This window comes from Macaca thibetana, chromosome 4 (genome assembly GCF_024542745.1).
Source record: "Macaca thibetana thibetana isolate TM-01 chromosome 4, ASM2454274v1, whole genome shotgun sequence".
Taxonomy (NCBI): Eukaryota; Metazoa; Chordata; class Mammalia; order Primates; family Cercopithecidae; genus Macaca; species Macaca thibetana.
The window spans coordinates 14,080,061-14,152,149 of record NC_065581.1 but is presented as its reverse complement, the minus strand read 5'-3'; the positions used below and the strand labels follow the sequence as shown (position 1 = coordinate 14,152,149).

The 72,089-nt window shown below is 44.2% G+C and overlaps 1 protein-coding gene and 1 non-coding gene across 3 annotated transcripts; both read right to left on the bottom strand.

Annotated features, from left to right (window-relative positions):
• Nucleotides 1-4,973: 4,973 nt before the first annotated feature.
• Nucleotides 4,974-5,034, bottom strand: LOC126954046 (U7 small nuclear RNA). The gene has a single exon (XR_007725498.1). It is a non-coding gene; the product is annotated as a U7 small nuclear RNA (small nuclear RNA).
• Nucleotides 5,035-24,078: 19,044 nt separating this feature from the next.
• On the bottom strand, nt 24,079-44,035 carry CD83 (CD83 molecule). Of its 2 annotated transcripts, none has more exons than XM_050789342.1 (5): nt 43,665-44,035; nt 43,457-43,572; nt 29,029-29,257; nt 27,008-27,114; nt 24,079-25,648 (listed from the first exon to the last, which is right to left on the bottom strand). In XM_050789342.1, the coding sequence occupies exons 1-5, from the start codon at nt 43,699-43,701 to the stop codon at nt 25,523-25,525; spliced, it is 615 nt and encodes a 204-aa protein (XP_050645299.1). In that variant the 5' UTR covers nt 43,702-44,035; the 3' UTR covers nt 24,079-25,522. The 2 variants fall into 2 exon arrangements, with proteins under 2 accessions (XP_050645299.1, XP_050645298.1); XM_050789341.1 differs by having other exon boundaries at nt 24,079-25,651; nt 43,665-44,034.
• Between the last annotated feature and the right edge of the window lie 28,054 nt (nt 44,036-72,089).

The following is a 72,089-nucleotide window of genomic DNA, read 5'->3' as shown; positions in this document are numbered from 1 at the left end:
TTTCCCCAACAATGATTGTTGTGCTATTTTGACAAGGAGGTTTTTAATACATTCTGGCAATTAAATAAATTTAGTAGTCTTGGAACCAGAAGCCTTTGAGAACGAACATAGTCTTTACATAAGAAGCTCAGTGAACTAAGGGAAATACTTGGCAATATTGCCATCAGCAGAGTGAGGGATTTTTTTAATAGTAAATAACAATGGTTTGTAAAATTTGCATATCAAGCAAACACACAATCACCTAGCCAAAAAGCTGTGCTTAAGTATGAGGCAGATACAGAGCTGCCCCTAGCTGACAATCAGTTTCCAGGAATTCTTTAAGAACAAATGCGACCTGGTAAACAAGTGTGGCTAATAGTCCCCATATCGCAACAGTTTATAGGGCCAGGGTCCAGAACAAATCCATGAAGAGCTATAGTTCAGCCCAACCCAAAACCCAAGGAGTAGAATGTTGGGGACATTAAGCTGTTTTAGGGACATGCAGGGCACACACATGTTTGCCTTCCTGTGGATTGGTTATGCTATAAATGCAAGCTATTTTGCTAGAGAGAAAAGCATGTTGGGGACAGTCTCCTAAATTCTGGTTGGCTAGAAAGGACAGAGTTCCTAGATGTAACGGCCAAGATGATTGCAGAAAGCAGCAGAAGGAAAAATAACTCTAAGAAGCTAGAATCACAAAGAATGTCAAGAAACCAGTGAATGGAAAATACAAGGCACAAGGAAGGAATGCACCCAAGGCCTAGCGTCGTGTCTGGTACATAACGCTTACTCGGCCAGGAGCAGTGGCTCATGCCTGTAATCCAAGCACTTTGGGAGGTGAAGGTGGGCAGATCACGAAGTCAGGAGTTCAAGACCAGTCTGGCCAACAGAGTGAAACCCCGTCTACTAAAAATACAAAAAATTACCCAGGTGTGGTGGTGTGCACCTGTAATCCCAGCTACTTGGGCGGCTGAGGCAGGAGAATTGCATGAACCCGGGAGGCAGAGGTTGCAGTGAGCCAAGATAGCAAGATCATGCCATTGCACTCCACCCCAGGCGACAGTGTGAGACTGTCTCAAACAAACAAACAAACAAACAAAAAGCCATTTACTCCATGCATGTTATTGAAGAAATGAAAGAATAAAACACTAAATGAATAAATGGGAAAGGTTTAATCCACTGTATGTATTAGGTATAGCCTTTTTCCATAGATAGTGGATCTGGAGCTTTGAAAATAGACGGAAGCAAACATTTCATAATCCGTGGGCAACTAAAGCTTCATGCTGTCCCTAGAGGGAAGATTCTCATTATGGTGATTGATGTCTCCCCTCTGCAGGGCTAGAGGTGACTGTGAGTACACTTGGCATGGATAATTGGGAGGTAAAGGAAACAAGATGGACACATTTTCAGGTTTTTCCAGACTTACTGACAGCCACTTGGCTTATGTGATTCAAGTGTAAATAGTTGTCATCCACATGAGAAGCAAACTTGAGTTGTGGGCAGAAGTAGGGTTTTCAGCTCTTCTTCCATTGAAACTCATGACTTTGAAAGTCAAGACACCTTTACGAAGTAGACAGGGAGTGAATTTTCTAGAGCATACCCAGAGTTTTTCAGTCAAGGGTGGGCACTGCCTTTATTTTGGGAGGGACAATATTTTATTTTGTAGGCCAATAGTACAGCCCTGCCTGTTGCCACCAAATGCCAGTTAACACACCCCAGTCATTGTGACAACCAAAAAATGCCCCAACACAGTTCCAGTTGCCCTCTTGGGGAATGTTTTCCAGGTGAGCAACACTGGATGCTTTCAAAGAACTGGATTTAGTCTTCTGAACCATAGTACACTATGCAAAAATAAATGGCTTAGGAAAGGAAAAAGTTTGTCTTGTAAATATTGGACTAACAGGCTTGGCAGAATGATGATGTGTTCAGGACAACGTTGAATGATATTCAAGTGTGGAACAGAGACAAACTCAAATATGCATTATACCCTTGCCTATCTCAGTAGGCACTCTTCAAGTGTCTACTCTAGTATAGAACACATACTGGGTGTTCAGAGTTAAGCAATCTTACCTCCTGCTTGCTTATGCCCTGCTCCAGGCCTCAAAGGCCTTGTTTTCAACCTTGCCTGCTCATCATTTCACCCTCTGGCTTGCTTTTCTACTTTCATCCAGTGATCAGCTACCTTCCAGCTCCTGGCCATGGCTCAGTTTCCTGGATGCTGCTTTTGTGGTGTTCCTGCATCATGGCAACCCAGATACATGACTTTGTGATGACCATGTTGCCCAATCCAGCCCAAGGAGCACCCACCCTTGGGCAGAGTGCCTCCATGCAGCCCTCACCCAATCTTAGTTCATCTTCAGTGGCAGGGCCAAAACAAACACCACATAACATAAACAAACAACAGTAAGGGAGGTTTCCAGTCCCTCTCAGGAAAGAATAATAGGGAAGAGGGTTAAAAACACTGCTGACATATTCACAATTTCACATGCAAATTCCCAGAGTATAAGTAACAAACCAAATGAACTTGAAATTCTAAGAATAGAAAATAAATTGGCCTCATGGGTCCAAATGAGAGTTAGGAGCTCATGGAACTAAAAAGTCCAGAGGTAGAGCTAGTTACAAACATGGGTAGTGTATTAGTACATCCACCCACTGTTATAAAGAAATACTCGGCACTGGGTAATTTATCAAGAAAAGAAGTTTCATTGCCTCCTGGTTCTGCAGGCTGTGTGGGAAGCATGGAAGTATCTGCCTTTAGGAAGGTCTCAGTAAACAGGAAACAGTCATGGTGGAAGGTAAAGGAGGAGCAGGTACATCACATGGCCAGAGCAGGAACAAGAGGGGCAGTGGGGGTGGGGGGTGCCACACAATTTTAGACAACCAGATGTCATGAGAACCCTATCACCAGAACAGCATCAAAAGAGGAAATCTGCTCCCATGAGCCAATCACCTCCCACCAGGCCCCACCTCAACACTGGGGATCACAATTTGACATGAGACTTGGGCGAGGACACAAATCCAAACTGTATCAGGTAGATTGAGGAGCTCAAATTACGTCAATAAAATAGAAGTAAAATCTCTTGGTCTTGCTTTCTCTTGTGTTGACTTTATTCTCAATAAACTTTTTAAACTTGAACTATGTCTGAGATGGTCACTAGAGAGTATAGTTTACCTTCTATCAATCAGCTTAGTAAACCCAGTGTAAAAAACTCCTTTTCCTAAATTATTCCAGAAAAAGTCCTGGGGTCTCCTTCTGGTTTAACGAAGCACATAATTATTTTCCAATCACAAACAGCAAGGGTGTGAAGTACTATCATTGAGCTTCCTCATCCCCAGAGGTTGGAAAGATGGTTCCCCAAAGGAAAGTCAGAGGAAGAGGAAAGAATGCTGAGCAGCCAAGAAGGACAGATATCTACGATGTTGGCCTGGAGCTCTTGACCTTGTTTTGGCAAAGGAAGAGTACAGCTTTATTTTTAAATACATATACACAAAATATATACACATAAAAATAATATAAATATATACATAATATATATCTGTGCATACAAATGTGAGATATATATATATATATATATTTTATAGCAAACTCTATCAGCTACCTAAAAAGTGAGCTCCACAAAGGCAGGGAATATTTTTTATCTGTTTTGTTTGCTATCGCATCACCATTATTTATAACAGTGCCTGGCACATAGTGGGTCCACCCAAAATAGCTGATGAATAAATGAGTATGGAAACCCATACATACGAAGAGGAAAGCCCAGGGGAGAGTGTGTGAGTGGAGACTGAGTATATACCATAGGCTGCCCCCCAGACGGAGGGTATTACTGATGCTCTCCTAACATCTGCCCATTACTAATGATGGATTTAAAGTCTCCAGACAGTGATAAAGACTGTGTACCCCAAATATATGGCTTCTTTGACTTATCTTGCTAATAATTTCACCTTCAGGGAGTAATAGAAGTTGTATCCCTTAGAATTGTCTCTCAGCAACCAGTGAGAACCATTTAGGATTGAAGGTGAAAGAGATAAAAAAACCTTTGGAAGAAAGTGGCCAGACCAGTCATGGTGGCTCACACCTGTAATCCCAGCACTTTGGGAGGCTGAGTTGGGAGGATTGCTTGAGCCCAGTAGTTGTAGACAAGCCTGGACGACATCACGAGACCCTATTTCTACAAAAAATAAGCCAGGGATGGTGACATGCACCTGTGGTTCTGGCTACTTGAGAGGCTGAAGTGGGAGGGTCACTTGAGCCCAGGTGACTGAGGCTGCAATGAGCCAAGGTTGCACCACTGCACTCCAGCTTGGGGGACAGAGCAAGACCCTTTCAGAAAGAAGAAAGAAGGAGAGAGAGAGGGAAGGAAAGAAGGAAGGAAGGAAAGAAGGAAGGAAGGAAGGAAGGAAGGAAGGAAGGAAGGAAGGAAGGAAGGAAGGAAGGAAGGAAGGAAGGAATGGAAGAAAGGGAAAGGGGCCATAGGATCCAAGGTTTAAAGGTATTGGTAAACACGCACCTCAGATGTGCATTTCTGAAAATGCAGACATAGTGATTCAAAATTTCATATGGGCCAATAAACAAGATTTATTTCAGCAAATGTGAATAAGAAGAACAATGAATGGGGAATATATATACAAGATATTAAAATACAGCAGTCCCTCAGTGTCCATAGAGGATTGGTTCCAGGACTCCCATGGATATTAAAATCCACAGATGCTCAGGTCCTGATATAAAATGGTGCCATATCTACATATAATCTATGCACATCCTCCCATATACTTTAAATCATCTCTAGTTTACTTATAATACTAACACAATGTAAATGTTATGTAATTAGTTATCTTGTATTGTTTTTAAAATTTGTACATTTTTTCATCATTGTATTGTTATTTTTATTGTTTTTTTTCTCCTGAATGTTTTCAATTTGAGGTTGGCTTAATCTGCAGGTGCAGAATCTGTGGATATAGAGGGCCCACTGTACGTACTCTTTTTGAGGAGCAAGGATGGTATCCCGTGAAAACTGGAAACCCTGTTAGATAAATTCTAAAAGAACTGTCACACTCAACTCTATATTCTACAACGGCAGTAACTAAACAGTATGGCACTGCCTCAGAACAGACAGACACATCTACGGAACAACATAAAGAATCCAGAAATAAACTGAAACACATCTGGGAATGTAATACATTATATAGATGCCATCCCAAATGCGTAAAGAGAAAGTGGATTATTTGATCAGTGGTGTTGGATCAACACAGAAAAAGCCATCTTGAAAAAATAAAGTTGGATCCATGCCTCACACCTTACACCTGGATAAATTCCAAATGTAAGAAATCAAAACCCCAAAGCAGTAGAAGAAAGCATGAGAGGATATGTAATAAGTTGAGATGGGAACAACTTATCCAACATAAGATTCAGATGTTATAAAAGAAAAGGTTAATAAAATTATATCATGAAAACATACAATGAAAATTCTCTATGGAATAAACATTACAAGCAAAGTAAAAAAGACAAATGACAAATCAGGAAAAAATCTACTTCCTCCATCACAGATAAAGACCTAATTTCCCCACCATGCATGTTATCATGCAAATTAGTTTTTTAAGATGGTCAATCCATTTAAAAATGAGTAAAGGATATAAACAGCTCACAGAAAAGTAAATATAATAAAGCTCTTTAAAACATGAAAAATGTTCACAGCACTCATAAAAAAATACAAGTTAAAACTACCCTGAAATACTATTTTTTGCTGCTAAAATTGGCAAAGATCCAAAACTCCAATAACATACTCAGTTGGTGAGGCTTAGAGTAAAGGGAATTCATTTATCACTGGAGGGGAAATAAATTGGATGGCCACAAAGGTCAATATGGCAATATCTATTAAAATTACAAATGTGCCTGCCCTTTGACCCGGTAATTCATTTCACAGCTGTTATCCTACAGTTGTACCCACACATATGCAAAATGATGTATGTACAAGATTATTTGTTGCAACAACGTAAGAGGGAAAAATTGGAAACTACCTAAATGTCCATTAAAAAGGGACCTGGACAAGGAAATATTATTAAGGTGTAAAAAAGAACAAAAGATCTCCAATATATGCTGCTAGCTGAAAAAACAAACAAAAAACAAGATATGAAACAATGAGTGAAAAGGAGAGAAAAGAATATGTATCTTTTTCAAGTGCATAAAAATCTCTGGATGGATACTCAAAAAACTGGGTCCTAAGAGCAAGCCATATTCAGGGGGAGAGAAATTAGACTCTATCTTTGATGGGAAGAGTGTCAAAGAATTTGCAGACATATGTAAAACCAGTTTTTATACTCCTAAAATTCTGAACCTCATGAATATACCACCTGTTCAATATTTAATCCATCAATTTTTTAAATACAAGGGAATGAGTACCACTGGGTTTCCAAGTTGTGGCAGTTTACTTCTATTCAAAGAAAAGAAAACACTCAACTTTCATCAGAATTTTTTGCAAGTTAGACTTGATTTCAGCATTCCAGGAGGTCCCAGGAGAGATTCCTCCTGGTTTCTTGTGGGGATTCTAACCAAACCACAAAGAGAGGGATAGAGGCAGAGAGGGAGGAAAGAAGAGAGAGAGAGATATGTTATATGTTACACCAGTGGTAGTTAGCAATGTGGTAATTGTTATAACCCCCTTTATATTTTTGTGTGATTTCTAACATGTTTTCATTGAGCAAAAATTATTTTTGTAACCAAAAAAACTGTTATTTAAAAATTTATATGTTATTTAAACTTCACTTATTCTTAACATTCACATGTTATTTCAGATTCACCTTGCCTTCCAACGAAGACGCATCCCTAGAGAAATGTTGCTTCTGCTAACGGAGTGCTAAGCTGAAGGATGCTGGTGGAAAAATTCAAAAGAAAACTGTATTTTTAAAAAGAAAAACTAGGGTGGACGAAGAGAAATACAAGAGAAGGGAAAGGCTGGACAGCACTGCTGATGAGGTTGCAGGGTACAGGTCACTGGAGCATAAAGGAGCCATGCAGAGACCATCAGATGAATGCTGGGGACCTTAGACAGTAAACACTAGATAAATTCCATTAATTAGATATCTTCAAAGGGGGTTTTATGCTTGGCCATATGGTGTGTGTGTACAATTCTTCCTCATTTCTTTATGAAAGCATCAGTAACTTTGTATATATGTACATAGTTTTCCAAAACACCCTCCCTCCAAAGAAATTTAGCTGAACAGGAACCTGTGAAAACTTCCACCTGGAGAAGGATATCCCCAGCAGAGTCTTGGGACAGGAAATAGGATGGTCTGCACTGGAAGTGTGAGAAGGTCCGTTGGCTGGAGCCATAAAGCATCAGGCAGGGAGGGACAGGAGATGGGACCTGATGGACAATCAGCAGGAGACAGGTCTTGGAGGTCCCTATGTCTTGTAGGACTTGTGGACTTTATCTCATAGATTACTTGGAACTACCAAAGAACCTTAAATGGGAGGGTCTTTGATTTGTAACTTAAACTGAGCATGTGGCTGCAGCTGGAAGACAGATTGGAGTGGTCAAGATTGGAGACAGGGAGACAAATTAGGGTTTTATTTTGCAACAAACTTCATCCAGGTGATGGATGAGGATGGTGGAATAAGAATCGTGGGGTAGTGGGGAGAAAGAAATACACAGGTATGATAACTCTCCAAAGGACAGAATGGGCAAAATGGAGTGATTGATTGGACTGAGGTTAGGTGAGGGAAGGCGTTCTGTAATGTTTCTTAGGTTTCTTGGAACGGATACTGTTGACAAAAAAAAAACAACACTAAACATATGTAGAGAAGACCCATTGTGTCAGCCTTTTTAAATTGCTGCTTTCTATTTCTTTTGTTGTCCATAAGGAAGCTATGAGTTCAGTTTCAAACATGCTGCATTTACATTATTTCTGGGACAACCAAGTAGAGATGTTCCACTGGTGGCTGGATACTTGAGTCTAAGGTTTGGGAAGCATTCTGGGCTAGAGGCATAGAAATCATTAGGATATAGGCAAATGAATGATACAGAGGGATGGGTTCACCCCAGAATATCCGCACAGTAAGAAGGGTCATGCATCAAGCACAGAGCTTTGGAAAGTGATGTCTAGAGTTAGAGATAGGACTCTAGGGTTTAGGACTCCAGTGACTGAGTAGATGTTGACCTCATTATTTCAGGCAGGCACCTTTAGTTGCAGGAACTAGGGACTCACTCAATTTATCTCAAGAGAAGAGAGGTTTTGTGGAAGGGTCTGGACCAGACCTGGAGACCTCAGCAAATGAGGCAGGTCTAGGGGTGTCCACCTCTCTCCAACCCTATTTATTTCTGTATATCCTCTTCATTTTCACAGTATTGGCTTTATTATCTCTTCTCTAGGGCCAATTTCTCCAAAATTTGGAAGGTCTATAAACATCTTAAAACTTTAAGCAAATTATTCATTTATGCATTTCTCTGCAAGGGGAGTCTGTAGCTTTTGTAGGATTCTCAGGGTAATCTAAGATATAAAAGAAGCCTAAAACCTCCTTATCCCTCTCTCTCTCCAGAAATAAGGAATCCTTGGCTTGCCTCAGCCCCACCTCAACCCCACAATATCCATTCACTTCCTGATCAATTGCAAATTACAAAATTCTTTTTATTTTCCTAGTTCAGATTTTAAAATTAGAGGATATGATTGATCTAGTTTTTTTACATTAGGCCAAAGGTAATAGGATTATTGCTGCGGAGTCAGGATGAGCTAGCAAGGGGGCATGATGACAGAATGTAAAGCCAGGCTGCCTGAGAAGGAGATTAGGTAAAGAAGCTTCCCTTGGAAGGGATGTGGTGCAGACAGGATGGAAGGTAAAGGCTTGGCCTCCACAGCATGCCCATTACCATTAAAGAGGAGTAGATTGTATATCCCACATACTGTGTTAGATGATCAATAGCTGGTTGGTTGCAATTACCCAAAGAGACTGGATTACAAGATTGATATTAAACTGGAAGATATCTAATGGACTGCTACAGATTTTGTAGAAGATCCCAACCTTATCATTTCAACATTTATGTCAATTAAAGTTTATCAAACATGAATATCAAATTTGAGTTATTAGAAAGCTGGGGGTGACATAATATATTGGAAGACAGACCTGAGTCTCAAAAAGATCTTGGCAAGTTGGAACAAGAGGCCAAAACAAACAAGATTAAATTTAGCGGGACTGAATATAAAATATTGTATTTAGAATTATTAAACTCAAACACACAACTAGCACATCAGGAAGAAGTGGCCAATTATGTGCTCATATATAGCTTTAAATAATCTCTAACCAATTTGAGCCTTAAGGATAAGGCAATTGCTGAAGAAGAAGAAGAAACAAAAGAAAGAAGACAGAGAGAAGAAGCAGAAGCAGGAGGAAAAGGAGCAGGAAGAGGAAAAAGGAAGAGGAAGAAGGAAGAAGGAAGGAGGAGGAGGAAGAAGAAGGAGGAGGAGGAGGAGGAGGAGAAGGAGGGGGAAGGGAAGGGGAGGGGAAGGGGGTATGTCCTGCATTAATAAATGTTTAAACACCCAGATCCAAGTGTGGCGCTCCATTCTTCATTGCTCAGAGGGCATCTGCATCCAGTGTCTACCTGCTGGGGCCCTATTTGGAAAGATCCAGTAAACACAATGTACTCTGCTCCTTAAGAGAGCCTGCCTGGGCTGGGCACGGTGGCTCAGCACTGTAATCCCAGCACTTTGGGAGGCCAAAGTGGGTACATCACCTGAGGTCAGGAGTTCAAGACCAGCCTGACCAACAGGGAGAAACCCCATCTCTACTAAAAATACAAAATTAGCCAGGCATGGTGGTGATGCCTATAATCCCAACTACTGGGAAGGCTGAGGCAGGAGAATCGCTTGAACCTGGGAGGTGAAGGTTGCGGTGAACCAAGATCATGCCGTTGCACTCTAGCCTGGGCAACAAGAGCAAAACTCCGTTTCACAAAAGAAAGAAAGAAAGAAAAAAGAAAGAAAGGAAGGAAGGAAGGAAGGAAGGAAGGAAGGAAGGAAGGAAGGAAGGAAGGAAGGAAGGAAGGAAGGAAGGAAGGAAGGAAAAGAAAGACAAAGAAAGAAAAAGATAGCCTGCCTGGCTTCGACTTGGATTTCCTCCTAGGTTATTTTCTCTCAAATTACTTGCTCATGTTCTCTTCATTCCAGTCCACAGGCACATGACACCCTTCTGTGCCTCCTAAAGTCCTAGCATCTCACCTCCAGGGATGTCAGTGAGCTCAGACAACCCTGGACTCAAACTCTCATCATCAGGATCTTGCAATTATTTCCACTCCACGCCTTGAAACAGACTCCTAGAATCTCCAGTGAGCAAACGTGAGGATGAGTTGTTCAGTCTTCAAGGTGGCAACAACAGAAGAAACTGAGGTACAGAGTCATATCTCAAAATAAGTGACCAGCACAGTTAGGATTCAGACCCCACATATTTGACCCCAAAGGCATATCCACCCCTCATCCACTTTTTTCAGTTCCCCTTTGAGCTATGGCAACACAAAATCCAAGAAATCGATTTTTGAATAGTCTGTTTTGACTCTTTGGAATTCTCCCTTCTCCTTTCTTATCCCTCAGGCTGTCAGTCCCCATCTGCTCTGCCTCCAAGACCCTAGCATCTCCCCCTACTTCCCCCCTTCCCTCATACAGAGTCAACATTGTGACTGACATTTTTGTTTGCATGAACCCTCACTTGAGTCGATAACCTCTGCTCAAAGAGCACCTCGAGATGCAGATAAGTTTTGGTCACAGTTTGGAAAGAGCAGGGGGTTGTGCCCCCAGTGGTTTGACTTACCAAGCAAACTTGCTACATAAATCTGAGTAACCCACACATCATCAGTGATATCAACATGCTCCCAAACCTAGCTATGGAGGTGCAAAGATCGGCACGTTTCTTTCCACATGGCATGAAATTGAGCCACGTCGGAAAGTAGGTTAACTGCATGCATGAGAGCTGTGCAACAAATCAGATACAATCCTCAGGGTCCCAGGCTTGTGAAGAAGGGACTCAGACAGAAGAAGAAACCACAGCTGTGTCCATGTTCAATGTCCTGGTGTTGACTGTGTAGGGCTAGTAAGAATCAGAAGGGAGGTCAAGGTCATGGGCAATGGGGCAGTCAGGTGGAGCTGGCACAGCCATGGGGGGAGCATGAACTGAATAGACCAAGTGTACCATCCAACAGAACATAATGCTCATGCTGGGCAAATAAGATACCACCAGGGAAGATCAGCCCTTCCCCTGACAGCAAAACAATGGGGCAGGAACACCTGGTCCCAAGCAGAGATTCGGCCAGGCCTGGGCTCTATGGGACCCATGGGCCAGGAGGCTGGCCTTGTTGGGCAGAGCATGCAAACCCTGCATAGTTCTGTTTCCTTTCCTGCAACCTACCAGCCAGGCCAAGTGTACATTTTCAGGCTAATGATCTATGAGGTTGCCAAACTAAACTTCATTTTCTGTTTGAAAGATTTTTCCAGTTTGGGGCCAAGCACAAAGGCTTGGCAATTTTACCCAGAGTCCTTCTTACACGTGCAGTAATAACAATTAACCAAAAGCAACCGTGTGCCTTAGGGTATCCAAGCCCCTAGAACGTGCAAACGAGTCCCAAGGCAGACGGGGAGTCAGGCGGGAGCACATCTGCTCATTTTCCTTTCCAAAATCATTGCAGTGCTAAGATCCCTCCCACGCTTGCCAGGAAAGCGCTGCCCAGTAACTGGTTGCTGCCAGCAGTGGCCGCACATGGCTCCCTAAGTAGCAATTCAGGGTGATGTCCCACTTGCCAAAGAACAGTTACATACATTGACTAGTACAGTTCAGACTTCTGTGGTTTGTGTGTACTTAAATAAAAATTACAGCCCACTCTCGGAAAGCATAATGAAAACTTGGTCTTTTTTAAGGGTTCTAAGCTATTTAATTGGTCCAAATAACATCTGTCCCTGAACCTTATACCATTACCCACCGAGTCACGGAGGAGATGCAGGTAATGCGGTTACTGCCTCCACCAGAGGGTGACATCACTCACGCCTTGCTAAGTGGGTCCTTCTGTTCTTCTCCAGTGTCAATCCCTAGTTGCTTCCTTTCACAAAGCTTCTTATCCAACACACTATCGTTGTCATTAGTCAACTAATTAAAATGCCTATTAACATGGAGAATCGTAAAAAAGATTAATACGTACAACCAACATTTGACTTTAACCTAAAAACAAATGTACATTAATTTGCCAGGTTTTCCTTATGCCAACAATCCCCAATCCTTCTCTGACCAAAGTCAACTAGAAAAGAAAGAGAAACTTAAAACACTTCCCCAAACCTAAGTTCCTTGACTGAACATAAAATAATCCTGGGCTTAAAAGTCACCTGAGAGATTAGCTCATTCCACTCCTTTAATAGAACTGAAAATAATGTAAAATTGTTATCATTTTACAGAAGAGAAAAAAGAAGTCAGACCAAGTATGTTAGCAAATCTGAGAGAGCTGTGAGTGCTTGCAACAAAGGGGTTACCGATGATAAATAAGCTCATCTGCTCTCTGGAACCCCAGACAGATTCAGGAATTAGAGGCCCCGCTGGAGAGTCATTGAAGGTGGGAGGCAGGGATTGAATCAACCGGGAAGATTGATTAGATGTCATAAAAGAGGCGGTCAGACTTCCCAACTTGTCCAGCGGGGTAAGTGGTCCCCATGCCCACTCCCACCAGGATATGCAGGGATCTTATTTGGCGGATGACATGGACAAGAATGGCTCCAGGCTCGAGGCTACCAGGGAGGTCAGAGGGCAGGGGCTGGTGCCCTGCTGACATCAGGGCAAGGAGTAAAAAGCCCAGATGCTGGACCCAAAGACCCCACCACCACGCTTGGGCAGAGCTCAGGCAGGAGACTGGAGCGAGACCGGAGGTATAATGTGTGCAAAGCCGCAGAGGCTGAGACCGACCGAACTGCAAACAATCAGGCAGGGAGAGCATGAGCCCTGAGCAGGGAGGTGGGCAGAGTCCCAGTGGCGGTGGGAGACCAGAAGGCTCCAAAAAAGTTAAATGGCATGGCCATACCAGCACTGGAACAGGGTCGCTCTGGCAGCAGAGGAGCTCTCAATAATGAAGGAGGTAACACTGGGAATGAATGGTTGGGTCCAGGTGAGGACCACAGCTCCTGAAGAAAGGCATATGGGGGAGGGAGAATAGGTTTGAGATGGAGAGGATACACAGGAAAAGTTAAAACAACAGAGTCAGGCCGTCTCTCACTGACCTCTTGGTTCAAAAGGTAGGAGCCCAAGTTCCCAATGTTACCCCTTTAACCTTGCCAGTTAATAGACCCAGAAAGACCTGGCTAAGTGAACGGAAAGAAGTATTGCAAGCTGAGCCATGTGGTTGCTGTGAGATTTTAAACCAGTTGCCCATTTCTTGCCAGGAAATGTAATCTCATTTTGGGTTAGATGGATCTGCCAGGAAATACTCCAGTGTGCAGTGAAGCTGTGGAGTAGAGGTCAATTTTACAATTATGAAATAGCTAGCTTTTCCAGAAACACCAGCAGTCACCCGTCTACATCCTCAAAGGGCAGCTATGAATATCACACCTGTGCAGCCCGTCGCTGGGGGACACACTGGGGATGATAATTCACGAATGTTGGGAATGTGGGGGTACGTTGGGTGCACAGCCAAGTGTGTGCTGTGAACTGGACAAGATGGGAGACGAGGTTGAGGCTCCTCTACAAACCTCATCAGCTAGGGCTGGGCATCAAAATTACACTTGTGCCTCTACCACAGCCCTCATTGAATCTTCTCATGGCCTGGGCAGTTCTTGGACCATCATGGTCTACAAAATTGGCACTCTCCCCAAGAGAACTAAGGCTCCTTTACCTCTTCTACTTGGCACTGATGATGACTTTAGCTGTGACAGAGCAAATGCCAACATATGAATGCCATCTGGGCTTTAACAGTTACTAACTAGAGCAATAGTTCAACAACGCCTTTTGACTAGGGGGAAATAATGGAGCTAGTGTCTTTAGCCAGTCTCAAATCAGTCCTACCCCTGACTCAGGCAAGGCTTAAAGGGGGCTGGGACTAGGAAAAGGCAATTCACCGGGGATGCAAACCATCAGGGGATCCCAGAAAACTCAGTGATCAAGATATAGAATATTTCCAATATTTCTAAATATTTAGAATATTTTCAATATTGCAAAAATTAAAATGAACATAGAAAAATCCATGATGAATAAAATATCAAAATTTTATACAAAACGGTGCCCTGCCAAGCCGTACTGGAGCCTGAAGCAAAAGAAAAAAATCAGTAATGCTGGTTGTTTACTTATTTAAAATTTGCAGATTTTGCTCATCATTGCATTCATTTGGATTTTTAAAAGATATAACATTAAAACATTTTAATCTTGAGTACTGACTCTTTGGACACCTTCTTAAATCTCGTGCCAGAGACAAACAACCCACTCTTGGCCCAGCTTTGTGGGAAGGAATTTGAATAGTTTTACACGTGTTCACTTACAGCTTCGGACACCCCACCTCACGCCAACACACACACACACATACGCGCGCACACACACATATGTATGGACATATACACGAAAGGGCTCGGAGAAATTAAAAGCCAGTCTTTGGAAATTTAAGCAGACATCCCGTCCATGGAAACAACTTTTCTCATTTTTTTTTTTCAAGAGTGTTGCCGTTCACCTTTAAATACACACCTGAGATCAGCATTCGTAACAGAGCTATGCACTCGGGTTGTGCTCACACACAGAAAGGAGGAAAATCAATTTCAATCCCCGAAGGACAGAATTACTGGTGCAGAAGGTCACTAAATGCTAGCACTTGCTCAGTGGGCTTGGAACAAGATCCTTGTTCTCATTGCTTCGCTGCACTTCTAGCAGAGTGGGGGAGGGAGGCCTGGAGACTGGCTCTCACCAGGGAAGAGAGCGATGTCGCTTGTACAAACCACAGGATAAACACTTAAAACAGCAAAGGGGACACGGCAAACACATGCACGAGCAATGTGGAGTCCCAGACTGACGTTCGCACCTAACACTCTGGAAAAATTGGCCAAGATTGGCCCAACCAACTGAAAATATTATTGCTGTAATTCTTTCAGGTCACTTGTCAGACTGGGTTGTCTACTCCCAAAGGGCTTGCTGCACAAATCGGCCTTCCCACAGAGACAGAACTCAGGGCTGTGTCTCGGGAGAACCTCTCAGGCCCGGTTGCCATTTTGCTCATGCTCTTCCCTGCCAAGAGCATCTGATTCAGGCCATGTGAGGTCTGCAGTGGACATGGGCCGAGCCTGGATCCTGTGCCAGTGGTCACGTAGCCTGAGTCCTTCCAGATGTCGGCACACTGGTGCCATCTCTGCCACCTCAGAGATGACTGCAAATATTTGGTTGGAAAGCACAACAACGGTAACATGATCAGAGGCACGGAGGGGCAGTAGTCAGGAGAAGGTGGCCAGAACATGTGGCCTTCTGCACACATGCTCCCAGGAGCATGCGCATTCTTCACCCAGTACGAGGAGGAGGGTTCAGCGGTAAAAGCCAGAGCATGGAAATCAAATAGATCTGCAGATGTGAGTCTGGATCCTGGCTCCACACATTAGCCATGGGGCCTTGGACATTATCTGACCTCTCTGAGGTTCAGTTACCTAATCCATAAAGTGGGGAAAAGCTAATGGATGCAAAGTGCCTGGTGTGAAGCCCACGCTCCCCACGTGTGTACTGCGCCCTTTCCCCAGCCAAGACCTGCCACATAGGACCTCTTCTCCCCTTCTCTGCACCAATCCCTTTTCTGTGCCCAGAACCGCCAGGCTGCTCTTCCTGTTCATTATGGTTGAGGCTTGACCTAGCCTTCTCTTTACTAAGCGTCTGGCATTGGCGACAACGGGATTTGTATGAGAATAAAGGAGCCAGGTGAGAGCATCCCATTCCCAGCTTGCATGATTTAGGCAAGGAGGCAGGGAGAAGAAGAGGAAACTAAGGCACATCTCTTCCTCTCCGCTCTCCTCTCTCCTCTGCTCCTACCCAGTCCTGAGGACCAGAGCAACCATCAGAGCGGGCCTACCAGGCTGCATCCCAGTCGACCTGCTGCTGTTCTGAACTAGCTCTGGGGAGGGCCATGAAGGACACGCAGAGACTGAAGCTGAAGGAGGTGGCTGGACACTTTCTCCCACATCCTTGTGGGGAAGGGAGGTTATAGGAGCCCGAGGCAATGAAAACACTGCCCGAAGCAACAGGCTCATCAGGAACCCTAGTGCACGTGAGCAGAACATAGGCTGACCTTGTTATTTGAACAAAAAGATTCATGCAGTGGGAAAGGAAATTTGAAATTATAGATGCCCCCCGCCACCCCAAATCTAAGCTGTATGGCCACCAACCTCCACAGGCTTCCTAGGGAAGATGACCGGGAGACTGAACCCGAGGGGTCAGGCCCATCCCGGGATTAAGAGTCACAAAGACGACAGAGAAAGGCTGTACAACCTGCGAAGTCCCATATGGGCAGGGCATCTTCCTGTAGTGACAACAGTTGTGTCTGGCCCCTGCTGTGGTTTTTGGCTAACGTTGGGGGCAAGATGTTTTTGAATAGGGCACTGGGGTGGTGGAAAATGCCCCAATTCCAGGAACTGAAAGCAACAACAAGAAGTTATTATGTAGGGAGGTTTTATTGGCAAGAGAGGCCTTTACGACTCCCAGGGGCCCAGCGGCTGCAGCCTTGGGAGCAGCAAGTCAGCTTCTTGAGGCCTGAGCAGGAGGGATGGGGGAAGCAGTTGCTTAGCCAGTCCACCAGATGGCAGCACAGAGAGCAGCAGTGGCCGGACCAAGAAGACAACATTGACGGCGGCCAAGGGCCAAGGAGAGCCTCGGAGGCCCACAGGAACGGGGCCCGTGCGCGGGATACCAGCCCTACTTGGTGGGGAAATGCAGCGTCAAGGATAATTTTATTTTTAACAGCATTGTTACTCATTCCTTGGTCATGAAGAGCCTGGAGAAATAAAATTATACTCTAAACTTGTTAGGATTTGTTTTAAAAAATGAAAACATAATGAGTTATTTGGCAAAGATCATTTCTGTCTGGATAAATTCGCGTTAAAAAATATAATGGGGGTTCAGAGGACACTTTTTTTTTGAGACAGGGGTCTCACTCTGCCACCCAGGCTGGAGTGCAGTGGTATGATCATAGTTCATTATGACTGTTACTTATAGCTCACTGCAGCCCCAACCTCCCGGGCTCAACGATCCTCCTGCCTCAGCCTCTCAAGTAGCTGGGACAACAGGCACACGCCACCATGCCTGGCTAATTTATTATTATTATTATTATTTGTAGAGACAGGATCTTGCCATGTTGCCCAGACTGGTCTTGAACTCCCAGTCCCAAGTGATCCTCCCACCTCAACCTCCCAAAGTGCTGGGATTACAGGCATGAGCCACCGTGCCCAGCCCAGAAATCACTTTCAAAGAAAGTAAGGTTGCTGATTTCACCTCCTTTGGGTTCAGCTGAGGCTGATGTTTGGCCTTGTCTGAGAGGAGTGACTTCTTGCTTTCTTTATATTGCTTTGCTCTCAGCCTGTGAAGAGGATCCATCCACAGCTCGAGCTGCCTCCCTGTTGCTCCCCATTTCTGGTTCCCCAGGAGATGAACCCTACCTTGGAGAGAAGAGGCAAAGAAGGAAGAAGCCCCACTGCATACGGTTGGCCCACTGTGGCCAGGCGGCTGCTGCTGCTGCCAGGAGCTCTCGGGGGTGACCCTAGACAAGGAGAATCTTCCCAGGGAAATCCTGGGAGGGGCTAACTAAAGCCATGTAGAGTAGGAAGCAATTTCTCTCCAAGCCACAGTCCAATGGCAGGCTCAATTATGCAGCCTCCTTCAATGGAGCCATCTCCCCCAGCCTCGCCTTCTGCCCCCACTCCAGCTTGCCGGGCCTATATCATCGCTTCCATGCTCCAAAAGAAGAAAACTACTTATTGAGCAGAAGAAAATGCTACTGATAATTTAACACATACTGCACACCATACCTCTACACAAATATCAATGCGTTTAGTTCTCACAACAAATCTATGAGAATATCATACCCATTTACCAGATGAGTAAATTGAGTCACCTGGATTCTAATTCACATTGACTGACTCCAAAGACTACTTTTTTCACACCAGTGTGTAAGCCATCATCTTTCTATCGTTTTATGTGTTACCCCCTCTGGGGACCGTTTGCATTTTTTTTTTAAAAGGAGCCTGAAAGGGGTAAGACTAAAGAGGAATACCACATATAATCTCCTGCCACGAATGTCTGCAACCTCACCCATGCTAGATGAATGGTATTTCCAGACTTTGGGTCTTAATGTCTATAGATTTTTTTTCCTTTTGCTACACTTGATCTAGCACCATTGGCTTCTGGGTGCATTCTTTGATTTTCTGATTTATTGTAGGGATCAAGAAATGGAATGTGTTAAATACATTTGCACAAGTGCAATTCAACATGTTAAGACAGGATTGACCTGCCAAAACATCTAAGTGTCTGAGAACCATCAACACCTGCAATGCCAGAGTACCGCTGTGATGTCCCTGTCACCACCATTGCACTCTGACCTCATCTCCAGCTGGAGCACACCACAGCCACAGCCCAATCCCTCCAGGAAATCTTCCTTCAGTTATCAAGATGGTAGGATGTGTTTTTAAATGAATGATCATTTTAACAATCCTGCATTTGAAAGCTTTCCAATATTCAGACCATTATATTAGTTTCTAGGGCTGCCATGACAAAGTACCTGAAACTGGATGGCTTAGAACAACAGGAATATATTCTCCCTTAGTGCTAAGGCCAGAAGTCTGAAATCAAGGAGTCAGCAAAGGCCATGCTCCCTCTGAATCTGTTCCAGGCCCCTCTCTTAGCTTCTAGTGGTTGCCAGCAGTCCTCGACATTTCTTGGCTTGCAGATGTATCGTTCCAATCTCTGCCTCTGTATTCACAAGGCCTCCTCTTCTCTGTGTGTCTGTCTCCACACTTCACTCTTGTTATAAAGACACCCATCCCAATCCAGAATGATCTCATCCTAACTTGACTACATTTGCAAAGACGCTGTTTCCAAATAAGGTCACATTCACAGGTACCAGGGATTAGGACTTCCTCACATCTTTTCTTGAGACACAATTTAATCTACAACAACTACCTTTTCCAGACATCAATAATCAATCATGGCCTATTCTGGTGGGCACACTAGATACAGCGATCCTCCAGGCAGCCGGCCTGGCTCTACCTACCAGCAATCAGAGCTGACGCCTGCGGTGAAGCCGATTTGCCATCACAATTCTCACTAAAGGAATGAGTCTGAAATGACAGGAATCTAACATGTGACGAGCCTGTTGGGGAGATCGTGCCAGCATCCTTCAAGCCTGGGTGCGGGTGGCCAGTCCCCTGTATGCATAAGGTGGGTCCTGCTGGGGAGGGAGTCATCACAGCGTCTCTTTGGTCTGGCAGGGGCTATGTACGCCTGACCACAGCCCTGGGTTCACAAGGGAGACCTTCCCGCTGCCTTTTCTGAGTTCGCAATCCACATGCATTGTAGTATGGCCTGGTTCCAACTTCACTCCATGCATACATTTCTCCTTCCTATACCCCCTGCAAATTGGAAATAGTGATACACAGCCATCTCACAGGGCTGTTGGGCAATTTAATTAATGTTTATAAAGCACTCTGAGGTCTTCAGATAAAAACTGCTGTGTAAGTGCAAAATTGTTATTAGTTCTCAGCCTCCTGTCCCTTGACTTCTGACATGGGCTTTTGTTGTTCCTGAATGGAAGCTGTTTATGGGCTGTCCAGCTGGCTCTTTTGGGTACATAGGCAAGTACATACACATTTGCAGATTTTTTCCCCCTTTGAAAAAAGCATTCCAACTCTGTGGGACGTCTCAAAGCTTTTCAATGTCTGAATTTCTCTCTACTTGTCTCTACTAAGTACTGTAATCTACAAGAGTAGATTGTAAACAGGCTACTTTTGCAAAGAGTGGGGGGGGGGGAATGGTCAATTTGAAGAAATAGCTCCTCTTATAATGAAGAATAAAACAATATCTCCTTCTCATGCAGAATCTAAATGAACCACTAAGTGGGGTCTCTCTCTCTCGCCCAGAGGGATACTGTACGTGTTTATGCATTGAAAAGAAGAAAAGAATAGAAGATGTGCTTCCAGTGCCCACGTTTTGCCTCCTTCCTTCACCCTAACTTCTCAGGAACCATGGAAACAAATATACCCCACCTAGATGATGTTTTCCTGATAGTCCTTTGTTACCTCACTGTGCGCTGCCTGGGATCCCATGGGGAGAATGAAATAAAAAAGTGGAAAAGAAGAAAGATATGCCTGCAAGTGAAATGTCTTGTCTCTAAAGGACAGAGTGGGGCTCGTGTGTGATTTATCAAGCTCCAGGGGCAATAAACAATGTTATATTCCTTTTCCTTTTCCCTAAGACACATTCATACCCAAACCACGTCACTCAGGCACAAACCGTCACGTTCCCTTGAAGGTATCTTTTGGTTGATCATTATGCTGTTAGCAGTGTTTGTTAGCCAATTGCTGGAAGATTTTATTTTATTTTACTTTATTTTATTTATTTATTTATTTGAGATGGAGTCTTGCACTGTCGCCCAGGCTGGAGCGCAGTGGCGATCTCACTGCAAGCTCTGCCTCCCGGGTTCACGCCATTCTGCTGCCTCAGCCTCCCAAGTAGCTGGGACTACAGGCACCCGCCACCACGCCCGGCTAATTTTTTTGTATTTTTAGTAGAGACGGGGTTTCACCAGTTAGCCAGGATGGTCTCGATCTCCTGACCTCGTGATCCGCCTGCCTCGGCCTCCCAAAGTGCTGGGATTACAGTCATGAGCCACCGCGCCCGGCTGCATTCTGTTATTTTTTAAAAGGAAAAGATGGCTGAGTTTTAAAAAATAATAACAAAAACATATAAGCAGCAGCTAGGATCATAAGAAAACCCAAGGCTGGCAATTGAAAAGACAGATGCAGGAGTCAGCTAGGGCCCAGCCCTCCTCTTCTCTTCCACTGATGCGGTGCTTCTTCAGGCTTCCCCTCAGTCTCCTATGTGGTCCTCCCACCTCCCATCTCTTCCAGCTCTTTCATCCTTTACTTTGTTTTCCTGGTTATTATCCTAAAATTGGATCTGACAATATGGCTCCCAAACTCAGAATCCTTTGACACTACCAGTGAAACTCTACAATATCCATCTTCCATTACTGCCTTCTCCCTCCTCCACCTGAGCGGAAGCCACTCCATGCCCACCTAAACTCCCATACGACCCTCTGTTCAGCCTGCTCTCTCCTTTCTTGCCTTAGAGACTATGCCCTCGCCTTTCTCACTGCTCTTTCCATTGCTACCATTCAAAATGAAGTCCAAGCTCACACGGAATCAGCTCTGCAGGGCCTCCTAAGATGCTCCCAAAAGAATCCGGACATTGCCACAGTTCTTCTTCTGTGTTCCCAGTAATCTTCATATTTCATATATCACTCTCATATTTAGTAAAACAAGTAACCGTGCATATGGCTCTGAGCTCACTTCTCCTTCCAGTTGATTGTAAGCTCCTTGAAAGAACGTGTCTCACTAGGTTAAGTATTGCATGGTGTCTACAACAGTATTGTATCAGCCAACATAACTTATGTTTAATTTCACCCATTCAACACACACACACCACAGAATGGCAGGTGGTAGAATCTTAATTTCGTAAGTACTTTAAATGTACTTTAAAGGTGAACATTAAAAACTGCACACATCTAGTCTTGAGAAGACAATAAATAACACAGTGGACCACGACCAAATAACTGACAGCATTTAACCAACCAATTGATCCCATCTGCCTCTGCAGACAATCAGTTACAAAATTATGGGGGACAAGAGCTGGTGAATTTAGCACATAGCTCGTATCCTAAGATTTTTAGGCCTTCGGCTATTTTTACATAGGAAAGATGAGGTATTAAACAATGATCCAGGTAATGCCACCAAATAAAGTTGCCAGTGAGGAAAGAGCTGGGAACCAGATTGAATTATTCCAGACTTTCGACTGTCACTGTGCTGGGAGGTTGAATATATGGCCCTTGCTTTGCTGTCTCTACGTCCAGAAGTCGCTGTTATATCTCTTCCCTTGCAACCCCAGCAAATAATCGGGCTCTGCTGCATTCCATGAGTGTGGCTCAGTATTTTCTACGAGGAAATCTCCTAAGTATTATTATAAATATGAAAAAAACACAGGCTTTCTTTTGGAAGAATGTGGAGCTGATAGTCACATCTGTATTTGTGTCCTGGGACATCCCAAGGCAAAATCACTGTAACTGTAGAACTCATTTCATAGACAAGGGACAACCTTGAATACAAAGCTTCCCCTGGCAGTGGAGATGAAGAATAAATAGGGTCCATGATTATCTGCCTTCCTCCAAAACATCTTCCTAGGCCTCAATCGAGGCAGTTGAGACCAGTTCACTCTCCTTAACAAATTCTGCCCTCCATTCTCTTCTATACCCCCTTCTTTCTCCATGTCTCTCTCTCTCTCACACACACACACACACACACACACATTTTTTTTTTGAGATGAAGTCTCTGTCACCCAGGCTGGAGTGCAGTGGCACAATCTCGGCTCGCTGCAACCTCCACCTCCCAAGTTCAAGCGATTCTTCTGCCTCAGTCTCCTGAGTAGCTGGGACTACAGGCACGCACCACCACGCCCGGCCAATTCTTGTATTTTTAGTAGAGACAGGTTTCATTATACTGGCCACGCCAGCCTCGAACTCCTGACCTCATGATCCACCTGCCTTGGCCTCCCAAAGTGCTGGGATTACAGATGTGAGCCACCGCACCCGGCCACACACAAACTTTTTCTTATACCAAAGACTAGGTCTGAAGCGTTGAGACTACCTGCTCTCAAATTTCCATCATGTTTCCAGCTTAATTCAGTCCAAATTGACAAAGGGCAACCCTCCTTCCCGGTGTGTCCTGTACTGTAATTCTAATGGCCATGAAGAATTTAGTACACTGAGTATTAATCCTCTGAAAGCAACATGACTCCTTCACCAAGCCAATTCATTCCTTTTAACAAAACCACTTTGTCAAAGATTTACAGTTACTGATACTTTCTCTGCTACCCTTTTCTCCTTTCTTGTTCTAATATCAATCAAAGGCTTACCTTTTGCTAGATACTAGGCTTAGTGCTTCTATATATTATCTTATTTAATCCTCACAATAAACCTATTAGGCAGATACTATTCTTATTTTAAAGATCGGCCAGCTAAGGCTTAGAGGGCTAAGTCCTCTGCCCAAGGAAATATACCTTCCAAATCTTGAAGCTGGGCTACAAACTCAGGTGACTAGGAGCTCTGTGAACTCTCAATTACCATGCCCTGGCACTTTGGGTAAAGCATTTGAGAACAGACTTGATTCCATTGAAAGTGAATCCACAGCTTTTAGAGACATTTTATGTGTATTCATCTTTGTAAAGAGCCATCCACCTATGATGCTTTTCTAACTATTTACAACTACATTGTAATAGTTACATTACATTAACTACATTAGACCACATTGTTCTTAACATTTTGAGGGGAAGGGACCTATCTGAGAATCTCGAGTGAAACCCATGAATCCCAGGCACAAAGCCCCCGATGTTCCACATCTTTCTGAAGCAGAAACCCTCCCACCATCCCTCCCACCTATGACCATGCATGTTAGTATGAGCTGCTCATGTACTGGGTAGCAACGTGGCCCCAGGATGGAAGCAGAAGCATCTCTGGGAAGGAGGGTGCTGCTTACAAAGCTCTGTGTGCCAGCACGCCCTCCCTCCGAGAGAGACTCAGCCAATCTTTCAGCTCTCATTTTGGATTCTGAATCTCAGACTGGTTTACAGACATCCTAGCACTCATCCCAAAGTCGGGATTTTTTTATTTGTATTTGTATTTTTTTTTATTTTTAACTTTTATTTTAAGTTCATGGGAACAAGTGCAGGTTTGCTACATAGGTAAACTTATGGGGGTTCGTTGCACAGATTATGTCATCACCCAGGTATTAAGCCTAGTGGCCATTACTCATTTTTCCTATCCCAGAGTCTTATGAGTTGAATATAAAACAGAGAAACACCCTTTCTTCACATGCGTACGTTTAATAACATGAAAGCCACGACAGAGGCAAAAACACTAAATCAACTTGGTATCCATTTTACTCCCTAATATTAGGGGGACAGTGAACATATAACCCAAGCAATAAAATGCCTTCGGAAACCAAGAAGGGAAGGGCCCAAGTTTGATAAGAGAAACCCAACAATGGTTAAAACATCCATGCAACATTTCGTGGAGTCCCTTCTGCCAGTGGCTCCCGTGTGTCCGTATCTTGGAGTGTGTTAGGCTTCTGTTTCAAGAACAGACCGTGGACCTGGCTTCCTCACTTCCCCAAAAGAATTCCTATAGAAGGCTACAGGAAAGGCTTCTTGGTAACTTTCTTTGTTTCACACAATGGAAAACATGAGAAATGGACAGCACCCTCTCATCCCCAAAACACCACCATCATAGCAAGGATAATGGCTCAGTGGAGTTTCGAATTTGTATAGTGCTTTATACGTTTTCAAAGAATTTTCACGTATATGATCTTCATCAGCCCATGCAACAGCCTTGTGGTTTACCACGGAGAAAGCAGACACCAGAAGGAACTTGTTCAAGATCACGCAGCCAGATAGTGGAACCATGGGGCGAGCACCCAGACTGCACCGTCAGCCCAGCATTTCCAGCCGGCCACTAAATAGCTCTCTATCCTGTCACCCTCTCCGACTTCTTCTCCCTCTCTATGTCCAGGCTGCCTGTCAGTTCACAATGCTATCTCACTACACATACAGATTTCAAAAGCAGAAAAGCACAAACCCTTCTCTGACAAGTACATATAGATATAAAAATAAATGTGGCACTCTTCTTTATTGCTTCTTTATGGATGTCTTTCCCAGATGAAAAGACCCTGCTGGGGAATAGTTCATCGACCTGTTATTTCTTTGTACACAGATTACTCCTTAGTAATAGCAGGACCTTCACACCAGGAAATTATTTGCTAAATATTTCCCACTGTCTCACAGCTGGATCTGTCCATTTCTCCCAGACGTAAAACATCTGGGCGGGTACAGCAAAACACAGCAAGTTCAAAGAGACGTCCCCAAGATGCAGAAGTGGAGAGCTGTCCTCAGCAGTCTGTCACGGGCCAGCTGGGGGCATTTGTATTTCCCAAGACCCTTTTCCGGCTGCATCTCACCATAGCTTTTATATGACTGAAAAAGTGTCCAGGAGGTTGACCAGATAGCTGCATACATCGCTGAAAAGGTGGCCATGGAGAAGCAGCAGTGGCCCCATGCTATGTGGTCATGTGATGGTTTTCGAAGTCTGCTCACAGCAAATGGGGTGGGATCCACTTCTGGATGTTCTCAGTGAGGTGAAGGACTTCACAGGAGGATGCCATCTTCAGCGTAGGCTCATTCTTCTCTCCTCCAGTGTGACAGACAGGCACACCCCTGAGCCTCAGCTTCGGGAAGAAGAACCCGCAGAAATCCTGCTCATACCAGTTCTGTCTTGTGAAGAGTCACTGGCCCCAAATGCTTATTTGGGGAGGTGACTGGGAGAAAAGCTCGTTCCATGCCAGCTTTAGAGAAATCCGGGAAGATACTCTGGAGTCGTGCAAACTTCTAAAAAGAAATGAAATAAAAGTGAAGTGAATAATTGGAAAAATTCAGCAGTTGCCACCTCCTTTTAAACTCTGTTCACTAAGAGCTGGCTAGACAACCCATTCTGGAAGCTCCCATACTCACTGCCTCACTCGCTCCACAAGGGATTTGTACCAACCATGTCACTGGCGTCTCCAAACTTGGACCAGGAGATTCACTAATTGTGGTCATTTCAACCCCCTACTGTTAGGTCTATGTATGGAAAGTCAATGCCCACAGAAGAAGGCATTTGCAAACAAGAAGCTAAAGTCATTCATGTTTAAAATATACTGCCTGGTAACTCTAATTATCTTCTTATATGCAAATAACCCTAACATCCTAACTGTAAGCTCCTTGAGGGCAGGAACAATGTCTTACACCTTTTTATGCCCTGTACAGTGCCTAGCATAATGCCTTGAACATAGTAGGTGCTCACTGGAGTCTTTGATTGACTGGTATCTCAAACAGAAAGCAGAGAGATGAGTGCACAGCCAGAGAGGCAAGTTAGTGAATACAGAGACACAGTGAGCGGCAAGAACCTGTCCTGGGGTAGCCCCTGGGTGAGGTCTGTCCTGGCCCCTAGGTAGCCAGCCCTGCCTGGTAGATGGAGACAAAGGGGGCAGATCACTTTCTAGAGGGGTCAGACACACATGTGGCCCTACTCTCCCACAACCGTGGTCAACGCAGGTGAGCAGCCACGCAGAAAGAATCTCTGAGGGCTTTTAGCTGGAGCCTGCAACCAACAGCTCATGGGCCTGTCTAGGTGCCCAAGTACCAGCCAGCCATCCTCCACCCCGGAAGCCTCCTGCTATGCCCCACTGCTCTGGCTTCTTGGGCTTAATTCTTAAGGCATGGGCAGAAATACCAAAAATAAAAGGGGAGAACCCCCATGAGAAAATAGCTTGAAGGCAGCCAAAGGAGGCTGATCTATCCCCTGGCATCCCTGGGGCAGTGGGGCCCCCTCCCTCACCCACAGGAAGAGCGGGGCCTCTGCTCTGGGATGGGGGGCCCTCAGCGCTGCAACTTCTAGCACTGTGCCTACAGGGCCTCTGCTCTTTCATAGAACCCCTTGTCATTTCCCAAATGTCCTTCCTATATCTTACTTTGTTTTTTTCTTTTTTCCACAACGCTCTACATGTAGCCACTAGACAAACACTGGAAATATTTCAGGTAGCTTCCTGTAATGATTCTCCCAGTCTAGGGGCCTCAAAAAGTCCAGGGTTCAAAGAATAATCTCTCTCACCATTATTAAATGATTCACACTGTCTGCAAAAGATATTTGGATTGGTGCCCTGGGTAATCTTTTAATAACAGAAGATGTTTTAAAAAGATACTTACGCAAGTGAAAATGATGAGTGTTAAGTAGAAAATAACCAGAGCCAGCAGCAGGACAATCTCCGCTCTGTATTTCTTAAAAGTCTCTTCTTTATGCTGTGCAGGGCATCCTTTAAAAAAGTAAGTGACATGTGAAGCCATTTTAACAGGATTTTTCTACCATGAAAAAAAGCTAAGAATGCTTTGTTCCTCAGTCCTGGAGTCCCGCTTGTCTCCTCTTCCCACCACCAGGATGAACGACAGTAACAGTGGCAGGGATGGTGATAGCAGCAGCAGCAGCCAGTGTGCACTGTTGCTCTGTGTCCGGCTGCATGCACCAGGACTTGCACACAGCATCTCCCCGAATCTTCAGAGCAGGCCTGGGTGTCCCATTTTACAGATGAAAGAGCTGAGGCTCAGAGAGGGTCAAGGACCAAGGACCAAGGACCAAGGCGGCTGAGCCAGGCATCTGGTCCAGGCTTATCCTGCGGCCTGTCTGCCTCCACTTTGGATGTCAAGCCTTTCCTGGCTTACTTTGTCCTCCTACCAGATGAACCACCACTTGTTAATCCATAAATTATCTTAACCTCATTAGCGTTGGGTAGACTGTGGTGTGTCCTCACCTCATGAGGATTCAGGGACTATGAAAGGAAGAAGGTGAGCTGCCCTGCTACTGCCAAAAACGTCAACAGATTTTTGTAGAATCGTTCAAGCTCTTTCGGTGAGGCTACCAGCATGGGTGGTTGGAAGAGTAGCTCCCTCAGGGTTGTTAAAGGGTGTGGTGCGGCACCAAGGGAGGGTAAGAGCAGCGAGGCCTTTAGCCCAGGAACAGATATGAAGGGAGGCGCCTCTCCCCACTCAGGTGCAACACCCAATGTGCTGTTTGTGGAAGCAAGTTGAGCTCTGGCTATAGTGTGCTTGCAAGCAGAATCTGCTCGATGCCCCAGGCAGGAATAGGTGGAGTGCAAGTGAGTGGAGGGGGTTCTGCCATTGGAGCCTATGGCTGGATCTCCAGAGAGCTGTCGACCCCTGAAAATGGATTCAACATTTTGTGCAGCAGTCTAAGGATGGATTCTCACAGCCGTGGGCAATGAGAGCCATTGTCCTCATGGTCCCTAACACGTATTGATCATGCAGTTTATCCCGGGCACCACATTCAGCATTTTAATGCAACTTCTCATTTAACCTTCACAACAAGCCTATGTTATAGATATTGCTTCCATTTTAGAGATTAGAGAACTGAGGCTTAGAGTCAACCAGCGATTTGCTCAAGGTCACACGCTAACAAAAGGCAGAGTTAATATTTGAACCAGATCTAAGTGACTGCAGACTCTGACCCCTTAAGTTGTAGGCAATATTGCCTTGGAAGAGGAAAAGGTGAGAAAATCAGCTCTTCTCTTCATTTTCTATCCACTCCCCACAAAACATGCCTCCCCTCTCCACTCTCCTCTGTAAGGTTCCTCTCATTCATGTGAATATTCATTGAGGGCCTACTATGTGCCCAGATACATCAGAGAAGAAAATAAAGAGGTTCTTGTTCTCTTGCGGAGACAGACAGTAAATCAATCCATAACATGCCAGTTGTACTAAGTACGAGGAAACAAAGAAACCAGGATGAAGGGCTGGAGATCCAGGAGGGCCTAAGAGAGGTGTGTGCATACAACACTAAGCAAAAAGCACACACTGCCCCCTTAAACAGGAATTGTACTCTTGCAGGGTAATAATATTACCCTAAGTCCGATTCCTTTCAGATCCTGGACAGAAGGAGAAACCAACTGTTGTACGGAATCAGGGGCTCTGTGACCACATTTTTATCACTTCCAGCCTCAGCCCCTAACAAGTGTTGGGCAAAAGTCAAACAAAAGGCATCATTTAAGCCACAGAAAGAGAAAATGGAGACATGCTTGCAGCGGATTTTCACTTTCAGCCACAGATGTGATCCAAAGCTCTAGAGCTACGCTCCGAAAGAGAGGATCGATTTTAGGACCTAAAGGAAGTACACATGCATTGTGCAAGAAGAAAACAAGTGCAGCAGGTCACCTCACCTGTCACTCTCAAGATCACCTTGCCGCTTAGGTTTCTCTGCCCATCCGGGTCCTGCAGAGTGCACCTGTATGCCCCCGAGTTGCAGCTGGTAGTGTTTCGGATCTTCAGGGAATAGGGCCTTTCACTGGGGGCGTCCAAAGAACCATTTTGCCCCTTCTGATGATAGTGCTGACCCCTGAGGTGGTCTTCCTGGGGTGTCTCCATCCTCTCCTCACCGCCCTCCAGTAGCTGTGAAGAAGGAATCATAGCGCATCACGGTCCACTGCAAGAACTCCAACTCGACACCAGTGTTTCCATTTTGTTTTCAGAAGATCCAGCCTCAACTTATGTTTGTAAAATAAGACACGATGCTCTTGTGTGTGTGTGACCTCTGGGGGAGGAGAGATCTATGAAAATTCCTAAGGCTACATCTTCGGAATATATCAGTACTGCATCTCATGATTCTATCATAAGTATTCCAATTTCTACCCTATGTAAGAGAGAGGGAGTCACTGTTGATGATAGTGATATGCTGTGTGTGAATCTTGCTGGATTATATTTTGTGTCTATGTATACATGTATAGATAGGATTGTTCTGTATTAAATGTTCTCTTGTTTTCTTCAGATACCAACTCAGCCACTGAATGATTCCTATTTCTGTATCCCAGCCTTTTATTTGGAAAAATTCCTGAATCTGTTATGATCCTTGCCAGACAATTCAACTAAAATCAGATAGGCAGACAGACAGATGAGCAACGCCTCCTGCAAAGAGTCACCTTGTTCCTCAAGGGCTGTGTCTCTGTGTGGTCACGCTTGACGTTGCCAAATGTGCCACACCTTTTCTCTGTACTAGGGCAGCGAGACAGCTGAGAAGCATGCTTTATAGTGAGCGTATGTGTCAGATCATTTGTTGGTCATATCAAACTCCACGTCGAAGGGCAGTAACAGCTGACTTCACTGTACTCAGGACAGACCAGCCAGACTTGGGTAGATGCCCAATTTAGCCAGACGTTTCATCTGGCTGGCTTTCTGTCTTTTTTTTCTTTTTTGAGACAGGGTCTCGCTCTATCAACCAGGCTGGAGTGCAGTGGCTTGATCAGGGCTCACTGAACCCTTGGCCTCCTGAGTCAACCTTCTGGTACTCCCACCTCAGCCTCTCCAGTAGCTAGGACTATAGGCATGTGCCACCATACCTGGCTAGTTTTTATTTTTTTTGGTTTTTTTTTAGAGGCAGTGTCTTGCTCTGTTGCCCAAGCTGGTCTTGAACTCCCAGACTCAAGCGATCTGCCCACCTCGGCCTCCCAAAGTTCTGGGATTACAGGCGTGAGCCGCTGCGCCCAGCTTGCTTTCTGTGAATTCTCTGTGATCAAACTGGTGGAGTGTCTTCAGCATCTCCCACTGCAGAGATTAGGTTCATACCACATTCACCATGGATTCTCTCTTTCCTAGACATATTTTCAATCTGCCTAATTAACTTGCTAAGTTGCTCCTCCATTGAAATACTTTAAAGCCTCTAAAATGAATTTACACATGCAGCAAAGCAAATCCTTGTTTTCAGCCTGCCTGGGCAGCCCTTCAACATTGACATCCCCTAGCAGTACCTGAGTTTCCCTTTGCTGGTTGGCTGGGGACCAGCAGGGAGCCCAGGATTAAGTGACATTCCTTACCTGTCCCTGGCGTGATAACTGCACCCAAGAGCCACTTTAGGGAAGGAGACAGAGATTATCGGGCCCCACTGCCACTGTCTTTGCTTGCACCTATTAGTGATGAATCTCCTGTTCTGGGAGTGCCCTACAACTCTTCCCTGACTTTTAGGAAGGGACTCAGTGCAGGGAAAGAGATAGCCAAGGAGTTAGGGAAATACTCTGAGAAGCAACTCAGGAAAGACAATACATACACATGGGCACGTGTGCACTCGTACACACCACACACACACACACACACACACACACACAGTCATTTCTGCGCCTTTTATTAATTCAGGGCATATACCACAAGGGCACCAGAAAGCTCGGGCTCCAGCCCTGGTGTCTGCTATGACGCATCCCTGTAGAGTGGGCTACAGAGACATCTGGTGGCAGATCGATCGCTCCTGCAAGAAAACCTGCTCAGCTCCCTCCTAGCCCTGAGCTGAGACGAATGGCTCTTTTCAGGCCGAGTCTGTGGACATAAATCCCATTTCTCAGTGGTCCTTTTTGTGTGGAAAGATTCCTTTCTAAATAATCAAGAATCTATGGGAGGAAGTTAAAAGACTGGGGCCCTTGGGTACGCAAAAAGAAAGCACAAAAAGGAGGTGGGGCCGAGGAAATTAACGGTGTCCAACTGATTCCTGAACACATCTAATTTAGCACCATTTTTCCCTTTTCAAGCCTAAGTAAACCTTATATAAACTGCAGCCTCATTATGGGCTCACACCACTCCCCTCTCCCTTTCGCTGCCCTGGCAGAACTGCTTCTTCCTACCAGGCAGGGCTTTCACAGACGAGAGGCCGAGGCCCATCCAGGGCCAATCTGTGCCTAGCATGGCCTGAAAGGTCAGTTTGAAATTATTAGTTCAGCCCAGTCCCTGCAGTCCCCATTCCAATGTCCAATCTTGCTTTTCTTTTTTTAAATTAACCTCCAAATGTGAGCATAGCTGCAACAACCATTCTGAGATTATTCACCCATGGTTTTCTCCTGGGGAGCTCCTCTCCCATCCAGCAACCCCTCCCTCAGCTCAGAGAGGCCCATCTGGAAGTCAAGACCAAAACTGTGAACCCCTCTGGACCTGGGAGAAATATAAACTATTGTGTCTATTTACATAAAGATGGCCCCATTATTGTGTTAGCTGCTGGGAACTGTTGAAGCAAAAAGGTGCTGGTGATCAAAACCGGCTGGCAGTGACTTCTGCCTATTTGCAGAGAATTCATTTTAAACATCAGCAGCAACACCAATAAAATGTAGTTTATTTGATGGTTAGATTTCCACGGGCCTCTGGCAAAACCGTCAGTGGGCTGCTAGTTATTTTTAAATGACAAAACAAAGGCAGGGTGAGCCATAAGAACAGAAAGAAGAACCAAGGCACAAGGCAAGACAAAGAACCCCCAAAGCAACCTGCAGAATTCTGAAGAGCTGAAACATCACTGCCATCAGTGGGATCGTGGCAAAATATCTCAACTCTCACAGGGTCATCTTCCAAACACCCCGTTTCCTAAATGACCCAGAGAACTATCGGCAAAACCTTGGAACTCTTGCCAAACTAATGAACAGGACCGTTTGCCTAATAACCAACTACAGCAAAAAGAATTCCCTGTAAATTCACACACTGCAGCTGGAAATCTTTCAGAACCCTCCCTCTAACCTCCTTTTTTAGGGATATACATTTTCAGCTAAACTTTCTCTTGTGACCCCCAGCTGTAGAATGTGGCGTTTGTGCACAGCTGCAAAAGTCGTAGTAGTTTTCTTGTTAATGTTGCATACTCAGAATGGGGGTGGAGCCCTAGCAGGACCAAGGGACCATATGCAGAAGCTCAAATCATTATCATCAGATACATGGCCAGGCAGCTATCACCCTGCTTTATCGGATGAGCTAACTGTGGCAGAGGCACCACCAAAAACTGAAGGAGAAATTTCAGTGGGAGGAAAATGGAGTAACAGCAAATGGGCCATCCTCACTTTGCTTTGTTTTATGAGTTCTCATAAACATTGGAGCTGGCTCAGAATCAACCACTGGCAAGAACAGCTCTTTAAACATTCCAAATCTAAAAGTGTTCCATCGCTTCTCTGCAAAAGCATTTTAGGAAATAGTAATTTATAACAAAAGGAACCCTCAGATTCATTCACAGCCAACCATAATTGACAGGAACTATTTAATGCACCCTTCACAACGCTAATATTGTAGTACAGTGCGCTAAAGCACAACACAATTTCAGCAAATTAATTACTCAAAACACTCATCCCAATCATGTTTTAAAAATCCACATGTTGTGCATTAACTTTTATGCTGACAACTCTATCATTTTTGGTTGAGCTGGAAAAGTGCAAACGTGAGACATCTCATTTTCAGAAAGCCTGGGGACTGTGACTTGTCTCAAGGCCTCCAATTTGACTAAATCATTTAAATACCATATTCTTTCTCTCAAATGGAGATTTGACCTTAAGGAAACCACAAGCCCTAAATTAAAATAAACTCTCTTTCATCTGCAGAATGCTAAATCAAGCAAACACAAGTACTAATTTTATGGGCACGTGAATGGAGTCATTTTTGTTTTTTTTTTTTTAATGATGAACGAATTTGAACTAAAACAAAAGACATAAAATAAATCATCAATTATGGCTGAAACTTAACCAATATTAAAACATCCAATTGTGGAAAGCGTTTTTTTTTTTTAAAGTTTACATAATTTTATCCAAATATATGCCAACCTCCCACATTACCATATTTGAATCTAAGAGGGTGATAGTTTCATTTATAGCAAAAAAAGAGTTTTGATCACAAAATTGAAATCTAAATTTATCATACATCAGATTTGTTAAGAACGCAGGGCCAGGCACGGTGGCTCACGCCTATAATCCCAGCACTTTGGGAGGCCAAGGCAGGTGGATCATACGAGGTCAGGAGTTCAAGACCAGCCTGGCCAACATGGTGAAACCCGTCCCCACCACAAATACAAAATATTAGCTGGGCATGGTAGTGGGCATCTGTTAATTCCAGCTACTTGGAAGGTTGAGGTAGGAGAACCCAGGAGATGGAGGTTGCAGTGAGCCGAGATCGTGCCATTGTACTCCAGCCTGGGTGACAGAGCAAGACTCTGTCTCAAAAAAAAAAAAAACCGGGGGTGGGTGGGGGGAAATGCAATAGCTGCCTACCTAAAAGAAAAAAAAAAAGTATAAAAGTTTCATCTAATGATTTGATAAAACATATTTAAGGGTATAGATTGTAAGGATTTAAAGTTGGTATTGAATTAATCTGATGTATTCCAACCACATTGAGCAGCTTTTTTTTTATTGCATTTCTGGTGCACTAACATTCATGTACCTTGGTTTCTAACTCAATTAAAGTGCCAATATAATTCCCATTCATCATAAAAACAGCTCTTTATAATGTGCAAAATAGTTTGGCTCGGAGGTTGATGTCATAATGAGGGTAGAATGTATGAGCATTAATATCTTTTTTTCTATGCGTAGTTTTATTAGAAAAATGATTTTCCACTTTGAAATTTACTGGGTCTAACAGACAGAGCTGGATTTATGGCTGTTAACAGAGTTATGAGTATAGCAGAGGCAACATAATTAAGAGCACAGGCATTGGCATTGGGCTGAGCTGGAACCAAACCCCAGCCCTCCCACGGCTACCTCTGCTCTTGGCCAACTGACTGAACCACTCTCAGGCTTGGATAGCTCCACTGGAGTCTGGGGGTGATCACATCTCACTGAGCTGGCATGAAGATACTTATGATGATGTATACAGACCCTAAGCACCGTATCGATCACACAGAAAGCCCTAAAGATGTTACTACTCTCTCTCTCTCTCTTTTTTTTAGAGCCAAGGTTTCACTCTGCATACTAAATAGTTCCCTGAATATAAGAAGTATTGAAAAAGTATTTACTGAATGAATGCATGAATTTTAGAAAACAATGAGAAAGTTACAAGAGCACTAGCTTTGGAATCAAAGGACTGAAGTCAATCCCAGCTTCTCCATGCGTTAGCTGGGTCATCTTACATACGTCACTTCACCTCTGAGCCATTTCGTCTTCTGGAGCTCCCTTACTTGCTCATGGGGTTATTATAAGAATCAAGTGAGAAAACACAGAAAAGTGCTATATAATTGGTAATGCTGGCAATAGAAATTATTCTTATATGTGATAGCTTTCCACACCATCCACCCATTCTGTCACTTCCCTCACCAATGACACTTCCCGTCTCCTCTGGGAAAGTTGTCCTAGAAGTCCCAATCTCTGCTCTAGGGAGAAACTGTTTTTTCCACATACAGTGTCTTCAAAATATCCACAACATTCTGAATTTTTTTAAGCACCATCATAATAATATAGCAAAGCCCCTTGGAATTGAGATTTGAAGGCAATGTTGGACCCTTCATTGTTCATGCCAATCATCTCTCTTTCATTAGCGTCCTGTGGGGCCTGCTGGACCTGGAAGAGGTACCATTACAAGCTCTGAGTTCATGTCCTCTGAAGAATTCCACACCTAGGTTCTAGAGGAGGCAACTTAACTCAGGCCTGGTATCCCATGATCATGGAGACTGGCTCTGATAGGCACGTGACCCAGTCAAAGTCCCTTGAGAATACTCAGACATACGGTGAGATATTTGAAGAGAAACACAACCTTCTCCTTTGCACTTGCTTCTGGAAGGATATACAGGTTGAGCATCCCTAATCCAAAAATCTGAAACACTTCTGCTCCCAAGCATTTCAGGTAAGGGATGTGCAACCTGTCCAACTCTGTACTTATTGGCTATGATCTGGCTGCTATGTGGAGGCTGGACACAGAACCAATGTAAAGGAAGGCAGAGTTGAGAGATGGAGAGTCACCAAGTCCTGGGGACATTCATGAACCTCTACACCTAGCTATGTGCATTTGCCAGGGCTGCAGAGCACCACAAACTGGGTGGCTGAAACAACAGAAATGTATTCTCTCACAGTTCAAAGGAAGCCGGAAGTCCAAAATCAAGGTGTTGCCAGGGCCAAGCTCTCTGAAGGCCTTAGGGGAGAATCTGTTCTGTGCCTTTCTCTTAGCTTCTCGTGGTTGCCAGCAGTCCTCGGCACTGTTTGGCTTGTAGACACATCACTCCAATCCCTGTGTCTGTCTTCACGTAGCGTTCTCCCTGTTGTCTGTGTCAGTGTGTGTTTTCTCTTATTAGGACATCATTCATACTGAAGTAGGGCCCACCCTAGTCAGGTCGGACCTCATCTCAATTTGATTACATTTGCAAAGACTCTATTTCGAAATAAAGTCACAATCACAAGCATCAGAAATTGGAACTTCTGATCTTTTGGGGGGGCATAATTCAAGCCACAATGCCACCTGTATCTGAAAAGTGAACTGTATTTTGATTTTTCAATTTTTTCCCATTCCAATTATATATAAGCCAATATATTTCCTTTTCCTTAGGCTAGTTTTGATTGGATTTACAATCCCTCACAACTGAAAGACTCCTAATGATAAGGCACCCTGCACCACCATGTAAATAAGGGTGGTACGTAGGGGGCTATCGGCACATGGCTCCAGACTCGAGGTCAGTCCTGCTTTGTCCCTTGGGCTCACATGCCTCCCACTCCTTGGGGAATGAGACCTCAAGGGCTGATTTGAATCAGAACCTCTGTTCTCCAGAACTGCTAGTCCAAGGCGATTATGAACTGTTTATTGAAACCAGCATCCTTCTTTTCCTAAAGGTTTTCCCTATGTGGACCCATAATCCTAGGCAGCTACCACCTCTTCTAGAATCAGTAACCTCGATTCTATCAGTAATACCGATCCTAATCCGTAACCCCGAGGACTGCTGGCAAGCACTAGAAGCTAAGAACTGGAACAACTCTCCAAACTGTACCGATTTGGGACATGCAGTAGACCGGTCCTCCAAGAAAGCATCAAGTGATATTAACAAGCCTTGGGCTCCCAAGTCTTTACAGTTCCACATGAAACACAGGGAAATTTTACCCAAATATACCTCAGTGTAAAATAAAACAAAATGGGCCGGGCGCGGTGGCTCAAGCCTGTAATCCCAGCACTTTGGGAGGCCGAGACGGGCGGATCACGAGGTCAGGAGATCGAGACCATCCTGGCTGACACGGTGAAACCCCATCTCTACTAAAAAATACAAAAAAACTAGCCGGGCGAGGTGGCGGGCGCCTGTAGTCCCAGCTACTCGGGAGGCTGAGGCAGGAGAATGGCGTGAACCCGGGAGGCGGAGCTTGCAGTGAGCCAAGATCACGCCACTGCACTTCAGCCTGGGCGGCAGAGCGAGACTCTGTCTCAAAAAAATAAAATAAAATAAAATAAAATAAAATAAAATAAAATAAAATAAAATAAAACAAAATGAAAAACAAAAACATGCTTATGAGTAATAAAGGAATCTTAGGGAAGTATTTTCCGTCCAGCTCTATTTTGAGCTAATGATTGTTGATACAAAATTTAGGGTTCTTCCAGGAGCAGCCAGGAAGGGACTATGGAAACAGCTTTAGATGGAAGAAATTTTTTTTAGGTAATCAATCTGCTTTTAGTCTTGCCCTACATAAAACTTTCCCTTATGTCACTGAGACCTTCTCCAAACTTCCTCTTCTTTGCGTAGTGACATTGCCAAGTACTTAGCTAAGACAATTCAGTCCTCATGTGACTCAGGTTCCCCCTTTTATTAATGGAAAACAAGTTGGGTTTTTTCTTTAGTTTAGTTTGTTGTTTTTTTTTTTCCAATTGAACTTTCAGCTGCTTTCTTCCTCCCTCCCCACTGTCAAGCTAAAAGATTTTGGCAACTTGTGCTTTGTTCCACTACAGTCCAAAACTCTCAGTGATCCACCATTCTCATCTAGATGGACTTCTTCTATAGCCCCTCGGTGGCAGCCTCATTCTTCCTTGCCCACTCTTCCTCAGAACCACATGGACAGGACTGGTGACCAAGAGAAAAGAAGGAAAAGAATGAAGTCTCCCTCTGACACTCATCTTCTAAGAAGAATCATATTCTATCCATCACCAGGAGAAATATGTTTTGCTTTAGGCATATTTTGCATTATGCCATTCTCTGTGCTTAAAATCCTTCAATGGGGTCAGGTGCGGTGGCTTACGCCTGTAATCCCAGCACTTTGGGAGGCTTAGGCAGATGGATCATCTGAGGTCAGGAGTTCGAGACCAGCCTCGCCAACATGGTGAAATCCCATCTCTACTAAAAATACAAAAAATTAGCCGGGCATGGTGACAGGCGCCTGTAATCCCAGCTACTCGGGAGGCTAAGGCAGGGGAATCACTTGAACCTGGGAAGTGGAAGTTGCAGTGAGCTGAGATCACACCATTATACTCCAGCCTGGGCGACAAGAGAAAAACTCCATCTCAAAAAAAAAAAAAAAAAAAAAAAAAAAAAAAAAAAAAAAAATTCCTTCAGTAGCTCCTTCCTACCAAAAGGATAAAGTTCAAGTCATTATTGTTGGGCATTGGAGGCCCCTCACAATCTGTCTCTAGCCTACTTACTAATGTTATTTCTCAGCCATCTGCTGTTTAAGTCTCCCTTCTACATTACTGGTTACCTCAATGGTTCCCAGAAGGTCTTAGTGGATTCCCATGCCTTTGCTCAAGATGGTCCTCTGGCAAAAGTTGTACATTGATCCTGAGATGGCCAATGCCAGGCCCAGGACGGGGCACGCATTTGGGACTTAGAAATATTTACTAAACAATGAAAGTGTAAATATGAGAGACATCTGAAAAGCAACTTTACATCTTTCATGGTTTGACCTAGGGAGGAACCCATAAAAGTGATTCAACCAGGTCAAGTACTAGAGGTGCCAATGGGGAGAGTAAGATTTTTTTTTTTTAATTCTAACATACATTGTTTTCATAATTCAGTGGTTCTACATTTAATGTAGAAATGTTTCCTTTTTGTCCTATAACATGTTCTTAAATCCATCTTACAACAGAATTATTGTAGAATCAAGGAAGCACAGTCAGTGTTCAGCACTGGCTCCTCCATGGGCCATGAGGGTCTGTGGCTGTATAAATTACATCTGCCCCAACTGCGTATCAACTCTAGGCCTTCCTAAGGCACTCTGCTCTCCTCAGTATCCCTGGTTCTGTAGCTCATTATCACACAAGATGGTAGAGAGAGAAAACATAACTCCACCAAAAAGAAGTTTAGCAACATACGTGGAAGACAGCCTTGAACTTTTGAAGTGGTCTCATGCAAGCCATTAACCTGCTCTCCAACAGTTTCCTCAGTGTTAATGTCAGAGACAGAACACTCCATGGATGGCCCATGATCTGCCCCAGCTGGGGCTCTTCTCGATATTATAAAATCTATTTATAGTAGACTATTATCTGAAATCACACTCTTACTTCCCTTTTCTCCCTTCCTTTGGAAATCATCTGAAAGGGGCACTTGTCTTGTGATGCTTCACTGTCCTCACCCCCGCAGCATCACCCAGAGATGACACCGTATATCCTCTTTCGTTTTGCATCACCCGTAGGCTGTCAGGGCTCCTAGCATGATACAAGAAGGCATTGCATCTCTGGGATAAATGACCACTCGTTATTAACCTTAGTGAATATCAACCAAGCCCAAAGTACTCCATCCAAAGTTGTCCTCTCTCTCCAAACCTACATTAATGAGTGTAGACACAGCGATGCTTTTCATGAAGTACAGATGCAGCCCTTTAATGCACGGCTTTACTCCTCACAGACATGATACTGTGCTATGCCCTCTTATACCAGAATTTAACCACAGGTCATGGCCAGTGGAAGAAAAGTCATGGATCAAAATCTATTTGCATTATTTTCTCAAAATAGCTCCTCAAAGAACCACATCTATTACAACTTTCCTTTCTTTCTTTTCTTTACTTTTTTTTTTTTTTTTTTTTTTTTTTTTTGTAGAGACGGGTCTCACTACATTGCCCAGGCTGGCCTCAAACTCCTGGGTTCAAGCAATCCTCCCATCTTGGCCTCCTAAAATGCTGGGATTACAGGCATGAGCCTGAGCCATCACACCCAGCTTGTTACAACTTTAAAAGATAAATCGATTGGCTCATGCCTGTAATCCTAGCACTTTGGGAGGCCGAAGTGGGAGGATGGCTTGAGCTCGGGAGTTGGAGAACAGCCTGGGCAATGTATTCAGATCTTGTCTCTACAAAAAATTAAAGACATAAAAATTAGCCAGGTGTGGTGGTACGCCCTTGTAGTCTCAGCTACGCTACTTGGGAGGCTGAGGTGGGAGGATTACTTGAGCCCAGGAAGTCGAGGCTGCAGTGAGCCGTCTTCATGTCACTGTACTCCAGCTTGGGAAACAGAGTGAGACTCTGTCTCAAAAAATAAAAATAAAGCTAAATTGAGCTACTATCCTAATGAATATAATTTATTAACTTTTCTATTTCTTCTCAATCACCCATTCTGCCTTAAAAAGTGTAAGGGAGGCCGGGCGCGGTGGCTCACGCCTGTAATCCCAGCACTTTGGGAGGCCGAGGCGGGCGGATCACAAGGTCAGGAGATCGAGACCACGGTGAAACCCCGTCTCTACTAAAAATACAAAAAATTAGCCGGGCGCGGTTGTGGGCGCCTGTAGTCCCAGCTACTCGGGAGGCTGAGGCAGGAGAATGGCGTGAACCCAGGAGGCGGAGCTTGCAGTGAGCCGAGATCGCGCCACTGCACTCCAGCCTGGGCGACAGAGCGAGACTCCGTCTCAAAAAAAAAAAAAAAAAAAAAAAAAAAAAAAAAAAAAGTGTAAGGGAGGAAGGGATGAGAGGAGGACCTTTTGTTGGATCCCAGTTAAGAGGACATGGTCCATAGAAGAGACGAGCTGGGCCAACAGGAATTGGGATATCTCTGTCCACTTTTGGCTTCACCTTTACCCTCCTGCGCATGTCTCCATTAAGTCCCCTCTGGCCCATCTCACTGCATCTTTGAAACAGAGAGAATAAAATGAACACTCTTCCTTACCAACCCTAATGTTGCAAACAGATTGGATGCTGTCTGTTTTGAGTTTTCTGGTCAAAGGCATATGATAAAAAACACATGGTTTACATGGGTCCTTTTGTTAATTACAAGTAATCAGTGCCAAATGGACAAAGGCAAGATGCTACATGGTGCCGGAGGATTGAGTGGTGAATGGAATTTTAAATTATGAGTCATTATAACCATACTTATGATACGCAGACAGCCTGCAGAATGTACTTCAATCTGGTGGATGGTGAAAACCCACTGCAAGGGACTCTGCTTTCCTTGCCCAGCACGAAGCCCCTTCCTGTGCTGGCAAAACAGGTTTTACAAAGCCAGGGTAGTGATGATGAAGTGAGGCGAGATGGGATAAGCTGGCTCTGGTCACCAAAATGAAATTCCTCCCTTTACGGCTACCCCTCCACTTTGATGAAACATTTTACAAGAAACTTGTAGAAAAATGACCAGACGCTTAATCTTCTGTAAAATGAAATATTTCGGCATTTCAACACCGGCCTTATCTCCAGAACATGCTATCCATTTTTGTTGTATAAACGCAATCAATGCAAAAGTATAATTATTGGGCTGGAAGATAATAAATACGTACAGAATATGCTGAGACCTGTTTAAAAAAAAATGCTTAAAGGCACATTACATGTCACTTTCGAGGCACCTGATTCATTTATTGGTATAGCATAACTCTCCTATCCACGAATCTCAATCACCATTTACTTCTCAAAAAGTAACTACAGTATGACTTTTCATTGGCACTATTCCATGAATCAGCAGGAAAAAAAGAATGCCTAGAGACTGCCGTCCCTTTTTTTCTTGACAGAGTTTTGAAAGACCATCAGGGTCAATCTTGCAAGAACTGTGTCCAATAAACAAGCTCATGCGTTACAGAGTTACATCACCACCTGACATCCAAGTTGAAGTCCAAGGTTAATTGCTATGGTTTAGTGGACCATTCCAAATGACCCTGTGCAAGAAGCTTTCACCCCAGAACTGTTTGAACTTTACAGTCGGAAATTTCATCTACTTGTTTCATGAGTACTTTTTAATTACTCCCTGGGGGTATTAATGTTTTCTTTCTTTATTAAATAATTACTCTCTGGAAGGGATAGTGATTTCATGTTTTCCCCCTTCTTTGAGATAACTAAGTCCCTGCCTGGTTAGCCCAGGGGCACTTTGATTTTCTTTACCTTAAGTTATTCAGGTAGAAAACAGAGATATCAAGATAGACCTCAAACAACTCAGGATTTGGAATCAGACTGTTTGGTTCAAATCCCAACTCCACCATTTAGCCAGTGCAACAGTGGACAGGTTATTTCCCTCCCTAAGGCTCAGTTTCCTCACCTGTAAAGTAGGAACAGTAACAGTACTGATCCCTAAGTCCATTCTTCCAATGGATGGAAATGGATAGTGGATGTAAATATTTACCTTGGAGCTTGGCATGTGGTGAGCATTCAAAAATTGTTTTTACAATATTTTTAAAAATAGTGTTGTTTTGACTATGCGAACAACTTTGGAATTGTTGTGTTTGCTGATCCTACAGTAAGGTACAAATGAAGTAAGAATATTTAACACCTAACTTTCATATACAATACAATGCTCTGAGGCAGCAGCACCATCGCCGTTATGCATAACTCATGAGGTGCTGGGCTGAATTCACAGAGCACCTTTGCAATTTATAGGGCAAAAATTAGGTGCCGTGAAGAATACACAAAAGTATTGATACAGCCACTGCCCCCCAGGGAACTGACAATCCAGTTAGGAGACACACACACAAAGAGATCACCGCAGTGATGCCTTGTACTGTTAACTGGCCAGAGACACGTACAGGTTCTTATAGTATCTTTTATGGTGGGCAGAACAAAGCCCTGCATTTTGGGGAAAGCTACAAGTGCACAGATTTGCCCCCACCGTAAGACAGCAAATCAGTGAGAGCTACAGAGTGAGGCTGGAATATTATATTCATTTGGGTTAAAATGGAGGCGCAGTGGTAGCAGTGGCCTGACTTAAAGAAGGACCAGTGATATCGAACAGTAGCTGCTTGACTTTAGAATGACACCATCATTGCCATCTTAGAATCTGAGAATGTTTCAGTCAAGAGGAAACCTTGAAAAAGCCTCCTTGCCACTCAGTCCTCTTACAGTAGGAGCAGCAAGGCCTGTTGTTACACATGCAGGCTCCAGTTCATGCATCCACCTGATGCCCTCATGGCTGCCTCTCTCACGGCTGCCAGAGGAAGGAGGAGGAGGGCTAGGGGAGGAAGCCAAGGGTATCCCACAAAGGGGATGACCACTGATAACTACCACGGATGAAATGGCCTAAGTCACTTCTGTGTCTTAGCCCTTCATTTCAAATTGCCCCCTCCCCCTCCCATGTATCATGGGCATCACAGTCATAAAACACAAGAAATCAGAAGTCTGGAGACATTCCCCCTGTCCAATGCCCAAATCTAGGTCCCTGTTGCTTTCTTCCTGACCTGTAGGCCCACAACCACAGGTGGCCTCCAGAATTAATCCAAACGAGAGAGTCTCTGCCCTTCCAAAACGTCTTAAGTGGATCATTCATCTCAGGCCACCTTCAAGGGCAGGAAGGGGATTGAGGTCTGCGGAGAGCAAAACCTAAGTCGGCCCTGTACCTGGATGCGGATAGGGCGGGGGAGGCGCGACGGGAGACTGGGTACTCCAAGATCAGCTGCGGGAGACGCCCCTCGCCCCCACCCGGCAGCCACAGAGGGTCGCCAGCCTCCGGGAGATGGTTCCCACTGCCTTCAAATGAGTCCACCAAACCCCAGCCCGCGGGCATCGCAGCACCCACCTTGACCCAGGAGACCGTGTAGGGAACCTGCGGATCCCAGGGGGCGGTGCAGGGCAAGTCCACATCTTCAGAGCAAGCCACCTTCACCTCCGGCGTCGCGGGGGCCAGGCTGTAGGCTACAAGAAAGAGAGAGTGCGTCGTGAGCAAGCGACCGACGGGAGGGGGTGTCGTGGAGGGGCGGGGGGCGACAGGCGCTCGCGGGCCCTACCGCAGCTCAGGAGTAGAAGCTGGAGGCCGCGCGACATGGCTGGAGCGCTGCGCCGCTGCCACGAGCTGCAGGGCTGTGGCGCGCTGGCGCCGGCTGCCCTTTTATGCCCGTGCGTTGGGGAACTTCCCTACGCGCCAGCCCCGGGGATTCCCCGGCGGGTAGCGGAAGCGGGTGGCGCGCCCCCCTAGTACCGCTTAGGCCGGGGCGCCCCCGTCCCCGCCCCCTTCGCCCCCGTCCCCGCCCTCCGTCTTCCCCGCCGCCCTTGCCGCGTGCGCGTCTCCGCCCCCGCGCGCCCGGGTCGGGCGCCCCAAGTTCGCGTCGCTGCTGCGGCTAGCAGCGGCGACAGCAATCCCCGCGTGACGCCCAGCGCTGGGGGCTTCGCAGACCGCGCTGGCGCGCGTGACGCTGCCGTTGACCCGCAAAAGGAAGCCGGGAACCTGGCCATCGGAGCGGGATCTGCCCATTTTACGGAGGCCAAACCAGATTCCGAGAGGGTGGGCAACTTCCTCAAAAGCCCAGCCTGTCCTTGGGAACGTCACTGGTGAACCCAAGTCCTCACTCTTCTCCAGAATCTGTGATAATCAAAGGCGCCTTAGATTTCCATAGGAACATACAAGTCTGTAGTACTTGGCTCCCTGCCTTCCCTGGGAAGTTGTCAGTCAGTACCGTCCTACCTGTTTAAATTATATCACCAAAAGAGAGTGTCTCCTATTAAAGTAATAATTACACACACACATACACAACATTTTTGGAAAAGAAAATTCTAGAAGACAATGAAATTATCCGTAATCCATCCAGGAAGTAACTTCAGTTAACATGTTTTTTTATGTTATAAAATGTTTGTAACATAACATAACATAAAAATATTTATAACATTTAAGTCAGTGCACAGATTGGTATTTTTAATGGTTTATTCTTCCTGCTATCTTGTAAACTACTTTCTTTTAGCTTAATAATTTGCAAGGAGTTCCACATCATTAAAAACTTCCAACAGCATCATTTTGGTCCATCTTTCAGTTGCACCATAAATTAGAATCGATTAGTGTTAGACATACAGGTTGTTTCTTTTTGTATTACTAATATTAGAAACAATGCTGTGATTGCTATGGGAAACTTCAGTGTAGATAAATCTTTGCTCTAAAATTGCTTATTTTCTTAGAATAAATACCTCAAGGAAATTGTGCTAGGTGAAGGGGAGTTTCCAATTTTGTTAAATATTGCCAAAAAATTACCTGCAAGGAGGTGTCTTCAATCTATATTCCCATCTGCAACGACAGTGCCTGTTTCCCAACACTCTTGCCAACACACACTGTTGTCCAACGTTTCTATCTTCGTCCATCCAAGAGGTTAAAAAGAGTGGCATCACTATACCACCAGGGTTTTTTTGGTTTTTTTGGTTTTTTTTTTTTTGGTTTTTTTTTTTTTTTGAGATGGAGTCTGGCTCTGTCGCCCAGGCTGGAGTGCAGTGGCCGGATCTCAGCTCACTGCAAGCTCCGCCTCCCGGGTTTACGCCATTCTCCTGCCTCAGCCTCCCAAGTAGCTGGGACTACGGGCGCCCACCACCTCGCCCGGCTAGTTTTTTGTATTTTTAGCAGAGACGGGGTTTCACCGTGTTAGCCAGAATGGTCTTGATCTCCTGACCTCGTGATCCGCCGGTCTCGGCCTCCCAAAGTGCTGGGATTATAGGCTTGAGCCACCGCGCCCGGCTATACCACCAGTTTTAATCTGCTCTTGGAAGTGGCTATACAAATTTACAGTCCTACCAGCTTGTGTATCTTTTCCCCAGCAGCCTCACCAAACTACTTTTTTAATTACGAAAATGTTAAGCATACAAAATAAGTGTAGAAAATATAGAATTGAACACGTCTGTATACAATTTATACTTGAGAAATAAAACAGTACTAACATTTTCGAGACCCTCTTTTTTTTTTTTTATTTGAGACAGAGTCTTGCTTTGTTGCCCAGGCTGGAGTGCAGTGGCGCGATCTCAGCTCACTTCAAGTTCCACCTCCCGGGTTCATGCCATTCTCCTGCCTCAGTCTCCCGAGTAGCTGGGACTACAGGCGCCCACCACCGTGCCCGGCTAATTTTTTGTGTGTGTATTTTTAGTAGAGACGGGATTTCACCGTGTTAGCCAAGATGGTCTTTTGAGACCCTCTATGTGTCCTCTGCCAGATCTCATACCTAGGCATTTATGCTTCTTTCCAGCTTTTCTTGATCATAAACAATGTTGCAGGGGAGCTGAAAGTCTTCCAACACTCTAGCTCAGTAATTACACTGCACTGTTAAATATTGCCGTCTTATTATCCAAAATGCACATGCCCATTTACACTCTCCTCAGCAGGTCTTATCATGATCAGATTTTTTTTTTGAAGGTCTCACTATGTTGCCCAGGTTGGTCTCAAATTCCTGGGCTCAAGTAATCCTCCCACCTTGGCCACCCAAGGTACTGGGATAATAGGTGTGAGCCAACATGTCCAGCCAGATTTTTTTAAATTTCTGCCTATCTAATGAGTGTGAAATATTAGATCCTTTTTGCTTAATTTATGTTACATTGATAACATATGTTTCAAGAACATTGGATACATTTTCTGAGGATTGTCATTCATATCCTTTGGCCTTTTCCATGAGCACTGTTTATAAAATCTGGGCCAAATCCTTTCTTGGTTATATCCATGCCAAATCTCTTCTCCAAGTTTAAGATTTGTATTTTCCATTTTGTTTATGATATCTTTAATCTACCAAAGAGTTTTTAAAAAATATTTTAATGTGGTTAAATTTATTGATCTTTTTGTTTATGATTTGTGCTTCTGGTATTGTGTTTAAGAAATCTTTTCCTGACCTGAGATCATAAAAATATTATCCTTCATTTTCTTCCAAAACTTTTAAAGTCATGCTTTTTCATATGTTGGTCTATAATCCATTTAAATATGGTTAAATGTAGTGATCTAACTTATTTTTTCCATATGGATAACCATTTTTTCCAATGTTGCTTGCTAAAAGTCCTTCTTTCCCTACTGATTTAAAATGACATCTGTGCTTTATACAAATTTCTGTGTATGAGTGGGCCTGTTTCTAGACTCTATTCTGCCTCTCTTTGTGCTAATATCACACTTTCTTATTACTACAATTTAAGTCTTGCTGTGGTGGGAGTGAGTGAGTCCTCACATGTTGAACTTCGTCTTCAAAATTGTTCTGGTGGCCAGGTGCAGTGGCTCACGCCTGTAATCTCAGCACTTTGGTATGCCCAGGTGGGTGGATCACTTGAGATTAGGAGTTCAAGACTGGCCTGGGCAACATGGTGAAACCCAGTCTTTACTAAAAATACAAAAAAATAACAAATACAAAAAATAGCCAGGCATGGTGGCTTGTGCCTGTGGTCCCAGCTACTCGGGAGGCTGAGGCAGGAGGATCGCTTGAGCCCAGGAGGTCCACGCTGCAGTGAGCCGAGATTGTGCCGCTGCATTCCAGACTGGGTGACAGAGCAAGACCGTGTATCAAAAAAATAAAATAAAAAATTGTTCTGGCATTCTTGGTTCTTTGTTCTACCTTATATAAATTATATCAATTTATGAATCTCAAAAAAACTCATTTGAATTTTAGTAGGATTATATTCAGTTTATAAATCGCCTAAAATCAACATCTTTAGAAGTCAGTTCTACAAATTCATCTCATATTGTATATCTTTCCATTTATTTAGGGCTTCAAGAATTTTTAAAATTTTATATATAGAGAGAGAGAGGTTTTTCACATCTTTTGATAGATTTCTTCCTGGATACCTTCACATTTTGTGTTGCTACTTTCATATATATATCTTTTTGAACTATATTTTTCTAGGGGTCCACGGCCAGTGAGTAGAAAGTTCATTTCTTATTAATGTTAACAATGTGTTCTTAGACTTTCCATTAAGTCACTTGTTGAATTATGAATTACTTAGAGGGTTTTTTAAAAAAAATTTCCTGATATATGGTTTGGATTTTATTTTGCTACTGGTGTCTAACAGTTGACGTTGCTCAAGAACAGTCTGTATGATTCTTTGTTGCATATAAAGGATTGCTTTGTAGCCTCATGTGTGATCTTTTGGTAAGAGTGGCAGGTACTTGGAAAGAAAGGTCTTTTTGATCAAGTTTGTTCATGGTGTGGCTCAGATCTTCTATATCCTTTCTGTAATCATAAACTACCAATTACTGAAAGAGATGTGTTAAATTCTCTCCCGTGACTACAGAATTGTCCGTTTATCTCTGAAATTTTACCAATTTTTTGGCTTGGTATAATTTGATGCTATGTTTTAGTGTCTGCAAGTTATGTTTTTCCAATGAATTGTTCCTTTTTCTCTTCATTCATTTAATTTTTTTTTTCTAATATTCCTTTTTGCTTGAAATACAACTTTGTCTACTTTTTTTTTTTTTTCCAGACGGAGTCTCGCTCTATCACCCAAGCAGGAGTGCAGTGGCACAATCTCGGCTTACTGCAACCTCCACCTTTCAGGTTCAAGTAATTCTCTGCCTCAGCCTCCCAAGTAACTGGGATTACAGGCACCCATCACTATGCCTGGCTAATTTTTGTATTTTTAGTAGAGATTCACCATGTTGGTCAGGCTGGTCTCAAACTCCTGACCTTGTGATCCGCCCACCTCAGCCTCCCAAAGTGCTGGGATTACAGGCATGAACCACCATGCCCGGCCTGTTTACTCTTAATATTACCATCCTCTGCCTCTTCCTTTCTCTGGATTAATTTTTTGCTGGCATTTTCCCTACTTTTACATTCAACATTTCTTTGTCTTTACATTCTAGTGTGTCCTTTTTAAAGTATATTGTTAGATTTTCTTCTATCCAGTATGACTGACAATCTATCTTGCTAATTGAGGGTTTAATTTTACTTACTTTGTGAATTCTGCTATATTAGGATTTATTTTGGTCATTTTGCTTTACACTTTATGCTTAACCTGATTTTTCTCTGCCTCTTCCTTTCTTGCATCTTTTTATTGACCATTAAAAAAAATATTTTATGGCGGGGCGGTGTGGCTCACGCCTGTAATCTCAGCACTTTGGGAGGCTGAGGCAGGCAGATCACAAGGTCAGGAGATTGAGACCATCCTGGCTAACTCGGTGAAACCCTGTCTCTACCAAAAATACAAAAAATTAGCTGGGCATGGTGGCGGGCCCCTATAGTCCCAGCTACTCGGGAGGCTGAGACAGGAGAATGGCGTGAACCCAGGAGGCGGAGCTTGCAGTGAGCCAAGATCGTGCCACTGCTCCAGCCTGGGCAACAGAGTGAGACTCCATCTAAAAAAAATAAAAAAATAAAAATAAAAATAAAATAAAAATATTTTAGCCCAGGCATGTTGGCTCATGCCTGTAATCCCAGCACTTGGGGAGGCCGAGGCAGGCGGATCACATGAGGTCAGGAGTTTGAGACCAGCCTGAACAACATAGTAAAACATCATCTCTACTATAAATAAATAAATAAATGAATAAATAAATAAATAAATAAATAAAATTAGCCGGGTGTGGTGGCACGTGGCTGTAATCCCAGCTACTCGGGAGGCTGAGGCACAAGAATCACTTGAACCCAGGAGGCGGAGGTTGCAGTGAGCCAAGACTGTGCCACTGCACTCCAGCCTGGGCGACAGAGCCAGACTCGGTCTCAAAAAATAAAATAAAAATAAAAATATATATTCTATTATGTTCTCTCTACTGGTTTGGAAGTCATGCATACGATTTCTCTTCTTATGTGATTACCTTTTTATAATTTTTAAGAAGCATACTCGATTTAATAAATGCTAGAGTTAATTAACATTGCCACCCTTTTCCCTAAAATGCCCAAATGCCCAAACTCTGCCCATCTCATCTACTATTATGACCAGTACCCTCATTCCACTTTGTTTTCATACTCCCCAAGCAGTCTTTTTTTTACATATTAGATATTTGTTGAAATTTATCTCATATTGTACATCTCACTGCTTCTTTCTTGGGTCAATTCCTTCGGAAGTGTATTCTTCATTCTTCTAGCTAAGGTCTTCAAGTGGAAAATGCTCTCTGTTTTTGTCTGAAAATGTTTATTTTGCCATATCCTTGAATCATAGTGTAGTTGTAAGTTGACAGTTACTTCTTCTCAGCCCTCGAATATATTATTCCATTGGTCTTCTGGCTTCTATTGTTGCTATTGCAAAGTTCCAGACAACCTGATAACTCATTCCTTTGTAGGCAATGCTTTTGTCTTTGAGAGCTTCTAAGATCTTGGCCTTTCTACTTGGCCTTTTTTAATTTATTTATTTATTTTTGAGATGGAGTCTCGCTCTGTTGCCCAGGCTGGAGTGCAGCGGTGTGATCTCGGCTCACTATAACCTCCATCTCCCAGGTTCAAGCGATTCTGATGCCTCAGCCTCCTGGGTAGCTGGGACTAGAAGCACGTGCCACCACGCCTGGCTAATTTTTGTGTGTGTTTTTAGTAGAGATGGGGTTTTGCCGTGTTGGCCAGGCTGTTCTCGAATTCCTGACCTCAGGTGATCCACCCACCTTGGCCTCCCAAAGTGCTAGGATTACAGGGGTGAGCCACCACACCCGGCTGGTCTTCTTTTAGTTATACTGTGTTGTGTCCAGTAGAGGATTTCATGTTTTTAACTTGCTGTGGTTCATAACTTTCATTAGTCCTCATTTATCATGTCTTGAACATCTAATAGGTGTGGTTGGTCCTTCACAGTCCACACTCCTTGTCAGTAAGCCCCTCCTCTGCATGTTCTGTCTCTTCATCTCTCTGCACTGGCTTCTGAAGATTCCTCAGCTCTTTCTTTCCATTCATTAGTTATTTATTTGGTAATATATAATCTTTGATTTAACATACTAAGCTTTAAATGATTTTTAAATTTCTGAGTTATATTTGATTTCTTATTTAGCTCAGTCTAATCTTTTTGATGATGTCTTATTCTGTTATGTTCTTTATTATTATTATGCTTCTTTTATGACTTCTCATTTTAAACATGCTTATCTTTAATCTACCTGATAATCATATTTTATCTGAAGTTGTTGGCAGTTTCATAATTGCTTTTTGTTTTGTTCACTAACTATTGGTTTTGGGGGATTTTTTTTTCATGTGTATGGTAGTTGGGGTTTTTTTGTTTTTTGGGGTTTTTTTGTTTTTTGGGGTTTTTTTGTTTTTGGTTTTGTCTCAAAGACTGGAGTGTAGCAGCACGATCTCAGCTCACTGCAACCTCTGCCTCCCGGATTCAAGTGATTCTCCTGTCTCAGCCTCCCAAGTAGCTGGGAGCCACCATGCCCGGCTAAGTTTTGTATTTTTAATAGAGATGGGATTTCACCATGTTGGCCAGGCTGGTCTCGAACTCCTGACCTCAGGTGATTCACCCACCTCTCTCCCAAAGTGCTGGGATTACAGGTATGAACCACCATGCCAGGACTGTATGGTAGTTTTTAATTATAAGTTGATCTTTAATTGGGACTTCATGTGAGGATATGCTAAGAGGCCTAGGATGGGTGTATGGCCTCCCAGAAAGGTTTTATTTTTGTTTCAACCAGGTTCCCAAGGATATTATCAGCATGTGGCAGCACTTCATATTAATTTCTTGGTGGGACATGTCTTAGACCACTCTAGTAATATAAATTTTAATATCATATCCATGTGAGTGCACATTAATTATTATAAATTAATTTTAAGGGGAGCTTTTTTTCTTTTTCTCAAGCAAGCTTCCCTGTCATCTCCCTGTGTAAGCAGGCAATGGTTTTCAGTTCATCCTTACACCAGGGTCTCAGTTCCAACTCCCTACTCTTCTGGGACCCAAGCCCCTTCTTGTGTGCCTGCTGGTCATGAAAGCTTAAGCTCCTTGATTTAATAAATTCTAAAGTGAATTCATATTCCCAAACCAGATTCCCAGCCTGGCCAACTGTCCTCCCCAACCTTATCCCCAGCAGCCCCAGGGGCAGCTCAGGCTGGTCATAGTTCTTCCTCCATTTTTGACCCTTCAGTGTTCCCTTACTTTCTTACAGGTGCAGCTAGGCATTTATTAGACTGGATTCAACATTTCTAGAAATTTGCAACAGCTGTTTTTCATACTACATGGAAACCTATGTTGTTGAAAAATAGAAGTATCCAATCTGCTGCTCAATAACCTAAAAGCTTGCCGTCACAGGAACCCCTTCTTAACCCACAGAGCTGAAACGCCAAGGTATATTTTCACACATAGCATATTCTTCGTCATGTCCTCATACTGAGTATGAAGAGATTTCTGATGAAGGCCATTCCTGAGGAAGCATTTTCAGGCTAACTACAGGCTCCCTTACCATAAAAAAAAAAAAACAGACAGTATTTCGCAGCATGTGTCTGGCGTGGGAGTGGGAGTGGAAATTCAGTGGCTCTGAGTCCTGACTTGGGTTCTTCCTTGAAGGTATGAAAGGAGCTTACCCGTATGTTGATCTTCACTTTCAGTGAAAAGGGAAAAGAAAGGTGAATGCAGACGAAGAACTTCTTGCCTTTCTGAAACCACTAGTTGTCACCTTCATGTTTTCTCTGCTGACACTATAAAAAGAGAAAAACCCAAAATCATTAGAAAACATTGTGGTTACACATTCTCACTGCCAAGGCAAGCATCTGGTAACCTTGCGCAAAGACAAAGCTAGCCAGGGCCCTCTGCCTCTCTTCTGACCCTCAAACCTTCCTGTCTGATTGCAATTTGCATCACGGCCAGGGCTTCGTCGTTTAATTTCTCTCAGAGAGCGTCCCGACGGAGCATGGCAGAACATTGTGAACCTAGACATTTGAGAAGCTGGTCAGAGTTTGGGGGCCAGGGGAGAAAGCTCTAGAATGTTTTATTAGTTCTCTCACCTGCCCATCCCAAGGCAGGGACTCATGGGGAACAGGTGTGGAGAGAGGGAAGTTTTAATTCACTATTAAACATTTACTAAGCAGCTGGTAGGTGGTGCATTAAAAAAGACCATTCTCAAGAAGTTTACACAGTAGAATACAGTTTCCTTTTTTTTCTGGAGTTGCGGGGGGAGCATCTCACTATGTTGCCCAGGCTGGTTTCTAACTCCTGAGTTCAACTGATCCTCCCATCTCAGCCTCCCAAAGTGCTGGGATTTCAGGCATGAGCCGCAGTGCCTGGCCACTGAATACCATTTCTCACAGTGGGCCTTGCTTGCCTCTCTGGAGTTCTACACAGTTTCTCTCTGAGGGTCTGTGGGGAGTGGGATGCGGGGGCAGAAGGTGGTTCTATGAGGAGAGAGAGAATTAGTGATGGGAGAATTCGGGGAAGGAGAGAGGAATAGTAGAAAAAGGAAATGAGAGTAAGGCATGCCCTTTAAGAAAAAGTCCCGAGGGAGGGGGGCCAGTAAACACGTTTCTGCTGTCTGCCTTGGACAACTGTCAGATGCTGAATGGATCATAAATAGGCAGAAAGAAGTTTGTGATGGGCTGAAAATAGCTCACCTGATGACTGCTGCCAGCGATGGGGACAAAACCCATGGTACTCCCCAGGCACCCAGCTCTCCACCCAGCCTCTGACTTCCTGGCTGGACTGATCTGCAGGATGAGGAAGTTCTGTAAAAGGGGAAGGTGGGGGTTCCCCTCTGCCCCAAGTGTGCCTTCTGAGCCTTCTTTCCAGAGAAGGGCTTCTGAGTGAAAAGAATGCATTTAACCTCGGCCTGCCCACGGACTACCGCAGCAGCTGCCCCTTGTTGAGCTCTGGCCAAGAATCAAGCCTTCTGTGGTCAGTCCCTTCTGATTCTCCTCTCCCCAGCAACCCCAGTGGGGAACTCTTATATGCTGGCCTCCAGGTCTCGGGTCCCCATTCCCACAACCCTTCCCTCAAGCCGGTAGAACCTTCGCGAACACCCTCCACTGCTCGCGGCGCTCCCCAGCGTTAAGACCTGAACACCCATGGGCCATTGAGAACCACAGAAGGACTGGAAGGAAAGCCCAAAGTGTGGCTATGTAAATTGTGTTTTTAGATAAAATTTCCCATCAGGTTTTTCCCTAAGGGCTACTTCTTAGTCACCCTGTACTTTCCAGTTATGGTCTTGTTTGTTCACTGAATGAACCAAATAAATAGAAATAACTCTTATTTCAAATACTTTGTCTTTGCTTTCTTTTTTTCTCTTAGAAACTAAAAGCCTGTGAGAGAGTGCCCATCCTCTGCCAAGGAGGAAAGAGGGAGGTGAAACAATTCCTTTGCTGAACATGAAGAAACTGCATAATCCAGCAAGTGGCACAAAAACAAAACACAGAGATACTGGTCTCAGGCTTGATTTGAGGCACTTTAGTGGAAAGTCTTTCCACAGGCACAACACAGTCCTTCAAGGACCATGTAAAGAAAGCCTTTACTTTTTTTTTTTTTTCCTGAGATGAAGTCTTACTGTGTTGCCCAGGCTGGAGTGCAATGGTGTGATCTTGGCTCACTGCAACCTCCACCTCCCAGGTTCAAGCAATTCTCCTGCCTCAGCCTTCCAAGTAGCTGGGATTACAGACACCCACCATCATGCCCGGCTAATTTTTGTAGAGACAGGGTTTCACCATGTTGACCAGGCTGATCTTGAACTCCTGACCTCAGGGGATCCACCCACCTTGGCCTCCCAGAGTGCTGGGATTACAGGCCTGAGCCACCACACCAGGCTGCCTTTTTTTTTTTTTTTTTTTTTTTTTTTTTTTTTTTTAGTGGCAGGAATTTCTATGTTGAAATCTCCTACTTGTATGCTTCTTGCTGTACCTTTGAGCTTGCTTGTCCCTCTCTCTAGAAACTTCTTGCCCAGAATCACAGTCCAACTTCCTCATTCATTTCACCCAAGTGTGTTCAAATGTCACTCTTCCAGAAGAGTCTCTCTTGACCATCTATCTAAAAGATCTAAGCCCTGCACACTCCCTGTACCTTGCCTTAATTTTCTCCCACAGCACTTTTCTCAATCTGACATTATCACACATATTTTTATGCCTATTTATATTTTTTCTCCTCCACTAGAAGGGGGAGGCCATGTATTATTCACTTCCTTTAGTCTCAGGTCCAAGAATAGCACTGGGCATGTAGTAGGTGCTCAATAAATGTTTGCTGAATGGATGTATCAATGAAGACAGATGTACTTGAGATAAATATTGTGGCAATTTGCATTATCAACTTTCATTTTCATGCCTCCTTGTTTTCATGCTGTGAAAGTTGAGGCCAAATGTTAAGTCAGGGGACCCTCACTTGCAACATCAATTCAAGTTTGAGGGGTTCCCAAAACCACCCTTGAGTGTGATAATACACTGAAGGGACTCACGAAGTGGCTGAAAGCTGTTATACTCATGGTTGCCATTTTTACAGCGAAAGAATACAAATTAAAACCACCTGAGGAAGAGAAGCCTAGGGCAGAGTCCAAGAGAGGTCCAGTGTGGAGGTTCCAGGCATCCTCTTTTCATGGAGTCATGGACAGTGGTACCTCCTCCCAGCCATAATGTGTGATAATATGCATGGAATACTGCCAAGCAGGGATGCTCACCTGAGTCTCAGTGGTCAGAGTTTTTATTGCAGCTCAATCACTACTGCCCACATGGCTGACATGATTCTCTAGTTCCTCCAAAGGCAAAGCGAACATCACTACCTCCACCAAATGCCTCCATTGCATATCATATTTTTAGACTGTCAAGTGGCCAATGCCCCTAGACAAAGACATTTCTATCAGTCTTGATATTCCAGGAGCCTAGGGGTTACCTCCCAGTAGTGAAGGGCAAAGGTCAGACCTCTCTTTGGGTAAAGTTAATTCTTTACACATGCCTTATAAATTTGCTGTGCCCTGAGCTGTGGGTGGGAATAACTCCCCCAGCTCTTGACCTTGGGTTTGTCTCATGAGCAGTACAAGATCAGAGGTAACCAGGTCCATGCACATTTGTGTCTTTTCATAATGTCAGACTTTTATTGATGCTATTTCAATCACAAAAGTCACTAGCTACATCAAATCCCCAAGGAGGCAATTCTCATTAGTACTTCCTCTTCACTGGGCAGGCAGAGTCACGGGCACACAGGCTGAAGCCACTCCACAAGTCAGTCTATATTGCAAATTATACATAATAGTACACCTAATCAATATATAAATGTTATGGGTTAAACATCTACAACAAACAAAATAACATTTACCATCAAGAGAAAATAAATGGGAAAAAAGGATTATGAACCAGTCCATGAAGAGCAACAGAGACAAAAGGAATCTCCTGGTCTGGGCCAGGCAGTCCAGTGGTCTTATGAGGAACACCTTTGATGTGGGTAGAGCCTTTCATGGCAGATGCCAAGGAGCTTACCTCGAGTGACAGCAAGACAGTGTTGATTAAGACAGCTGTTTCAGCTGGGTGTGGTGGCTCACGCCTGTAATCCCAGCACTTTGGGAGGCTGAGGTGGGTGGATCACTGGAAGTCAGGAGTTCGGGACCAGCCTGGCCAACATGGTGAAATCCCATCTCTACTAAAAATACAAAAATTAGCTGGACGTGGTGGCACGTGCTTGTAATCCCAGCTACTCAGGAGGCTGAGGCAGGAGAATTGCTTGAACCCGGGAGGCAGAAGTTGCAGTGAGCAGAGCCTGAGCCACTATACTGCAGCCTGGGCAACAAGAGTGAAACTCCGTCTCAAAACAAAACAAGACAAACAAACAAAAAACCACTGTTTCAAGCGCTGAAGTCCTGCTCTTGCCCTTTTTATGGCTGCAGTGTCCTGTAGTAAAGAATGATAGTGGAAGATTGTGCTTATTTATGTCCTTATCTGTTTGGATGCAGTCTTTATTTATTAATTTATTATGCAAAATATCTTGTCCCTGTTGGCAAGTGCCCTATGAAATGTAAGATGGAGTTTTTTTCTAAGATTGAGTCACTTATGTCAAGGGTGCTTTATACAGTTTGTAGTGTGACTTCTTGCTCATGGAATGAAGCACAAATCAAGGTGTATTAATTCCACTTTCTCTCCTTCATCTCTACCATCATCATAAGAAGAACAGGTCCAGCCCAGCCCATTAGTGCCAGGAAGAAGATGAGAAACATGTGGTGCAAAGCCACCCCACCCCCAGTCTGAACCTAGCCTAGAGTCAGCCTTCATCTCATTGGCCAACTATCTGAACTCCACAAATGCCTTCTGCTATATGCTGCTGAGATTTTCTGATTGGTTTTTAAGCAGCATTATCATGGGTATAATTAACTAATAAAGGCATCAAACCCTTAACGACCACTTACATTTTTCTATAAGTTTGCTGATCCTATTAGAACTCCTTTGGCTTTCATAGAAACAGGGTAGCTTGAGAAAATGGGCACAAGTTGACGAAGTTTGGATGAAAGCAGGTGATGAGGGAGGAAGCTGGCAAGGTCTAAAGCAGTGATTGCAAACACAGTTACCTACAGGGCCAGTTATGTGAGGGAACAAAGAAAGCCAGTTACCTGACAATAAATGTGATCCATGTGAGAAGAAAAGCAATAGAGTAGTGAGGACTACGGCAAACTGAACAGTAATCGCCCATCTAAGAGAAGCCACCACTTAGCTCCCACCAATTGTTGCTAATGGGAAAATGTTAACCAATGTCAAATCTTTCAAGCTTTTTTTTTTTCAGAGAAGTGGATATAGATATTACATGAAATCTCTTAAATGCTGCAAATGGTTGATTTTTGTTCAAAACACTGTTGCAAGACAAACCAAACACACCTATGACTGTCTGTATGCAACCTCTCATTTGTGTCATGATGTACAACATCTGCTGGTAGCAGGCTTGTCTGGGACCTTAAGGAGAGGACCCTTGATGGCCAGGGTCAGCATGAGGTGACCAGTTGCCTTGTGTGCAGCTGGGTGATGGCTTTTAGTTCAGAGAGGAAAAATCATGCAAAGAGGAGAGCAGGCATAACAAGTGGATACCAAAGACAAATTTCTCCACCATTATTTGGCCCGTGGCTGTTCCTATCACATCTTAATGGAGCCACTTGAGGGTTCTGAAATTATTTGTTAACAGTTTTCGATGGTGGGGGTGTAACACCCATAATAATCAGGCAAGAAGCAAAGTAATTTACATGCATAACTCTCCGTAGGGTGCTGCAGAATGTTTCAGGAATTCAAGCGACATCAGCGACAGCACAACATGAGTAGCCTCTGCCTGGGGCTCAGGGGCAAGGTGGAAGGTGCTAACATAGCCCCTCCATATGCTCGCCCCTCACTAGGTATTGCCCCAAACACTGAACCTCTGCCGTGTTTGCAGAATTTTGCTCTTCGAAACAGAAAAGCAAGAGGTGGGCTTCTTTTCCGTTTGTGACTAAAAGCTATGGACATCAGCAGCTACTCTTTTTTCTAAGGTGGAATTCAGCTGTGGACACAGTAGAGCTTTAAGTCCTACAACTGCCTTTCGAGGTGTTTATTCTCCAGTCACTGGTCCTGATGTGAGCTTCTGTCTACTCTACAGGTGCAAGAACTATTCCTGAGACAAGTCATTTGTAACCTGATATTTGTTTAGCACCAGGTTGTTGCTTGCTGTTCCTCATTTCCTTACTGTCTTGTAGCCCCGGGAACGCTGCAGACATGATGGTTCTGAGGAAGGCCAGGGAAGGTCTCCCCTACATGCGCAGACCTGAAAGCAGCTGCCGGCAGGAACAGCAGAAATGACAGAACATTTATCTCTTCCTGCAATGGGAACAAGGCCACTTCATACGCAAAAGCACCTAAGCTTGCCTAAGGGTTTTATTTTTAAGAATGTATATCAACAACGCCACTGAAAGCACATTCTACTGGTACCAGTAAGACAAAAGAAACAAACATCCACTGAGTGATACTCACCAGACATACACATCACACCATTTAATCCTGATGATGATTCTGATGGGTGATATTAAAATGTCCACTAGTGGCCGGGCGCGGTGGCTCAAGCCTGTAATCCCAGCACTTTGGGAGGCCGAGACGGGCGGATCACGAGGTCAGGAGATCGAGAGCATCCTGGCTAACACAGTGAAACCCCGTCTCTACAAAAATACAAAAAACTAGCCGGGCGAGGTGGCGGCGCCTGTAGTCCCAGCTACTTGGGAGGCTGAGGCAGGAGAATGGTGTAAACCCGGGAGGCGGAGCTTGCAGTGAGCTGAGATCGCACCACTGCACTCCAGCCTGGGTGACAGAGCCAGACTCCGTCTCAAAAAAAAAAAAAAAAAAAAAAGTCCACTAGTACACATGAGGAAATTGATGCCCAGATATGCCTGGCCCAAGAGACCACTGTTAGATATGGTAGGCATATGTCTTGAACGTTCCAGATTTTGAGTACTGTGTTCCACAATTACACCTTCTCCCCTCATGGGATGTCACTATGTCATGAGGACAGTGAGGAGCCCCCTATCCTCATGCTCTTTTAATATCCTACAGAATTTTTATAAGGTATTCTATAAATGCCCTCTAGGTACCACAGGTGAGCATCAAGCCAAAAGGGAAGAGTTGAGTTCAACTTTGTCTCTGGTCACTTCCATGAGAGGGAAGCAAACAATTGAAAGCTCCTTGACAACGGTACCTTCAGTAGCTTACATGAGAAGATTATGATGTTGCAAAGATAAAGGCAGCCTTTCCCATGTCTTGTGGCTAGCCGAATAGACCTTCCCTGAAGATTCAAACATGATATCACAGTCAACTCTCTACCATTCCAAAGATAGGTTTGTGTGGGGACACAAGTCCAGAAAGTAGATCTGTACAAGGAGGCCAGCCTGCCAGGAAAGAGAGAGGTCAGATGTCTGGTAGCAGAAGCCAAGATCTCATCAGGCTCTGAGTGTGGTCATTTGGTCCAAGAAGGAATGGGGCAGGCAGTGAGGGTGTGAGGAGGGCCCAGGAAGGCAGGAGACCAGCATCAGGGATGTGAGAGTGGGTGCCAGGGGCTAAGACTGGGGACAGGAAAGTCAGGCTGGGGAGCGAGGTCAGACCCCTGACCCTAAGGACTCGGGGCAACTAGGCCAGAGTCAGGCAGGACCAAGACCACCCAGCTGGGCCAGAGGACTTCCAACGGGGTTCCTGCCTGGGTCAGACTCAGTCCCCAAGACCCCAAGCTGATTTTGATAGCCTTTATTTAACAAAGGACTGGCATTTAAATAAAATACTTTATTTATCCATTGACTGGTATTTTTTTTAAAACGGTGTTTGGGTTCAAAACATGTTCTCTAAGTGATGAGACTCCTTTATCCCACCCACGACCTCAGGTTACTGAGCAATAGGAGGGTCCTGGGCTGCTGCCTGTGTCTGGATGAGAAGAGCTGCAACTCCAGGTTTGTGCATTTGAGGACATGCCTATATGAGGGTGGGTGTATGTGTGGTTGTGGACATACGTGTGTGTGTTTCTCTGTGCATGTTTGTGTATGCGTGTTTCCTCAAGATCTGAGGCATCTCTTGCAGATGGGGATTCAGGACTGGTAATCCCCAAGCATCACTTCTCTCTCCGTAGCAGAGGAACTTGGAGGAATGGGTGAATGTCTCCAACCTCACCTGTCACCACTACCCTCTTCCCCATTGTCCAGACCATGTCCATCAACCTTGGAACCCAGGCCTGAGAGTAAGAGCTGGTGGTGGGACCTTGCCTCTCCTTCACACAAAGACCTCCTGAGACATGGCATGTAAACAGAGGTGGCTTTTCTCCCCTGTTCTCCTCTCCTGCCTGTGTGAGCATGGGTCAGGGGATCCCAAGTTCAGGACACACTTTTTTTCTACCCCAAAAAGATGGATGTCAATTTCCAAATTATTATTATACAGCTATGACTGAAAAAATGAATCTAGCCAAGTGCAGTGGCTCATGCCTGTGATCCCAGCACTTTGGGAGGCCGAGGCAGGAGGATCATCTGAGGTCAGGAGTTCAAGACCAGCCTAGTCAACATGGCGAAACCCCGTGTCCACTAAAAATACAAAAAAAAAAAAAAAAAGGAAAGAAAATTAGCCAGGCGTGGTGGCACATGACTGTAATCCCAGCTACTTGGGAGGCTGAGGCAGGAGAATCGCTTGAACCCAGTAGGCGGAGGTTGCGGTGAGCCAAGATTGTGCCACTGCACTTCAGACTGGGCAACAAGAGCAAAACTGTCTCAAAAAAAAAAAAAAATCTGAACTTTATTTCTAACATCTTAACTGGTCATAGACCATCATCTTTAATTCTTAGTAAATACCCGGCTCTTACATCCCATACACACCATTTGTCACCTCATACATGGACCCCATCTTAAGTCCATTAATTATTTCTGCTCCCTGAAAGACTGATTTCCTTGACACTATCTATTTTCCCTTCAGAACAACCGGGGACCCTTCCTTCCTAGGGACTCCAGGTAAGATCACCCTCAGCGGCACAGCCAAAGCAACACTGGAGTCACCGATTAAATAGGGCTCATTAGGAATGTGTTATCTTCCGAAGGTGCCCAGGTTAAGTTCACCTGGCAGGGACACCTACAGTCTTCAGAATCTGGCTTCAAATGTTTTGGGATTCTCAGGAAGTCTGGATGGAAAAGGAAGCTCAAAGTAGGAAGGTGTTTTTCAACCCTTGCTCGCTTTTGGAGAAAGAGCTGAGGCTTTGATTTGGGACCTAGGGCAGGTTGCTCAGGTAGGCAGGGATCCCTGTGGTTTGATCCAGGTTTTTGCCTATTTGACTCCTTCAGGGTCTAGGCTCTGAGTTCCATTATGACACTGAATATACTCTTCATTCATCTGGTCTACACTGCAGAGGAATCCCAGGCTCTTTTCACAATGAAATTCATGCCAGTCTTTCATAAAGGGCTTTCTATGATTGCCCTCAAGGTTCTCTGCCTCTGGGTTTTAAGAAATGATAAGCTCTACAGACAAGCCTCTTAGACTCAGACTTCATAACTAAATCCAATCCTGAAAGGTTACCGGGGAAATAGACTGAAAAGGGGTGTGGGGAGATTTCTGGGAGTGTTAGGACTAGGACTTCCTGGTGCTGCAATTCTGCAGGTCCTTGAAGAAAGATTGATTCAGATGTCGCTGTCTACCTGCTCTCATCTACATGATGATGATGCTACCTCAGTCATCTCTAGCCTTCCAGCCACTGCCCCTATTTATCAGGAGTTCAGGATCTGGCTCATTGTCTCTCTGCCACCACCACTATCATCACAACTACAAAGACGACCCACGCTACATTCTGGCCCTTCTGTTTCTTATCTCCTTGTTGACATCTTTTCTTCATCCCACTTTAACCATCCACTCCCAAGATCATTTCCTAGATCAATATCCGGGGTCATTGCTTCCCCTTGCATAGACCCCAGCATTTCTTGGGATCTCTGATCCATTGGCACCATTATCTTTTTCACATCTGTCCTTCTTACCCAGCTTGGATCCAGGGCCCGTCATTCTGCTCCCTTGCATCCATGTCCTTCCACACTTAACCCCTTGTCCCATCTGTCATACTTGTGAGGCTAACACCCCAAGTCTGCTTACACTTACCTCCTTGCCTACTCAGCTCCCAAACCTAAGCCGTATACAAGGCTGGTGGAAAACACATAACTAGGCCTACTTCTTCCTTTATATGTATGATCATAAAACTCAAGTGGGCCCCAGCACCATCTGGGTAGTTCCCTAGTCAACTCACTCTGCAATCCCCCTGCGCAAGATGACTATTTCTCATCTTCTTTCCTCTCCCCACTCAGCTGTTGACCTTGGTTTTTATTTCACCAGAAAACAAAATCAGAAGAGAATTCTCCTCATCAACAAATCTACCAACTTCCTGAATCTGGGTTCTCTGGCTCCTTTCCAAGACCTCTCCACTTGTGCCTACCAAAGGACTTCGCAACAGTCTCCTCTCTCTCCTGACCCAACTTGCTTATTCTCATCAGTCTATATATATTCTGCAGTAACTCCTTTCTTTAAAAAAATTCTATCTAGGTCAAATGCAGTGGCTCATGCCTGTAATCCCAGCACTTTGGGAGGCTGAGTGGGGCGGAACGCTTGAGCCCAGGAGTTCGAGACCAGCCTGGGCAACATAGTGAGACTCCATCTCTACAAAAAAATCAGCCAGGCGTGGTGGTGCATGCCTGTAGTCCCAGCTACTCTGGGGACTGAGGCGGGCAGATCGCTTGAGTCCAGGAGGTTGAGGCTGCAGTGAGCTGAGATCCCACCATTGCATTCCAGCCTGGGTGACAGAGTGAAACCCTGTCTCAAAAAAAAAAAAAAAATTCTATCTGAACGAGGAGTGGTTCTACACTGTATTAGTATGCACTGTGAAGCCCCTATAATGAAAACAGTGTGGTACTAACTGATAAAAATACAGAAAGATCAATTAAATAAAATAAAAAGTCAAGACATAGATCCAAATGCTTATAGAAATCCAGGTTATGTAAAGGTGCTATCTCCAAATATCCCCAAATCACTGACGCAAAGATAGTCTTCTTAATACAGGGCACTCAAACAACTGGATAGTCATTTTGAAAAAATAAAATAAGATAATATCTATTTCTCACACTATCACAAGAATAATTGCCAAATGAATCAGAGACCTAGATGCAAAATGAAACTATACAAGTACTGGAATAGACATGGGTGAACTCCTGTATAACCTGGATAGGAAAAGATTTTTTAATATGACCAAAATCCAGCGGCTACAAAGAAAAGACTGCAAAAAAAATAACTACAAAATATCACTACAAAACAAAAAACAAAAAACAAAACTTGTTTTAAAAAAGGCATAAACATAGTCAAAACATGATGACTGTGTTTTGACTGACAGAAAAATATTTTCAGATGCTGATCATAAGGTTTAAAAATTTTTAAACTTCTAGCCGGGCGCGGTGGCTCAAGCCTGTAATCCCAGCACTTTGGGAGGCCGAGACGGGCGGAACACGAGGTCAGGAGATCGAGACCATACTGGCTAACACGGTGAAACCCTGTCTCTACTAAAAAATACAAAAAACTAGCCGGGCGAGGTGGCGGGCGCCTTTAGTCCCAGCTACTCGGGAGGCTGAGGCAGGAGAATGGCGTAAACCTGGGAGGCGGAGCTTGCAGTGAGCTGAGATCCGGCCACTGCACTCCAGCCTGGGCAACAGAGCGAGACTCCGTCTCAAAAATAATAATAACAATAATAATAATTTTAAACTTCTAAAAATTGAGAAAAAAGACCAAAAATCCTGAAGAAAAATAGACAAAATACCTGAACAGATAATTCATTAAAAGAGAAATAACACTGGTCCTTAAACATACAAAAATGTGTTCAAATTTACTTATAGTAGGACCGGGCACGGTGACTCACGCCTGTAATCCCAGCACTCTGGGAAACCGAGGGAGTCAGATCACCTGAGGTCAGCAGTTGAAGACCAGTTTGGTCAACGTGATGAAACTCCGTCTCTACTAAAAATACAAAAAGTAGCCAGGCGTGGTGGTGGCAGGCACCTCTAATCCTGGCTACTAGAGAGGCTGAGGCAGGAGAATCGCTTGAACCCAGGAGACGGAGGTTGGTTGCAGTGAGCCGAGATTGCACCACTGCGCTCCAGCCTGGGTGACAGGGTGAGACTCTGCCTCAAAAAAAAAAAAATACTTATAGTAAAATGTAAATTAAATGCACATTTTTAACTCATCAATTGGCCAAAAAAAAAAAAAAAGTTCAAAAGCTTAACAACATGCACTGTTGGTTAGGCTAAGGAAAAAGACGCTCTGGTACATTGCAGGTGGGACTGTGATATGGTACAACCCCTGTGGAGATGAACTCAGTTACATCTAACAAACCCATGTATGCATGTACACTTCCTCCCAGCAATTCCACTTCTATAAATTTGCCCCAAATATATCCCTTTCACTATGTAAAAATACAAATGCCCAAGGTTATTCATTGCAGCAATTTTTTATAATTGCAAAATATTGGAAGCTACCTAAATGCCTAAGTATAGAGTACTTGAATAAAATATTGTTCACACACGCAATGAGGTACTAAGCAGATATAAAAGTACGTGGAAGATCTCTGTGAAATGATATGGAATGATTTCCAGGAGACAGTATTGCATGAAGAGGAAAGGTACAAAAGAGTATGTAGAGTGTGATATCTTTTGTGATGAAAGAAGGGAAATAATAAGACTTGAGTGTTCTTTTTTTTTTGAGACGGAGTCTCGCTCTGTCGCCCAGGCTGGAGTGAAGTGGTGTGATCTCTGCTCGCTGCAAGCTCCACCTCCCAGGTTCGCGCCATTCTCCTGCCTCAGCCTCCCGAGTAGCTAGGACTACAGGCGCCCGCCGCCACGCCCGGCTAATTTTTTGTTTTTGTATTTTTAGTAGAGACGGGATTTCACCGTGTTAGCCAAGATGGTCTAGATCTCCTCACCTCTCTGGTCCGCCCACCTTGCCTCTACAAAGACAAGCTTCTTGAGCTTCTCTCTACAAAAAGAAACACAGGAAGAAAAATCCAAAACATCTGTAGTTGTCTTCCTCTAAGGAGTGTGAGGGAATAGGATGGAAAAAACATGGGATGGACTGATGGTTCTCTAAGCATGCTTTTCTTTTCTCTTCTTTCTTTCTTTCTTTTTTTTTTTTTTTTTTTGAGTTGGAGTTTTGCTTTTATTGCCCAGGCTGGAATGCAATGGTGTGATCTTGGCTTGCTGCAACCGCTGCCTCACAGGTTCAAGCAATTCTCCTGCCTCAGCCTCCCAAGTAGCTGGGATTACAGGCGCTCACGACCACCTGGCTAATTTTTGTACTTTTAGTAGAGACGAGGTTTCACCATGTTGGCCAGGCTGGTCTCGAACTCCTGACCTCAGGTGATCCGCCTACCTTGGCCTCCCAAAGTGCTGGGATTACAGGCATGAGCCACCGCACCCAGCCTGAGCATGCTTTTCTATATCGTTTTGACTTTCAAAAGCATCTTCACATTCTACCTGGCAAACAATAAAATTAAACCAATAATGAAGATTAACACCCAGTACTATTTGCTGTTCTTTGGGCAACCATGCCCTGCTTTTTTGGGGGGAAAGCACTCATCCACATCCTCTTCCCATGTGTGTTTCATGGGCCTCACCCATATGTGGGGTGGGGCATGTGACAGTCCTGGCCATTCGGAGTACCACATTTCTCTGGCCGTGGGGCCTGGCCTAGGGGTGGGCGCTTAACACAACTGAGTCACTGATTTGCCATAGTCTTTGGCTGCTACTGTTCAAAGAGAGGCCACCTTCCTCTTTTTCCCTGCGCTAGCATCTGGGAGGTAGTAGACCTGGAGTAACCAGCAGCCCTCTTGGCATCATGTGGAGCCTTGAAATGAAGCCGAAATGGAAGGAAGAGAGCAGTGCTAAGAGGGGTACAGACCAGTTCCTGCAAATATTGTTCAAGCCCCTGCCCGTTTTAATGTGTTGCATAAACTAATCATTTCAAGTTCTTGCCTATGCCTGCTTGAGTTAGGTTTTCTGTAACATGCATTCAAACCATCTCAATGGATACGTTAGTTCAAACCTCTCCCGTTATTGGTGTGGAATCTGAGTCTCAGTAGAGTGAAAGCACAAGCCCAAAATCATGCTGAGGATAATAGCAAGGGCGGCGCTAAGACTCAGAGACTCTGGCTCCAAGTTCAGATTACACAGTCAGTGTGGCAGACGGCCTTCACCCAGGGGACAGCTTATGTCCCAGGTGGAAGAGAAAGAGAGAGAAATCAAGCTAGGCCCCCTCCCGTGGCCTAATACGTCCCAGACCTCCAGACTCAGGGTTTATGAGAGTTGGATGAAGCTTCTGTTATTACAGGTATCAGCCATCAAGATGTGCACTGAGGAAACTCAGCAACAGGGAAATCAGCCACATGGCAGCAAGATACATGGACTGGGAGTCAGAAGATGTGGGTCCAGACCCTGAGATCCACCCACTTGCGTGAATACGTGGGCTTCTGCATGTGAAGGGAGGCTAATAATAGTGGTCCCAGGAGTTGAAGGACTGGCGCTTTGGAGAGGCCTCTGTAAGCCAGCGTCCTCCCCCAGCAGTGCTCAGGCCTGGAGACAATCCACAGGCTGTTTTAATTGGCCATCACAGAGGCTTTTTTCAACGCAGAATTCTGCCTTCTCTTGACAACAAACAAGCAAGCCTTGAGAACACCTGTGGAGAACTGTGACCCACATGCCTCTTTGTCCAGGCAGGAGAGGCTGACATGCCCTCAATTCTCCTTCACCCGCTCCTACCCAGTGCAGCTAGAAACCTGGGGGTGTGTTCCAGTGGCCATTTAGGATCCCACACTGCCAGGGGCCACATACAAGATAACTCTTGCTCTGCAGCCAGGTGTCTTCCAAAGCAGGGAAGCAAAGGATTCACCCAGAGGCCCGTGCTGTTCCTGCCCCAGCTTCCAAGCTGCTCACCCGCCTCTCTCAGCACAGGACCGCCTGGCCCCAGGGGGCCTCTGAATTCACAGGCATAACTGTAAATGCAAATTGGCACGGAAAGCTCATGGATGAAAGGAAGGAAATGAGAATTAGGACTCAAGTTCTGTTGGGTGAAATATAAAACCTCGGGTATCTACTCAGATAAGATTAAAGCGAGTGATTGGCAGGTGGACCAATGGTGAGCTTCAGGAATCAACACAGGGAAGCAAGTTTAGAGGCTAAGAAGGCAGCCACTGGGTGCCAAGCAGGGGAACTAGTGATGCTGACCACCTGGGGCTGGGTGAGAGCTGAGGCCAAGCCTCCCAGTGCTAGGCACAGGTACAGCTGCTGACATTGACCACTAGGTACAGGAAACCAGGCAGACCTTTACAAAGGCTGGGTGACATCCTGGTGAGCTCCCATGTGGAACCCACAAGAAGCCACGTTTAGTCTCACAACATTTATGGGGAAGTTCCCCCGAATTGACGTTTAATCTTTAACAGAGGAAATCAACGTTCTCAGTAAATCTGGTAAAAGGTCTATGGAAACTTAGTTAAATTTCAGCCAGAGACACTCCCAGTGGGTGGTCCAGCCAGAGCTGTCCATTACGCAGTTCATTCCATACAAAGCCCTTGTTCTCAAACTTGGCTAAGGCCTCCTATGAGAGAACACCTTCTACACCAGAAGCTATAATTAGATGCTCTATGGTAGTTTTTAGCCCATGTTTTGAACATCAGTGCGGTCCCTGAGCTGAGGTGGATGGTGGATGTGCTTTGAGGAGATGGGCGGACATGGGGTGTGTTCATTTGGTTATTCAACAAGCATTCATTTACTGGGTATATAGAGATTCCAAGCCATTATGTGTAACACCGTGGAGCCCACAGCAATGGACAAAATGGAGCAAGTCCATTTTGCTCCCTGTGGAGCAAGTCAGAGGCCAGTTGGGGCCACGTGTGTGTCTGGGAGCAGGAGGCCAATGGGGATCCCGATGCCTGTGAGATTCCCTGCTGTTCTTTCTTAGTGGGGCCCGACCAGAGAATATTGCCTATTGAAAAACATTTCTTTGTAAGGACTTTGTAAGCAGACGTCTCCAGCTGGGAGCAACTGAGGAATTTTTAAATCAGGGCCTTGATCTGCTCTTGTGGCACTGCCTGAGGCTAGCAGTGTCCCTATAACACCAAACTGAATTCTAAAAAGAAAAAAATAATCAACTGATTGCTTCCAAATACTGGGATGCTTATGGGTGTGGGTGTGGGTGGGGGTGTGTGTGTGTGTGTGTGTAAAGTTACCATTTATTACATACTTTGTGCTGGATACTGTACTGGAACTTATATGTATTTTCTCATTTAATCCTCACAACAACCCTTTGAGGTAGCTGGTATTATCCTCATTGTACATTGAGGATACTGGGACACAGTGAGGTTCTATAACGCTTTAGCTCCACCTTGATTACTTCTGAGGGTCCTGTGATCTGTAGGAGAACATTGCAAGTAGAAGCTGGCCTTTGTTTGGAGTGTAGTTGACACAAATCAGAGGTCTGTTTTTTCGTTGTTGTTTGTTTGTTTTTGTTTGTTTCAGATGACGTCTTGCTCTGTTACTCAGGCTGTAGTGCAGTGGTGCATTCTCGGCTCACTGCAATCTCCACCTCCCAGGTTCAAGTGATTCTCCTGCTCAACCTCCCAAGTATCTGGGATTACAGGCATGTGCCACCATGCCTGGCAAACTTTTTTGTATTTTCAGTAGAGACAGGGTTTCGTCACATGGGCCAGGCTGTTCTCGAACTCCTGACCTCAGGTGATCTGCCTGCGTCGGCCTCCCAAAGTACTGGGATTACAGGCGTGAGCCACTGGGCTCAGCCAGGGCTCTGTTGTTATACCTACATCATGCCCCTCAAGTATGTCATGCTGCCGGGTGTCAGGAACCAGGCTCCAAGGGGTGCTGTCTTGGCATCAATTAGACAACCAGAGACAACAACCCCAAAACAGACCTCTGGCCTTTCTCTCCTTCTCCATCCGCCTCCTGCTGGAGAAACCAAAAGAAGAACTTACAAAGGCCGTCACGGGTCTTTTCACTTGTGGCACTGTGATGCCTGGCCACTGTGGGGTTTTGGAAAGGGAAGTAGCACTGACGTCATAGAAACCCAGAACTGAAAAAGACTTGAAATGTTCATCTTGTCCAGGCACCTCAGTGGGGCAAGACACAGCTCCCTCTCCTTGCAGCAGTCCCTGAAGATGCAGAAATAGTACTCTACCTCCTTCAGTTATTGCTGCCAGGGCTTTATCTCCCAAAGAGGGAAGATTTTTCTCCCAACTCGAGTTCTCATTTAACTCCGGTATACTGTTTTTTGTTTGTTTGTTTGTTTGTTTGTTTGTTTGTTTTCAGCCAGGAAGGTCCACTAGTCAGTAATAGACCCCTCACAAACTTCCAAACTCAAAGGTAGTGGTGGAAGTGACTATTAGTCTTTTCATTTCAGGCCAGTTGAACACAGTTATCTCCACCTGCATTCTTCACTTGGTTCCTGTACTGTGCAGGTTTTTCTTTTTTGTTTTTGTAAATCTATACTGTTTGCAACTTTTCACTATTTTTTTCAAAAATGTGACTGGGGTACATTGAATTTTTGTTTCCCATTCTTCACTCTCTCCCTGTTACAGAATTCTACACCTGTGACCTTTCCCACGTGACTTTGCAGTGGCTCTCACTAGAATGAGAGCAGTGTTTTTCCTCACCCCATGGAAGCTTGGCTCAGCCATAGGCTTTGCCTTGAATAACAGATGCTAGTGGAAGTGATGTAAAAGAGGCTTTAAATGTGCTTGCATGATTTCACTTGGCCTGTTGTATTTCTGCCATCACCATAAGAAGACTATGCCCCAGGTGGTGCCAGTTCCAGAACAAAATATATAAAGTAGGCCCAAAGTAGACCTGGAGCCTGGAGCCATGCCCAGCGGAGTCCAGCCAAGATCAGCTGAGTCCCTGCCAATCCATAGACCTGTGAATAAAAAAATGAATGTTTGTGGTGTCAGCCAGTGAGACTTGGGGCATTGTTATACATTATTGCGGTAGTTGATGACTAATAAAATTGCCAAAATTAGGTTTGATTTGGACTAGAGATCAATTACTACCCACTCCTCAAATCACCTCTTTTGTGACATCTTCCTTGGTTCCTTTAGCCTCTCTACAACTTAACCACCCCAAATCCTTCTTTTTGTGTCCTATATTTGGGCCCCTGTTCATAGTCAATATAATGTTTTCTAGAACTCAGCCTGATATATTACTTGATACTTGCATGTTTGAAACCTTATCGACAAGACTATAAAGTCATTGAGAACGGGGACCATGCAAGTACAGGATGGATAATAAAATACTATTATTAGGAACATTCTGTACTATGATCTCTCATCTTTGGCAGAATAAGGCTTCCAGATGTTAGCTGGAAACACATTACCATTGTATTCATGGAATTAGCATAAGCTATGCACACAGTAGACATAAGAGGCATTCAAATATTTATGGAGTGTCTGTTGGAAAAGCAAAAGTAACTGAGTTGTCAATCAGATAGATATTTCTGATCTATTAATACTCAATGTCATATGCCTTATCTTTTTTGATAAAGATAATATTGAAATTATCAATTCCACAAGATATTGAATATAAGCATTTCTCTTTCCCAGCCAAAATATATCAATAGAAATAAGTGAGAGATAGTGAAGCCACCTATTTAAAAGGCCTGTGAATCACTTCTTGGCCTTTTGGTGAAGATTAAGTTTAAAAGGCCTATGAAGTAAAACCTTATGTAAAGCAAATGTTTACTTCCCATTTGACCGTGCTCTATGTTTCATTTTTATTAATAAAATACATTTTTGTGTATGACTGCTGATCATATTTTATTTTCATATTCTATATTTAAGACCAGAGAATATTCTTCAGAACCACATTTTTTTTCCACAGTTTAGTTTCAAATGTAGTATAGTTCCTCTTTTTATAAAACAAATCAGGAAGGTTTGTTTTATATCAAAGCATTCAATGAAAGGGTGTTTTTTTTTTAAATACAAATCTACTTTTCATATACAGGAACTTTCCAGATGACTGGCCAGATTACTACATTCACATGGTACATTGATCTGGAGTCCAAAAAAATACCAAAGAACAATGAAATAAGCCTGCTTTCCCCCCAAGTATGGGCATGGCTATCAAAGTACCACAACTGATTTTGCAATATGCCAGAAATTATACATCAAAATGAATCTTGTTCCTTCAAATCAATCACCTTATTTGTTTATTCCAAAGAATTGCCAGTAGTCAAAACTGTGCTGAAAATATTTTTATGATTTCCTTCAAAGCCTACTATACATTTAAAAAAATATTGTTAAAGGCAGCAACTCTTTGTCCTTTGGGAATGAATGTGATTTTGGAAACAGAAAAAGTCATTTGGAAACAAATTTATTGAAAAGAGCAATCAAGCTGAGTGATATAAGGAAGAAATTCAGATTTGTCCATCATCTCACAGCCCAGAGATAACCACGATCAACGTCTTGGCATATTTTCTTCCAGTAAGTGTCTATGTACATATTTTAATGCAAACAGGGTGACGTCACGTGTGCAGATTTGCATCTTCCCTTTTTCTCCCCAGTCAATATTCCCATTATTCCTATTTTACAAGGATCAGACAAGCTAAGTAACAAGCAAACAGTCGTACTTCAGGAAGTGTTCTAACTTCCAACTTCTTTCAAAATGCATTGAGGCTGAAAAAAGGTGAACAATTATACCAAAAAAAAAAAAAAAGCCTGATTTTCTATTCCCTATTCCTTGGTGATACTAGCAAGAATACTACTTGGTTATAACACCACAATGCATGAAAAATGAGAGAGAAATCAAGAGTGAGAGAAAAGAAAATTATGTGGTTCCAACAGAGAATAAAGAGAATGAGATGTCTTGCCCAAGTCAATCATGTGTGTAGACAACATGTGTGTGTGTGCATGTGTGTGTGTGTTTGTGTGAACATGCCTGTTATTACAAGTCACAAAAGTTTATTCCCCAATGCTCAGCTATGGAGTAACACCTCTTGAAATCGAAGAAGCACTACTTAAGACAGGACCAGAGATGATGGAATGGCTGTTTGACGTTTATCGGATCTTTTCAGAAACTGAGAGGAATCGTACTG

Bases quoted from the DNA above. Each gene is read 5' to 3' on its own strand.
- CD83 (XM_050789341.1), bottom strand. From the start codon at position 43,701: ATGTCGCGCGGCCTCCAGCTTCTACTCCTGAGCTGCG. The intron at 27,115-29,028 runs GTGAGGTGACCT...ACTTTTTTAAAG, and splicing joins GGTGATCTTGAGAGTGACAG to GATGCCCTGCACAGCATAAA. The intron at 25,652-27,007 runs GTAAGTATCTTT...ATTTCTTTTTAG, and splicing joins CACTCATCATTTTCACTTGC to AAGTTTGCACGACTCCAGAG.